The sequence below is a fragment of the Zea mays genome, chromosome 5 (genome assembly GCF_902167145.1).
Source record: "Zea mays cultivar B73 chromosome 5, Zm-B73-REFERENCE-NAM-5.0, whole genome shotgun sequence".
NCBI classification, from domain to species: domain Eukaryota; kingdom Viridiplantae; phylum Streptophyta; class Magnoliopsida; order Poales; family Poaceae; genus Zea; species Zea mays.
Genome location: NC_050100.1, coordinates 135,870,142 through 135,942,230, shown reverse-complemented (window position 1 = coordinate 135,942,230; position 72,089 = coordinate 135,870,142). Strand labels below are relative to the sequence as shown.

General features: G+C 45.8%; 1 protein-coding gene and 1 long non-coding RNA gene across 2 annotated transcripts; both read right to left on the bottom strand.

Annotated features, from left to right (window-relative positions):
- Nucleotides 1-13,146: 13,146 nt before the first annotated feature.
- Nucleotides 13,147-64,178, bottom strand: LOC103628471 (ADP-ribosylation factor GTPase-activating protein AGD3). The gene is made up of 7 exons (XM_008648667.3): nucleotides 64,105-64,178; nucleotides 63,724-64,019; nucleotides 63,204-63,325; nucleotides 62,973-63,114; nucleotides 15,736-15,825; nucleotides 15,612-15,660; nucleotides 13,147-13,370 (listed from the first exon to the last, which is right to left on the bottom strand). Exons 2-7 carry the CDS (start codon nucleotides 63,994-63,996, stop codon nucleotides 13,147-13,149), a joined length of 900 nt encoding a protein of 299 aa, XP_008646889.2. The 5' UTR covers nucleotides 63,997-64,019; nucleotides 64,105-64,178.
- A 48-nt stretch (nucleotides 64,179-64,226) lies between these two features.
- Nucleotides 64,227-64,811, bottom strand: LOC103626915 (uncharacterized). The gene is made up of 3 exons (XR_002262004.2): nucleotides 64,631-64,811; nucleotides 64,417-64,464; nucleotides 64,227-64,323 (listed from the first exon to the last, which is right to left on the bottom strand). It is a non-coding gene; the product is annotated as an uncharacterized lncRNA (long non-coding RNA).
- Between the last annotated feature and the right edge of the window lie 7,278 nt (nucleotides 64,812-72,089).

The window sequence follows — 72,089 nt, the reverse complement described above, 5'->3', positions numbered from 1 at the left end:
TTGCATTTCTGTTTTTCTCAGGGAAGGTTCTCTTGTCAAGGGGGAGTTTTTTCTTTCTACCCCTGTCTATGCTTGATAAGTTCACTTGTCAACAAGGGGGAGAGATTTTGAGATTTCCCGTTTCCTCTATCTAGGGTGAGCATTTTGTCTTTCTGGCTTCCTCTTATTCAAGAGGGCGAGATGTGTTATTTGGAGCTATTGTTAGTTGTGTTGAGCCGTTAGCCTCTTTCTAGAGGATCTAGCTTTGATTTTAGCTTTTGTGCTGATCTTATGCTCTAAATTGGTTTTTTATGCTCTGATAAAGCCTTTTGTGCTCCGATGAGATTTTGGCTTCTGGTTAGTGGTGTTGAACCCTGCTTTTGCCTCTTATTGAGGGCTAGCCTCTTCTTGCTTTGGTCGTGTTGAGCCGTTGGCCATTTCTTTGGGGACCAAATTTTGCTTACTCTAAATGACTTGTCTGGCTTTTATCTGTCATATGGTCATTTGAATGAGTTTTGTCTTCTTCTTTCTCTTTCTGTTTACATATGCTCAAATGGTGGTGTTGACAATGCACTCATCAAGGGGCATATTGCGAACACAAGGTTGACTTGTCCCTTGTGGTTCGGGTTGATGATGAGTGATTGTCAACGGGTAGCACTCTAGGGTAGTCAGTGGACTGAACAGAGTGTGGGATTATGCTTGTGCAACCTTGTCGATCGACTTATGGTGTGCAGGTGTGGAGCATAGGAACGGTGGTAAACGGTTGAGGTGAAGGTCATGAGGGCTCATGCTGATGGACCGGTAGCGGTGAAGGGCGAGTGCTGGGTCTTGACTAACGGATCAGAGCAGCCAGTTGACCAACCGCAGTGGCTGACACCTGGGACACACACTTGCGCGAGGACGTGGTGGAGTGGACCGTGTTGCCGGCGTGGTCGAGGACTGGCAGGACACACATCTGATCGTGGAGGACGCGCACGAGGTGCAGTGCTCACGGCAGGTTTGGTGGTTTGGGCCTCAAAACCTCCCATCGCTATGGATGGCGGGTTTTGCTGAGTTTGGGCCTCAAAACTCGGCGGTGGCGGCACACGACGTGATCGCGGAGGGCGCGTCAAGGCGAAGCAACTCCGTGTGAAGGACGTGGCCGACGTATCAAAAACCTAGGAGTTGGTCCATTTCGCTCCTGGTGGAGTGGATCAGCTCTATGTAAATAGGGGTAGTTTAGGAAGTGAGAACTGAGAATAACCCTCTATAAATAGAGGGGAGGGCTAGTTAGTTCAGCATCTCTTGCCTGCCATTTGTTTTGAGCACTCATTCTAGAGCTACTAGTTTTCTCTCTAGGTAGACATCAGTTGAGCCGAGGGTTCCGCAACGATTTTTTACTCGGTCCAGCCTACATGGCTCTTTAGCTTCAAATCTCAGTTTGTACCCTTGCTGGAATTTCTGAAGTTTTATAGTCTTGGTTTCTCCTTTTCCCCCATCTTGTGTTGTTGGTGAAAAACCTTTGATTCCTTTGAGAGGATTTGGTTTGGGGATTGATTGGTGGTGAGTTTCACTCTTCGGAACACTACATACACCTAGTTGTTGCAGATTTTGGTCGTGATTTGAGAAAAACCCAGTTTGAACCCATTCAAGAAAACCCCAACAAAACCCCAACGTCTGGCTGTATTTTTAAATCTGCGGGTGATTCATAAGTCCGATTGAGCTCAAAATTTTGGGAGATCTTGGAAACGTATTTTCTCAGGTGTGTGTAAAATTTCATCCCAATCGGAGTTCGTTTGATTTAGTTTTGAATTCAAGAACATAATTTTGTACTGCTAAAAACAACACTTGTTGACGATACTGTATTGGACCGTTTTGGACTTTTTGGTGTCCGATTTGCGATCCATTTGTTTTGCTGGTCTCATGTGAGTATTAGGAACATTTTTATATCATGAGATCACTCTGATATGTTCATGGTTTGAGCACTTGCTTCATCTCAATCGAAGTGAAGTGTTCATTTTCAGTGTTTGGAAGCAAAATCCGATTGGCTCCCATTCACCCTCCCTCTGGTCGTCTTACTGGTCCTACACTCTAATTTCACATGAGATTCTAAGGCTTTGCACGCCAAGAAATAGATGAAACAAATGGTACCTTCTGAAGGTTTTGTTTTTAATGGAGAAGCATTATTTGTTTATGGGAGGATATAAAATAAATTAAACAATGGCAATTAAGATAACAGTTGTAATGGTTACAAAAGTCATTTAAAATCCTGAAGTAAGGGAGACAAATTCTACAAGTGTTGCGAGGAAGACAATTATTTATTAATGTATGTTATAAATTAATAAAGAACAAAGAGAAGAGAGATGGCATATATAGACAGAAAGGTAAATTCAATGATGAAGGTAAGGCTTCTGTTACCGATTCTATGACATGTAATTCTTGGTGAGATACTTATTGCTTTTGCTAGATGTGCAAATAGTGGTGATGAATAGATTCTTGATTTTGTTGCTTCATTTCATCTATATATTAATATAGATTGGTTTGTCACCTATGGTTCTCTAAGGTAGAGGTTCTGTTAGATTGGGTGATGACAATCCGTGTGATATTGTTGGAATTTGATATGTTCAAATTAAGATGCATGATGACATTATGGGACTTTTGACTGATGTGAGACATATTTCATACATGAGCAAAAAAAACTTATTTTTGTGAGTACTCTTTATGGTAAATGGTATAAGTATTCTAGTGGAGATGGAGTTTTAAAGGTCTCAAAAGGTTCTAATTCTTACAAAAAAGGTGAATTAAAATTTCCAAATTTGTACCATCTTTGTGGTACTATAATTATGGGTGATGCTAATGTAATCTCTTCATCATATAATTTTGATGCTACTAATTTTTGGCATATACGCCTTGGACATATGAGTGAACAAGCATTGCATGAATTGTGCAAAAGAGGTCCTCTTGATGAACATGCATAGCATCAGAAAGCTAAAGTTTGTGAGCATTGTGTATTTGGAAAACACAAGAGGGTGCCATTTAGTACCTCTACTCATAAAAGTAAAGGTATTCTTAATCATAAACATTCTATTTTATGAGGACCATCTTGCAAGCCTTCTATTGGTGGTTCTCGTTATATGTTTATAATTATTTATGATTTTTGTTGTAGGTATGACCTTATTTCTTGAAAGATAAATCAGAAGCATTTTCAACATTTTTTGAGTGGAAGGTAATGATTAAAAATCAAACTAAAAAGAAGGTCCAAAACCTACGCATTAATAATGGGATGGAATTTTGTTCTAATGAGTTTAAAGCATATTGCAAGTCTCAATGTATTGTTAGGCACTACATTTTTCCTTTAACGCCTCAACATAATGGTTTAGCTGAGCGTTGACACACAACTATCATCTCTAAGGCTCATTACATGTTGTATAATTTTGGTTTGAACATGTGTTTCTAGGCTAAAGTTGCTTCCTGTAACACCCCAGGTGTTACCCAAGGCCCTGGCTCAATACAAGCACTCTTGGCCAATTATCACATGTGTTTAAATAAAGGAGAAAGAACCCCAAAACTTGAGAAACCATGGATTAAGTAAGGAATGTTCATAGCAAAAACAATACCCAAAAGTGTTATGCAATTATCACCTTGAACAAAACAGGTTAAAACCCTAGACCCCCTTGTTGAGCCATTAGCCCCCAAGCACTGGATTAACGGAAAAGATAAGTAAATGAACATTTCATGACTTAAACCCTTAACCAAAGTTTAAGTACATTAACATATCTACAAAATTTAGTAAGGGAAACCTTACAAAAAGATCCCTTAAAGACCTCAAATCAGCCCCAAGTGGAGAACACTAAAGAGTCACTCACATTTTCTCTAAGTCAAAAATGAACCCTAATCTAAAGATCAGAAGTGTTCACCTAATTAATGGCGCCAAAACTACTGGGTCTAAATAACAAAAAGGAGCTAAACTACCTAAGGAACCCACTGGAAAAATTTGAACCCAAGCCAAAACCGTTTGACATGATTTGACATCCCTTTTGTCTCAGGGTGTACAGTGTGACAGCCCTGAATTGGCGTTCGCATATCTTGTGAACTAGAGCATATCTCCCATTGGGACTCACACATAATAGCTAGCCCTAGGTGCCAGGAAGAGATTTGCGCAAGACTCATGGCAAGATTCGCACGTTTGTGATCTCTGCAAACGTTTGAACAAAGGCAGAAACAAATGCCCACGTGTTCGACGCGTTCTGGCGCGCCAGAGCACGCCCCGGTGCTCAACCCCACAGCACCGCGCCGCGCCAGGCCGAACCCGTGCCCACATCCACGCCCGTGCCTATAAAGCCAACCGAGGCTTCGATCGTATGCCCCCGCTCGCTCTCAACCTCGCCGGAGCACAAGTTCACCAGCGATTGCTCCGCGCACGGCGTGCCAGCGGCCACCCGAGAACCGACCACCATAGACCGGCCACCCTAGCCATTCCCCGCCCCGTCCGACCCTCGAGAGAGCCTCTGCGTGCCTCGATGAAGCTCCCGGGGCCAGGAATCGAGCTCTACCTCGCCGGAGACACCGGATCAACGTCGCCGGACTTCACCAGATCGCCGGCGTACATAGACCGAGCTCCACGGTGAGTCTTTCTTCGATTCCTTGCACAGGTAGATCCATTAGCACCCCGTAAAGCTCTCTGTGCCCTTGGATTGAACCCTACCGCCGTGAGCAGGCCGGAGCACACGCCGCCGACGAACCCGCCCGCCTGCGCACATGGACCGACCGATTCCGGCCATCACCATCGACGAGCCGTACCTCGATGTGACCGCAAGGACTTCCCGGAGCTAACCCACCCTTTGTCAGACCTCCCTCGCCGCCGGTAAGCCGCGCCGCCCTATTTACTTCCACGGTTACTGTTTAAAAGGGGAGAGGGACCTCGAGAAGAAAGGAGAAGGCAGGGGGTTTTGAATGGTTAGAGACTCAGATGAATAGTTGCGCAAGGCATAAGTGAAAGAGTTGGTTAAGGAAAAACCCAGGGTCCTCGGTGTAAACTGGCTTTTCAGAAAACCTGTTAAACATCATTCTTTTAAATACAAACAGAGCTTGTAAAATTCATAACTTCAGTTTTATTCAGCCAAATTTGGTCAAACCAATTTTGCTAGGTTTGAAATAATGTGAACTACTTAGGAAAAATACAAAGCACCCTAAGTATTGCAGAAGATTTTAAAGTTTTGAATTAAATAGTAAACTGGCCAAAAGCTAAATAAAAGAGGGAAGAATAGCTACACTACTAGACTAGGGTTAAGAAAAAATCAGAGAGGTACTAAACCACTACCTAGCCTGTTTAAAAATAGTGCACCCCTCAGTGCATCAAATTAAGAAAGGGTTTACCATTTAAACTCATTTTGGCTCAAAGTTAAGGAAAATAGAAAAGGTAGTTTAAAATAAGAATTAGGGGGCAACCACATTTTTGCTAGCTCACCTATTTAGTATAGTTCAATGGAAAATTTTGTTAGACCCTTTGTTAGTACAAAAGAAATGAGATACCTTTTATTTCATGAAAACAATGAAAACTTAGAAAAACCTTAGAAAAATAATCCTGAAGAGAAACCACCCCAAACCCTGGGATAACTAATAATATATTATTATGAATCTAGGAAAAATGTAAGTTCTGTTGTTTGACATTTTTCAAATAACAAGTTAGTTATAAGTGCCTTTTTGGCATTAAACTTTAGAAAATCACAAATAAATATCCAGTAGGCCTTTTTCTGTGATTTTTAACACAAAGACCTATTGTTACGTAGGAATCTTGGCAAAAATAAATGTTGACCCAGAAATCTCACAGAAATTGGAGCTATAGTGTAAAGTGCTCTTTTACCCTTACTTTGGTTAATTTTGTGCAAGGAGCATCTAAATTAAATTCAACCTCAAATTTTTAGAATAACCCACAGAGGTCAATGTTTACCCACTGTAATTTTTATAACATTTTTGGAAGATGTTAACATGCCATGGCAATGTAAAAGCACTCACTAAGAAGCTTAATTGAGAGTAAAATAAGGAATGTGGAAAGAATAGTGGAGTGCAACCTTAAATCTTCCCAGAGCCAAAACCAACCTCTAAAGGATGACTGAAATTTTAAGTTTTATTCATGACCATAAAAATGAATTATAAAACCCTTAAGGAAAACCCAAGGAAACCCTAGAGTACCACTGAATTTAGTACTATTTTGTTATGCATAACCTTTACAAATTGACATATCATTAATATGCATATATCTTGTTCATTGCATTCGATAGACTGTAATCTCGCTGACGGGGAGTACATCCTCGTTGCGGAGCAAGGAGTTGCTCAGGAGGTAGCCCAAGAGCCAGCACCAGAGCCTGCCATCGAGGATCTGCCTACCCCAGCTTTGGAAGGCAAGCCCCTATTTTATGCATAACCTATTCTATATGTCATTTTACTGCACTTAATGTTTGTAGGTTTGTAATGTGCACTTAAGTGTAGGAGTTGTTTGGAAACTTAGTTGCATGAACTCAGGATTTCCTTTTGAGATGGATACTAGTATGCTAGGTCGAGTAGCTGCTTTACTAATTAGGGATCTCGGTAGAAGTCGAGTGATTTTTCTAGCACTCACGCGAGGTCAGGAATTGATTGTATCCATTTTATATTGGAAAGATGATGGTCTGTTGACGACGGTCCATGGGGATGCGTCGTCTTTGAGACGGAAATTGGAATAAGGATTAAGGTGTGGTACCGTGTGTCAAGCGTTTGAACGTACTAAACACATGCCGAGAAATATGGTAAATCATTAAGCCTAGTACCTGAGGCCCGCAGATTGCTCTTCTCATGTGACCTGAGATGTGGTCTCCCATTCCGGTTATGGTGGGTACAAGTGTGGTCACTGCACGACGATAGTCGGGGTTAGTAAGGCATTGTACGCCAAGGCGGTGAGCCCCTTTCTGTTGCCAGGGAATCGATGGGGACGGTTGATGTGTGTGGGGATGGAGTGCCTCGCCACATCGTGTGTTTAGGTTTACCTTGCAAGGTTTAAAAACGCGATTCGAATCGTCTGCTTCTCGCAGCTAATGAGACTGCTTGATCCATGCTGCTACATTGAGTAACAAGTGGAAATGTGTTGACTTGACAAAAGAAGTTGATTGCTAAATGTTTGATACCATGTATGATTAGATAGATATACATTTAGTCTTAAGAGAGTCACACTAAAACTTGAAAAGCTAAAATCTGATTGTAGACTCATCTAGTGCTTTTTGGCAAACCAAACCCCTCAGCCAAACAGCTGCATGTCTAGAGGTAGAGGAGAAGACTCCTCACACCGGGTAAGTCTAGCTGAGTATTAGTATACTCAGCCTTGCTTGTGGCATAATTTTTACAGGTTCTTTGGAGGACATGGTTGCTGGAGTGACTTGGCCGTCCATCTTTCCACCAGGTTGGACCGTCGAGTGGGACCCTACCTCGGCAGAGGAGGAGCATGAGGAGTGATGGGCCAGGCTTCCCCATCCCTCTGTTTATTTACCGTTAGTTATATTTCACTGCATTCTGAACAATGATCACTACTTTTGGATAAACTTCGATGATGTTGTAATAAATTATGTACTCCTTAATGTATGATTTTATGTTTTATTGTATTTGCTCTGTGCCTCACCTTCGAGTGAGTATGTGGTACTTGATCCTGTTAGTGGCCTCGTCGGACTAGATCCGAGGGACTGACATTTTATTCCTATTTAAGTGTGGTCTAGCCTTTAAGGTGGGACTTAGGCACTTAAGTTGGAATAATTCGGGCGGTTCCGCCACACTTCCATTCCTTGATATCTTGTTAATCATTCACCTTTCATTAACCTAACCCAAACTCAGATTGTTGTGCTTAGTATGAATGCAATCTTTAATAAATCTTCTATACTTCCTAATAACCTATCTTTAATGAATCTTCTATGCTTCTCTAATAACCTATATTGATGCTCTATTATCAATTAGTTGATGCATTAGATAATGAAAATGTTGTTGCTCAAGATGCACCTATTGTTATATTTTCTCCAATTGTTAATGGTGCTTTTATTGTTGAGCATTCTTCTTCAGTTGTGCAGCCACCACAATGTTATATTATTGTGGATAGAGCTAGAATATAACCCAAACTGGTTAAAATGTGAATCAAATAATACAATGTTTCATATTCTATGAGCATTATAAAAGAGATTGAAGGTAATTCAGAACCTTCTAATTATTCCAAGTCTATTACTTCTGCTAATTACAACAATTGGATAACCACTATGCAAGATAATCTTTGGTCACTTATAAAGAATGGTATGTGGGATTTAGTAAAACTGTCTAAGGATAAAAAGTCTATCTGTTGTAAATGGATTTTAAAAGAAAGGAAGGCATTTCACCTAGTAAGCCAACAAGGATAAACAAAGGTTGGTTGCTAAAGGTATAACTAGGTTCTAGGTATTGATTTCAATGATATCTTTTCTTCTATTGTTAAGCATAGTTCTAATCGTACTTTGTTTAGTATTGTTGCCATGCATGATTAAGAACTTGAGAGATTATATGCTAAAACTACATATTTATATGAGAAGTTGTAAGAAGACATTTAGATGAACCAACCTAAAGGTTTTGTTATTTCTAGAAAAGGAAACCTTATCCGGAAGTTACAACACTTCATGGTTTGAAGCAATCTCCAAGGCAATGGTGCAAAAGATTTGAGTCTTTTATGCTCTGTCATGGTTTTTAATCGCTCTGCTTATGATAGTGTTTATTCAAAAAATACCTCGTCTATTTATTTGCTTCTTTCTATTGATGATATACTAATTGCTACAAAAGAAAATAAAAATAGCTAAATTGAAGGCACAATTGAGTAAAGAATTTGAGATGAATGACTTTGTTACATTTAAAAAATCTTGGCATTGAAATTGTTAGAGATAGAAAATCCCGCAAGGTATACCTGAGTCAACGAGGTTATATTTAAAAAGTTCTTTGTCATTTTAATATGCATAATGCAAAATCGCTGAGTACTCCATTAGTTGCACATTTTATGCTTAGAGTTAGATGATGCTATTGAGTACATATCTATAGTTTCATATTCCACTATTGTTGGTTCTCTTATGAAAGCCATGGTTTGTTCTCATCTTAATTTATCTCATGCAATGAGTATTGTTAGTAGATTCATGGCTAATCCTGGTAAGGAGCATTGTAGGGTTGTCCAGTGGATTTTTAGAGATATCCGTGAGGTACTCCTAATGTTTATTTGACAATTGAGAAATCTAGAGATGAACTTGTTGGTTACGTTGATTTTGATTATGCTATTGATTTGGATAAGAGGATGTCTCTGATGGGTTATGTTTTCACCATTGGTGGTTGTCTTGTTAGTTGTAAAGAAAGTTTCTAGGCCATTAATGTTTTGTCTACTATACAAGCTGAATGTATGGCTATTTTTGAAGCTTGTAAAGAATCTATTTGGTTGAGAGGTTTATACTTTGAGTATCGTGGGGTTACTTCTTGCATTACTATGCATTGTCATAGCCATAGTGTTATTTGTATGACTAAAGTTCAGATGTTTCATAGATTAATAAAGCACATTGATGTGAGATATCACTTTATTTGAGGTGTCATAACTAAAGGTGATGATAAGGTATGCAAGAGAAGTACTAATGATAATCCTGCTGATATTTTGATAAAAACTTATTTCTAAATCTAAGTTTGAGCTATGCTCAGGCTTAGTTGGTGTTATATTTTAAGTCCTGGTGACTTTTGACAACAACGATTGTTTATTTTCAAAGTGAGTTAATTGATGATACTTCATTTGCTACAAGACAAAATTCATCTAAAGGTGGACTTTGTTAGAATATGATCTAAATTGTAACGTGAGTCCGCCCTAATATATAGATCTTATAGTGAAGTTGTTTCTATATTGAACTAGAGTTGGTCTGCCCTAATATATACATCTTATAAGTCACATGGAAAGAGAGACGACTCATTATATTTACCACGAACTCTCCTTATATAGTGAAGTTTATCGGTAAGTGCCCATGATTTTTCTCCACAAGGGGGTTTTCCATGTAAAATTTGGTGTCTCTTGTTTGATCCGTATTTGCATTATTTGCTAACAATGATTCACATTGGTTTTATCTAAGTTAAATTTATCTAATTCTGACCAATAAAAAAACATGACATGTTTAAATAAATACATTATCAAGACATTCCATTTTGATTATTGAGCATTAACTTGAAATTAAAGTGCATTTTGGACAGGCCCGTATCAAATATTTCTTACAGTGCATACAAACTAGTGGATATACACGTACAATATATTATGGGAGTATTGTTCCTCAAACTTGCATTGTTTAGCATGTACATTATCACATAGTTATTCTTGCATTGCATGCTTTACTATATGACGTGAGGATAACCCAAATCTCCACTCACTCTACTGCATGCTAACTGATGTGTCTGATGCCGTGCCTATTGTTCATAGTGCATATACATGAAGTATTTCTATACTATACTTAAAGCACCAGTTTTAACGGTGGTCACGCGTCATCTTTTTATAAATAACCCTCACAGCTATTTCAAATTAATCTGTTGCACGTCTATAGATGACCAAACGGCGATACGCATGAGTCAGATGCACGCGGGCCACAACTATGGCTCAGGCACGTCATGCCGGCCTGCTGACTGTGTTGGGCTTGCCCGTCAGCCCATTTGATTAAATCAGTGTAAAATGTTAAAAAAATGGTGTAGGAGGTGAGGTTTGAACTGCCCGTCAACCCATTTGATTAAATCAGTGTAAAATGTTAAAAAATGGTGTATGATGTGAGGTTTGAACTTATGCCCTGATAGAAAAAAAGCAGGAGACACTGGGTGAAGCTGTCTAAGCAGTAAACATCATGCTCAGATGTTTTTAATATTAAATATAAATTGTATATATGTTTTTTGTAAAATTAAAAAAAATCGAGTCTGGCTGGAACAGTACTACGGGCCGAGGCTACAACCAAGCACAACACGACGTTCTTGGCTCTTTCAAGCATTATGTCATTTCTGAAACCACATTGGCGTAATGGACTGCATGGTGTTTGAGGTTGATGAATTAGATGGCGCAACAATGATTTGTCACATTAACAGTAAAATGAAAGGTTATTTGTTGGTTTTAAATGTTAGTAATTGCTACGAAGTAGCATAATTTATATGGAGCGCATCCAGTTTTTATCGATGCCTGACTTTAGCAATCACTCTATATTTTGATCTATCTTTTTTATCAGTTTGATTTCATGTGACTTATTTTAGAAACTTGAGCTCACAAACTTTCTCTTATTTGGTCTCTGTATGGTGGAATTATATCATTTTATAATTTATATTCGTCTAGTTAGTCGTTGTTAACTCTCTTCTAATTGCTCACTTCATTGGTCGTGTTGTACCAAGACATATTGTATTGAGTAAACAATAACATAAGTTAGCCAAATTAAAAAAAATATTATACAGAGAGCGGAGACAATCAATAAAAAATATTGAGATCTTTTTGGTGGATACTTTACGTGTGTATTGTTGCAAGCCGTCGCAATACACAGGCAACCGACTAGTCGTTATTTGTGTACCACTCCCATGCATAGAACAAGTTTATGCGCTGGTTATAGTGATTTAGATCTCGAGATCTAGATGCACATTTGAAGAGTCCATCAAACACTCTCTCCGTTCACAAATATCTAATGTTGTTGAGTTTTTTTTTCAAAAACTTTAATCACTCGTCTTATTAAAAAAATGATTTGTTTTATCATTTAAGGTCGTTTGAGACTGACATAAAATTTTACATTTTTAAATAAAATAAGTGATTAGAGTTTTTTTTAAAAGTCAATAACGTTAATGTAACACCACGAGAACGAGTTTAAGAACACTAGGTACCGCAATATTTTAATCTTTGATTGTTATTGGTACCTTCCGGAAAAAGAGGCAGAATGTACTATGTGGGCCAGGGTACCCGACCTACGTATTGACGTATTGTGTAGCTACATATTTGTAGGATGCTACAAATTATGTGGTGCGCGCCTATATAGGAGCTAGCCCATCTCGTATGTGTGTCCATCCCATCGTCGGTAGTTACCTGTCGGCCCGGCGCTAGCTTGTGATGATTAGCCTAATCCTAGCTTGAGACCCTAGTGTATTATGCATATATAATAACGGAAATACTACCACGTCCGCCACATCATGCAATCGTCACACTGAAGTCATCATGCATGGTATATATATGTTGCGAAGAAATTAGCTACACTCGTGAGCGCCGTGCCCCCTTTTTTTTTTTGCTTGTTCAGCTTAATCGTTGTAAGAGATTACTAGTAATATATATAGGGATCAGTGCGCGCTCAATTAGGGCTTGTACAACCATAGAAAAACAGTTGTCTATATGTGTATATACAGACAATATAAATAATAAATCATACAGTAGGTTGCCTATTTATGTCGTATATAACACTTTTAATTCATGTGTGGAACAAGGACTATAGCAGTTATACCGTGGTTGTCTTAATTAGCGTCCACATTAGATTTTTTTATTTAATTGCTGCTTACGTGGCTGCTTAGAGACGATTGTATTTGATGTATGGCGCTGTACGTGGCCTTTTATATCGTTGCGTTGTGGTGCGCAATTTAGTATGTAGCCTCTAGCTCTCGGATCATTACTATCGATGAGCAAAATAAATTAAGCAAGTGAATGAGAAAAGTCTAAAGAAACCCGTTGTTTTAATTTGTAAAATGGGATCCCAGCTGCTAGTTCAGCCAGCCTCTGCACAAACTAGCTAGTAGCTACTGCCGAGTTGATGGAGAGAGAACATGCGATAAGTGCAGGAACAACGATTATTGGTGAGTTGACCAGACGACAAAATCTGCTTGCAGCAAGCAAGGGCCTGGCCGCCTGGGGTATATAGGTGGATCAGACCAACGGACTGTTCGTGCAGATAGCTATGTAGCTCAGGCACCCCTCGTCAAAAGGAGCTGAGCTAGAGAGAGAGAGAGAGGTGGCTGTGGCTGGCCTGTGCGGAAAGGAAACGGCCCTGATCGTCTCTGAGATTGTTCAGAGTTTCCGGGCCGGGCGGCCGGCCGTGTGTGGGCACGAGGGCATCATATGGTATCGATCATGGTGCGCGGCCGGCCGGAAACCGGGAAACGTACGCAAATGATCGTGCGCCGGCCGGTCGATCGGGCCTACCAATCAGCTGCCCTGGACTCGCGGTGATCGATATCTAACAGGCGCGCGTGCGCGCGCCAGTAGCAAGCACCACCACGCTGGCCATCGATCGGCCCGTCGAAGCCCGACGACGATGAGGCGCATATCGATCCGCGCGCGCGCGCAGGCGCTCGTCGACCGTGGTGGCGGCCGGCAGTTCGAAAACCATCCGTCTCACTAGCTCTCGTCTCGTTGTCAGTGCCTGCAGATAGATGGAACGGAACGCCGCATTCGCATGCGCATGCACTGCACATGTGTGTACAGAGAGAGGAGTACTAGCACTACTACTAGGCTCGTTTCCGTTCCTCTAGTTCTCCAGCTTGTTCGCTGCGGCTTGCTGCGGCTGCAATCCGGCTGCGGCTGCGGCTTCTACAGTATTTTTCTCTCTATGGATTGCAGCTGCAGCAATCCAAACAGCTGCAACAGTGTCGACTTGTAGCCAGCCGAACACGCCCTCATCGCAACCACAGCTAGCAGCAGTAGAGAGAGTCGATCTGCAGTCGCGCTCAGCCGCGGTCGATGAGAGTCTTGCTTCAAGCATCGTCATAAAATTAAAAAGGCAGCGTAGGACGGCCGGCCGACAGCGCGTGCCGATGACCATGATGGAATGGAACGCGGCCAAGGAACCAGCGACGACGTCGTGTGACCTGTCCAATCGTACGGAAGTGAGTGGGAGGGGAGACACCGAAAAAAATAAAATGCGTGTATAACCTAAAGAACTTAGAATGGTTTTCTAGATACAAGAGACAGTTAAGCGACCGCATGATACATATGGAGTGCGTCTCATGCAGAGTTGGGTGTTGGATCGGGGGTTTGATTGACGCGTGGGGGGGAGAGATTTGGCCTGGTGTATGGTGGGTAGAGATGGTAATGGATCACGATCCAAATGCTGCTTCACAATTTGTTAGGGGCCTAAATTATTTAGTTCAAAAATAAATATAAATCGAGTTCAATCCTAATCCGATACGATTCTTAAATTTTATAATGTAAAATGTAGAGCCCATTGTCACCCCTAATGGCGGGGAACACACCCAACCACATGTGCCTCGTTATTGTGCGCGAAACAGGGGATGACTGGGACTTCATGTAACTATTGAAAGCCCTAGGCTCCCAATATACCGACCCTAGATAGCATAAAATAGCGTAAATAGTTCACATAAATAGCACACCATAAATTGCAGCTCTGTTTTTTTTTGCACACATAGCGTAAGTAGTTCACAGAAATAGCAAAAATAGTTCATAAAGATACCATAAAAACCCACCTAGCCACTGGACCACGTCCACATGCACAAGTGCATGCATGTAGATTCTAATTTTATGATAGATCCGATAATTATGGCATTTCTTGGGAGTTTTAATTGCATGTCCGCAAATTTTGGATGATATTTTCGTTTCCACTGTATACACGCAAAAATTCGATGGCTCCATAAATATAGGATTGCGCGAACAACCATGCAGCTAAGCTCGTTAGAACCAATTTATGATATATACTGATACTAATTATGCTACACGGTGTAGTTATTATGTAATTCGGCACGCTGCGTAAAAATCTATTTCTTGTTGCATGCGCATAAAGTTAGGATGGTAGGAATGTGCGATGAAAGAAAATCGATTGGCATACATGGAAACAAAAAGTCTAATTTAAATGCATTATTTCCTCCATAGATATAGGATCGCTCCAGCAGTCATGCAGCTAGACTCGTTTAAACCAGTTTATAATATATACTGATACTAATTATGATACACGGTGTAGTTATTTATCAATATGGTACACTGCATAAAAATCCGGCATGAGGTTCACTGGTGGACGCATCTCCATCACTACGGCAGCTACAGTCATTTTCGGCGGCCTCTGGTCGCCGAAAATAGTGCCTATGCCGCCGAAACTAGCTTATTTTCCGTAGCTTTAGGCCTATTTTCGGCGGTCTCTGGCCGCCAGAAAAAATTAGCCGAAAATAACAATTTATTTTTGGTGGCCATGTGTCAGCCGCCGAAAATAGCTCATTTTCGGTGGCCGGCTCACTGGTTGCCGAAAATAAATTGTTATTTTCGGCGGCTGCCACTTGGCCATCGAAATAAAGGCCACCGAAAATATGCCATGATTATTTTCGGTGGCTACAAGTTGGCCACCAAAAATTAACAATTTCAAAGAAAAAAATGAAATAAATGCAAAAAAACAGCAATTTCAGCAACAATATAATCACAATAATATGATAGAAATAGTAATTCTAGAATTACACACATTTAGCACAAAGTATTGCAATTCTTCACAACCACATTGTAGTTCACCAAAATCAAGTTCACAGTTCACAAATGGTTCATAGTTCACCACATCACAGTTCATAAATACGTCACAAAGTCTATTATAACATAAAACAAACTCACAATTTGGCACAATACTCAAACCATCACATATCGGGGTCGTTGGAGTTGTGACCACTACCTCCAGAAGCGAACAACTCATTGACAAAGTCGTGTAACCGGTTTGGATTCTAAAGAAAAAGAAGACATTAATTACGACATTGTTTACATGACCACTATTCAAACAAATTGTTTGTCAAAATAACCTCTCCTGTAGTAGCTCCCTCCACTGCATAAGCTCCTCCTGGTGCTGGTATCACCAGTGGTGGTGTGTTGTAGCACATAACTCCGGATCCCTACAAAATCAAGTTTAGTCAAGATTTGAAAGGTTAATATAAATGACAAGTCTAAACTAAATTGAAGTACCTAAGGTGGAGGTGGCGGAGCATGTAATCCCCACTGAGGCATCGACGACTGAAATTGAGGAAAAACGAATGGTTGCTGTTGTGCCTACTCTTGAAACCAAGACTATTGCAAATACAATATATTAGTTATAGAACAAATATCGACCATGTTGAGAATAAATAAGACACTCACATTCATTGCTTGTTGCGCCTGTGTGTTGTAAGCATCCATGTACTCCGATTGCTGTTGGAGGAATGTCATTTGTTGTTGTCGCAGCTCTTCACGAAACCTTTCTTGTTGCTCCCTCATAGCGTCCTCCATGCTAGAGCACCAACTACGGCTGCTACCGCAACCCTCCTACGACGAAGAGCCACCACGAGACCGCAACTCCGTCGAATCGATTACACCGGTAAACGTAGAATATCTTGAAAAACAAGAAAATTAGCTATCCGGTCATCGTTCCAATATTATTGAAAAAAAAATCAGAAGTTAATACCGTCCATGCGCCTTTCCTCCAATAGAATGCACAAATTCAGCGTCGATGGTAGGCGCTCCTCGCCAATCGTAGTCTTCTCCATACTTCCTAACCATCTTCTGCCTGTAAGTTTCCTGCAATACAATATGAAGGTTCAGCATACATGTAATTTATAGCTATATGGCTAGAAAACATTAATCCTTTTTTTTCTCGAACACGCAGGAGAGCTGCGTATCATTTCATTACAAGAAGGATGATAATTACAATGACCTAAACACCACTCACACAAAACACACACAAACAACACTAGTAATAACCACCTTCTAACCGGGGTTGAACACAAAAGCTAGGTTCGAAAGACGGGTCAAGCCTTTGGCCCCCGCAAAACACCACATATTGAACTCATCACTGGCTGAGGTAAGCAATCCAGCTATAGAAGGGTGAGCACCATTGAAAACACAGTCATTGCGGTGTCTCCAGATAGTCCAAGCCCCAAGGATCACCAAGGAGCTAAGGCCATCTTTGAGGTCCTTAGGAGCAACCTCAGCCGATCTACTCCACCAAGCTTCAAAATTGATATCTTCCATCCCGGGGGAGAGGGCGGACATGCCAACATGTTGGAGAAGAAGATACCAAAATTGCCTCGCGAGGACACAGGAAACAAGCAAGTGATGAATAGACTCTCCTTCCTGGTCACATAAGGGGCAAGAACTAGGATGGGGAAGACCCCTCTTAGCAAGCCGGTCAGCCGTCCAACATTTATTATGTAGGACCAACCAGAGGAAAAACTGACACTTCGGCGGCGCCCAGGTGCTCCACACTCTTTCAAAGCCCACCATGGAGGTAGAACCACAAAACATTATCTCATAAGAAGATTTGGTCGAATAGATACCATTGGAAGAGAACCTCCAATAATGTTTATCTGGAACTCCCGGTTGAAGATCAACGTCAGCCACAACATCTACCAGCAAAATGAAGTCAGCAATGACCTCCCAAGATACCACTCCCCTTAAATCCCCAATCCATGATGAGCTACACAGAGCATCAGCCACTGTCCTTCACTTCACCAGCCTTTTAGGAACCAAACTAAAAACATGAGGGGCCAAGTCTGCAATCCTCTGACCTAGGATCCATCTGTCATGCCAAAAAAGAGTGGACTGCCCATCACCCACTATGGAGGCCATTGCCAAAGAGCACAAGCTATCCAAGAACCGGATTGAATGGAATGGCAAATCAGTCCAAGGTTTGGAAGAATCAGTTTTTTTGGAGCCAAATCCATCTAACACGAAGGGCCCTATTTAAGCATTGAAGATCAGATATACCAAGCCCCCCTAACTCTTTGGGGCGTGTTACCTTGCCTCAGGCCACCATACAATGACCACCATTAGCCTCTTTACGCCCTCGCCACAAGAACCCACGACAGATTTTATCAATTGCTTTAATAGCCCACTTAGGCAAATCCAGAGCCATCATTTGATAAATAACAGTAGCAGTGAGCACAAATTGCACCTGGGTAGCTCTGCCAGCACGGGTCATCAGGTCAGCTTTCCAAGCCGGTAAGAGATCAGCCACCTTGTCAATAAGACGCTGAAGCTGAGCTTTAGATAACTTCTTTAGGGAAAGAGGGAGACCCAAGTATTTAATTGGGAAAGTCTCAAATCTGCAGGGAAGGAGTTGCTGGACCAAATTCAAATTAGCGTACATAGCTCATCGGAGATGTCAACCATACCTATGGGGACGATGATGAGGTCGTAGTCAATCATACTCTCAACGGCCACTTGACTACATAGCTCATCGGAGATTTCATTGTTTTTCGCTCTATGCCCTCTCCTATAAACATCGATTGGGCTCGGGACAACTCCATTTTGAGCCTCCTGCAAATATATGAGTTTAAACCGGTTCCATTTCTGAGTAAAACAGAATACTACATACTCACCATTCGCTTCGCCAACCGAATGTGTCCATCAGCCCCATAGGTATGGTTGACTACGACCTCATCATCGTCCCCATCCTGCTGATGGCGCTGCCTATGTCGATTCCCGTTTGACTTCTCAATCCACCTTGGTGAAGCCCATATCTCACACAAAGCCTTGTAAGCATGCGGCCGATGTTCCATCCATGTAAGAGTTACCTGCATCTAAGCGTTAGCACAAAATTTCATTCACATCTGAATGAGCTACTAAATTAGATTTTTCCCTAAAACCCTTTCTCCAACTTCTCCATCATATTTTTACTTATTTCTTTGGCACAGATCTGCCTATAGAAATAACTTACCTCAGCTATTGCTTGCCACATGGCATCGGGCATGTAACCACGAAACATGACAGGGATAATCCTCTCCATTAATATATGGTAGTCATGGCTCATTAACCCAATTAGTTTTCTCGTTTTCGAATTCACAACTCTTTTCAAGCCCACATCATTACCATTGGGAAATTTAATTTTTTTCATCCATCTCATTACCTCGATCTTGTCTTTAGAGGTAAGACAGAAAAAGGCACGTGGCGGCTTGCCGTTGTCATTGAGCACTTGGGTTGGTCGGTCACAAAGCATTGCTAGATCTCTTCGAGTTTTCAAATTGTCCTTTGTTTTTTCAAAATGCATGTAGGTGTGTATGAGGGCTTCAGTAACAGTACTTTCTTGGTGCATGACATCAATGTTGTTCACAAGAATCAATGACGGCATATAAGGGAGTTCCCACAAACCACATATATGTGTCCAGTTGTGGTCCACTCCAAATCCTTCGTACTTGTCCCCCTTTTCATTTAGGACAAGGTTGTTCAGCTGAGCATATATTTTTGCTGCGTTCAGACGTTTAGGCGGTCCTTTGGTGACCACGATGTTCTTTATAAAGTTTTTCTTATCGCTCCTAAAGGGGTGTTTATGGGAAACCAGCGTCAATGACAATCGAAGTAACTGATCTTTCCACCATGAGCAAGACAAAAGCAATCTGTATCTGAACCGCAATATGGACATGTCAATCTACCATGTGTACTCCAACCAGTAAAAATAGAATATGCCATGAAGTCATGCACCAACCACAAATACGCAACTCGAAGTTTGAATATCTATTTTTTTTAAAAACATTGTATGTTTCAACTCCTTTCCAAAGCTCCTTCAACTCTTCAATCAAGGGTTTTAACATGACATTGAGTTTGTTTCCAGGATAGTCTGGGCTAGGAATGATTAAGCAAAGAAATATAAATTCATATTTCATACAAAGAGAAGGTGGAAGGTTGTATGGAATAACAAAGACAGGCCAACATGAGTATGATGATGCCATTTGACGAAAAGGTGTGAAGCCATCGGTTGCGAGGCCAATTCGAACATTCCTTGGATCAGCTGTGAAGTCTGGATCAAACGTGTCGAGAGCCTTCCAAGCATCCCCATCTGAAGGGTGCACGATTAGCTCATCGTTCTCACGGTCACCTTCTTTATGCTATCGCATGTGCATAGCGGTTTTTTAGATAGAAACAACTGTTTCACTCGAGGAGTTAGTGGCAAGTAACGGAGCTACTTATGTGCAACATCTGTCATCACCTTGTCACCCTCATCATTAACAACTTCCACAAATCTAGATTGTCCACATTTCAGACATTTTCTCTCTCTCGTGTGCTCCTTCATGACAAGCATACAATTATTTTTGCACACATCAATCTTTTCATAATCCATACCGAGACCTTTGGTAATTGTCTTTGAATGGTACATGTCTTTAGGCAATTTATTGGGCTTTGGGAGCACATCTCCTAATAACTTTAAAATCTCATTGCAATAGTTGTTCGAGAAAAAAAATACTTGGACTTAATGGCCATGAGCTGGCTCACAAAAGCGAGTATACTCACGTCTGTGTGTTCATGCAACGGCTCTTCAAAGTCTTTTAGTAGTTTAAAAATCTGGAAACCTCTGGTGTGGCAGGATCCTCGGAGCTTAGGTTTAACTCTAGACATAGCGAATCTAGCATCTCATGCATCGCATCATCGCCAGCCCAATCATTGTTCTCCTCCTCTTCTACATTCGGGTTGGGTACTACCTCACCATGATGTTCCCACACCTCATATCCGGGCATAAATCCAAACTGACAAAGATCTAGGCTAACTCTTTCCTTATTAAGAAATATACTGTTTTTGTGCCACCTACAAGGGCATCTCACAGTGCCGGTTAATGACAAGGAGAGTACGAGGTCCACAAAATCTTTGGTCTTGGCTACCCAATCATCAGAATGACGTTCATTCCTACTCTAGCCATTGTACATCCATGCACGATCTTCAACCATGTCTGAGACTGTTAAACCGAACCATATCGTGAAAACATTACTCAACTTCGTCAAGGGTATCGATCCTACATGTATAGGAAAGATAGGTTCTAAACCCACAGCAAGCTAACAGGACCCAAAAAAATTTTGGTAGCATAACCTCGTTGCCACTAAACAATATATTACTTATATATAAAACAAAGAATGATATACTATAAATCAAATCAAATTAAGTACCACATACCCTAATAATGCAACTATACTACGTACCAATATAATATACTTGTAAAACTAATAATATAATAGTACCACATATTAATATGAAATTAATGCCACAAATAAAAATATGCCCCTAATCCCTAAACCACATATACCACATATTAATGAAATCAAACTAAACAATAATACTAATCACACACACTAATCAAACAAACACAATTACAAATATATACTAATTTTGGCGGCAATTAATTAACGATCACCGAAAATATGGAATAAAATACGAAAAAACCTTTGGATGGGGAAGAGCTCAGCGACGACGGTGGAGTGGTGACAGGAGGAGGACTCGGCCGCGGACGGTCGACGGGAGCCGAGGGTGGCGGCGGACGACGGGGCGAAGCCAGCGAGACATGGCCGCCCGGGGTGGCCCGAGCGAGCGATGGGCGGGTGACGGCAGGCGGCGCGAGCAGGGACGGAGCTGAGTGGGAGAGAAGAGAGAAACAAAGAGAAGAAGGATCACAGTGGCCGTTTTAAACGGTTTATTTTCGGCGGCTAGGGCTTGGCTGCCAAAAATAAGATGTTATTTTCGGTGGCTGTGTCAGCGGCCGCCGGAAACAACCTTATTTTTCGGTGGCTGTGTCAGTGGCCACCGAAAATAATATTATTTTCGGCGACCGGAGCTGGCCGCCGAAAATAACCGAGGCCGCCAAAAATGTTGTACAGTGTTGTCGGCGTTTCGACCCCGGGGGGTCCTTGGACCGACGAGTAAAATTGTCGCTGCGTGTCCCAGCCCAGATGGGTTGGCGCGAGATGGAACACAAGGGGGGAAAAACGTGGCTCGTGTTATCCTGTGCCAGGGGGATGCGCTTGCAGTAGGGGTTACAAGCGTTCGCGAGGGAGAGAGAGAGTGAGCCTGTTCGTCAGCCCGTCCTCCCGCGCGACCCTCTCGCATGAGGGCCCTGGACCTTCCTTTTATAGATGCAAGGAGAGGGTCCAGGTGTACAATGGGGGTGTAGCTATGCGCTAACGTGTCCGGCAGAGAGGTGCCTGAGCCCTGTGTACATGCCAACGTGGTTGTCGGAGAGGTGCTAGAGCCCTGTGTAAGCGGTATCGTGCCGTCGGAGGAGTGCCTGAGTCCTGTAGAAGCACAGCTGTCGGGGCTGCTGGGATGTTGCTGACGTCTCCTTGCTTCCGTAGGGGGCTGAGAACCACCGTCGTCATGGACACACGCGGGGAGCCATCATTACTTGTTACCAGGGCGAGCCTTGATGGGGCGCCGGTCTTGTTCCCCCATAGCCTGAGCTAGCTAGGGGTAGGGTAATGATGTACCCCCCGTAGAGTGGTCGGTCCGAGCCCAAGGTCGGGCGAGGCGGAGACTCCTCCTGAGGCCGAGGCCGGGGTCGGGCGAGGACACGATTCTTCCCGAGGTCGAGGTTGAGGCCGAGCCCTGGGGTCGGGCGAGGCGGAGACCACCTTCCGAGGCCGAGGCGGGGGCCGAGCCCTGGGGTCGGGCGAGGCAGAGACCTCCTCCTGAGGCTGAGGCCCAAGGTCGGGTGAGGCGAGGCTTCCTGTTGCGCCTGAGGCTGGACTTAGCTGTTGTCAGCCTCACCCTGGTGGGTGGCGCAGGAGTCGGAGAGGGGCGAGCGGCGCTGTTTTCCTGTCAGGTCGGTCAGTGGAAGGGCGAAGTGACTTCGGTCACTTCGACCTTGCCGACTGAGGCGTGTGTGTTAGGATAAGGTGTCAGGCGATCCTTGCATTGAATGCGCCTGCGATACGGTCGGTTGGTGAGGCGATTTGGCCAAGGTTGCTTCACAAAGAAGCCTGCCCGAGCTGGGGTTCGGTCAAGACGAGGGTGCGCCCGTTGCTTGAGGAGGCCCTCGGGCGAGGCGTGAATTCGCCTGGGACTACTGTTCCTGCCCGAGGCTGGGCTCGGGCGAGGCGAGATTGCGTCCCTTGAGCAGACGAAGCCTCGACCTGAATTGCGCCCATCAGTCTCTGCAGCTTGCGCTGATGGTGGTTACCAGTCGAGTTTAGGAGTGTTGGGGGTACCCCTAATTATGGTACCCGACAGTAGCCCCCGAGCCTCAAAGGGAGTGTTGGTACTCGCTTGGAGGCTTTGCCGCACTTTTTTGCAAGGGGACCGGCCTTTCTCGGTTACACTTTGTTCCGGTGGGTGCGCGCGAGCGCACCCGCCGGGTGTAGCCCCCGAGGCCTCGGAGGAGTGGTTTGACTCCTCTGAGGTCTTAATGCCTTTCGTGATGCCTTGGCCGGTCTGGTTGTTCCCTTATGCGATCTGATTGTAGCTCGGGTGCATGGTCAGATTCCGAGTCCTCAGGCTGGTTTGTTGACGTTGTCAACGGTTTGGCCGTAGCCGGGTTTGTGAGAGCAGCCCCCGAGCCTCTGCACGGAGCGAGAGGACGATCAAGGACTGTCTCAACTTTTATCATACGCCCCTTCGTCGCCTTTTGGCAAGGAGGAAGGGGGGGGGGGGGGAAGCGCCATGTTGCCCTCGGAGGGCGCCGAACATGGTATCTCCAGTGAGTTGCTAACGGGTGATCCGAGTGGATGCACGTGCCCCGTTCGATAAGGGTCGGCTAGTGGCCTAGAGGCACGCTCCAAAAGTACCTGCAGGTGATTTGGCGGACCCGGTCCCGTTCGATAAGGTCCGAGGGCTCGATGCCTCCCTCTGGTGGGATTCCGTTACAAAATCGCTCCTGCTGGTCTCGGAAATGTCCTAGGGTACCTCGGGAGCGTAGCCCGAGCCTCGGCCATGTAACAGACGTACCCAGAGTCATCCCTCGCTCTGCGTGCTCTGGGGCGACTGTCGAACCCTTCCGAGGGGCCAGCCTTCGAACCCCTGATCAGTAGTGGGCGTGGAGCATGAGTGCTCTAAGGCGGCTGTCGAACCCTTCCGAGGGGCCAGCCTTCGAACCTCTGATCAGTAATGAGCCTGAAGCCCGAGTGCTCTGGGGCGGCTGTCGAACCCTTCCGAGGGGCCAGCCTTCGAACCCCTGATCAGTAGGAGGGCTCGGGGCTCGCTTCCTTCGTGGAGAAGGATCCCTTTCGAAATATCCCCTTTCCCGGTCCCTGTAGCAAGAGATAGAAAGTGGAAGAGGAAAAGGATATGAATTTAAATGGTGTGGCGCACCTTTTTTGACGCGGTCATCATGGCAGAGATGAAACGACACCTGCTTTGCCTGCCAAAGGTGTCGCTTGCCCTGCCGCGGAGTTAATGCGACGGGACGGGTGGTTCGCGAGGCGGCCGTTGCGCGTGCGCGAGTCATTCGAGGAACGGGCGTTTCGCCTTCGAGTTTGAATTTCGCGGTGGGTTCGGGCGAAGTGTTGAACGGATCTCGCCCGGGCCTTTATATACCTGGAAGAGGGGCCGACAGTGGTTCTTTACTCTGCTGCTCGCCTTCTGGTTTGGTTTCTGCAACCTAAGAGAATAGCCAGAGAAAAGAAAACCGCACACCTTGTCCCCTCCGCCTCCACCCCCTTCGTTCGGCGATGGCCGACAGGGTGATTGTCGTTTCGCCGCGCGATCCGTGGCCTCTCTCCACTGTCACGGTGGACGATCTGGAGGCCCTCGTCGCTGATGGTTTGCTTCGTCCCCTCTCCGGCGACCCACAGCCGGAGTGGATGGTCCCTGCTAGCGAGGCCGTCCTGACTCCGCCGCCAGGGTATGTGGTTAGTTTCGTCTCCTTCCACGAGCGAGGGTTCGGAGTGCCAGCGAGCCGCTTCATGCGGGCGCTCCTGCACTACTACGAGGTGGAGCTGCACAACTTCAACCCCAACTCCATTGCACAAGCGGCCATCTTCGCGGCGGTTTGCGAGGGTTTTTTGGGGATTGACCCCCACTGGGATCTGTGGACCCATCTCTTCTCCGCGGAGCTTTTTGCCTTGATGACGGGGGAAAAGAAGGTCCGCATGGCGGTGCGGGCCGGTGGCTGTACCCTCCAGTTGAGGCAGGGGCGCGCGCAGCAGTACATCCCCGCCATCCTTGTGTCTTCGAACAAGGGGTGGTAGCGCCGGTGGTTTTACCTCCGGAACGACGACGGAAGGCTCCCGTCGTTTTCTCAACGAGTGGTGACTGCCGCCGGCAGCAATTGGCGTTGGGGGGCCACACGCGAGAAACAGGAGAAACTCCAGCCCCTTCTAGAGGCCTTGCAGAAGTTACGAGATGGGGGGCTCACCGCCACGGGGGTGGTTGCCGTCATCCATCGCCGGAGGGTGCTTCCCTTGGCAGAGCGGCGGTTGCCGCTTTCGGAGATGATGCTGGGGGTTGACTTGGAGGGTTCGTGGATGTCCTCGGCCTCCCTTTCTGCCGACGACCTCCGCAGGCGGGTAGCAGGCACGGTAGGGAGGCTGGATGTCAGCGCCCTTACCCAGCCCGTGATGCGTCCCGAGCGTGGGTACGTGTCTCTGGTGAGTGTCCGCTCCTTCTACTATCTTGTGCTGGGTTGCCTTTGATTCTTACCGTCGGGATTTCCGTTCGTCTCCAGGAGTTGGGGTTTTACAAGCCCTCCCTGCCACCGGTCCCGGAGAACGCGGTGGACCGAGCCGCGCGGAGGGTCGCCGCGGAGAAGAAGGAGAGGAAGGGCGCGGAAAAGGCCCGGGCTCGTGAGTGGATGCGGGCTCGGGACGCCGTCGGAGGCAGGAGAGGGACGGGCTCCCGAGGGAGCCGTCACCGGAGACGCCTGACGACGACGATGATGACGAGGACGACGACATGGTGGCCCGCCTTGGCCTCAGCCCGGATCTGAGGCTGGGCCAGGGGTTGTCGAGCCAGCCTCCAAGTGGGCTGACGTCGTCGGTATCTGGGGCTGGGACATCAAGGTCCCGGTCCGAGGAGCGGGGACAGGCCGAGGGGGTACTTGACCCCTTGGCCGAGGTAGTTGAGGTGACTCCGGGGAGTCAGGCCGATCCGCCTGTCCCCCAAGAGCAGTCGCCCGTGCTGGCTGTACAGGAGGTTGATCCTCGGGCCGTCGTGACGGCGCCTGGGCAGGCCGTCCCTTCGGTGCCCCGGGCGCCCGAGGCGGGAACAGCGCCGAAGCCGGCAGCGGGGCAAACCTCGGCAGCGCCTGCGGGGACCGAGGCCCGAGGGGCCTCCCCGCAGGCACGATTGGCCTTGGTTTGGAGCGGGTAAGTATCTGAGGATACCTCTGTTTTGGCTCTTTCTCCGTGTGTCCTGATCCTGCTTTATCTCTCCCTTTCAGCAAACGGAGGCAAGGTTCGACCGGTCTGGCTCCCCGGAAGGCCCTTAAGACGATGCCGGCCTCTGCAGCCAGTGCCGCAGCGCGCAACGCTGGTTGGCTGGCCTCCGCACAAGACGCCCTCGAGCGGGGGGGGGGGGGGGGGAGTCGGCACGAGTTGCCTTGGGGCAAGCCTCTCAGGCTGACCCCTCCATCGGGGCGGCCATCGTGTCGGGGGAGGCTGCTGGCGTGGCTGCGGCTCCGAGCCCACCTGACGTGTTGGCGGCGCCGGCACCAGCTCCTGCCGAGGCTGTTGCTGTTTTGCCCGTGGAGCCACCCGTCGCCGCTGATGCTGGGACGGCTGAGGTGCCGCTGCTCGAGGTCGTCTCCGACCTTCCCAGTCTCGGCCATAAGGAGAGGGCGGCCGCTGTTGCCGAGGTCGGTGATCGGAAGCCCGCCTCCTTAGCCGAGGGGAAGCCCAGTACGTCGTCAGCGATGGTACCCGATGCGTCGACTGCAGGGGGTCCCGATGCCTTGGAGGAGGGGCGCGCAGAACCTTGGCCCGTCTTGGGGAGCAGCGACATTATCCCCACGCGGCGCAACCCCAATGAGTGGTGTGGGTAGGCGCTCCGGTTCTGGACCCGCGGCGTCTCGAAACCCCTCTTCGTCCTTGACGACGAGAGGGAGGAGCAGTTTCGGGACGAGCTCCGTGAGTATGCCGAGGCGGCGATGGGGTCGCTTCGGTCGACCATGGAGATCCTTTCCAGGGACGTTCCTAGGGTCCTCCAGGTAAGGATTTTAGGCATACCTTTCGTGTGACTTAGGGCATTCTTTGTAACACCCTGCTTCCCTTCCTCAGGAACTAACGAATGTGAGCACCGCCAAGTCGCTGTTCATCCGCCGTGAGACCGACGTCTGGGGTTCGCTGCGGTTCCTGAGGACCACGCTTGCCGAGGCTAATGAACGCCTCGCCCAACGGAGCGCCGAGGTGGCAGACCTTCGGCTGCTCTGTGATGAGCTAGAGGTCGAGGCAGCGGCGGTGCAGGCAGAGGCGGCGTCGGCACGGACGGAGGCGCAACAGCGGCAGTTGGAGCTTGGCCAGGTCACTGGCGAGCGGGACCAATCTCGGAGCCAGGCTGCCGAGGCTGTGGGCCGGGCTGAGGCCCTTAGGGGTCAGCTAGCCGAGGTGTCTGCTCGGGCCGGAACCCTTGCGGAGGACCTGGCCGTGGCCGCCGGGTCTGCTCAGTCCGCCCAAGCCGCAGCCTCGGAGCAGTGTGCCTGAGCTGAAGGTATGTTTCGGCCGCTTTGTGACTTTGATTCAGCTTCATTCTTCAACTCGTGTCTGAAGAATTCTGTTTGGCTGTCTGCAGAGTTTGAGACAGCTCTCAACGAGTCCGTCAAGGCACTTGCCCAGGCGGCTGAGCAGAAGGAGGCCGACTGCGTGGCCATGTCCGAAGCTATCTCGGCCTTCTGCCAGGTCTTTGGCCTCGATGATGTCCCCTCGGGTAGCTCCCCCCTGAGTCGCCTGCGGGCCTTGGGCGGCCATGTGCGCAGCAGACTCCGCGAGGCGCTGCATCACGGCGTTAGGCGGGCCTTCGCCATGCTCGCTTCCCACTACGACGTGGATCTGGAACGGGTCAGCGAGGGGTACTGTCTACCCGACGAAGACGAGGCTGCCTTAGCCGAGGTTCAGAGGCTTGATGCGGCCGTCGCGGGCCTAAGCGCGGCGCTGGTGTCCTCCTTCGAGGTGGAGATCCTTCCACCCGCGTCGCCGTCCGGGGCCGGGCCAGATCTCGCCGACGGTGCCGCTCCTCCCCTGGGCGATGCCTGATTCTACTGGAGCAGTCTGTTTGGAGCATGCATGTGTCTTTCGCGGCCGCCGAGGCCTAAACACTTTGTTGTCGTGTTATAAAGCTGTGTTTCTTTTCCTCTTGTTTCGAGTATCCGAACTTGTTCGTCAGTAGCAGAATCGCTTATCCGAGTAAGAGTTACTTTTTAAGGAAGGTGACGAGTGAGGTATCCGTATCACGGAGGCGTAGGAGTCTCTCGGCTCGGTCGGCCTTGCCTCTTACGTGCGCTCTTACTCATTTTGCAGGATTCTGATATTGATATAGTCGGAAAGCACGAAAGTCGTTTTGGTAGAAAACTTTTTCGAGGAAAATTTTGACGCAGAGGGGGTTCCCCCCTTCTAGCCCCCAAGGGAGGGTTGGGCTTTGCCGAGGCAAGGCTGACCCTTCCTTGACGGTTAGACTTTATTTGTGTATGTATAGAAAACGAGGTATATGAACGACTTGAAAACATCTTAAGGGTAAAAGCGACGTAGCTGTCGGATGTTCCAAGCGTTGCCGTAGACCTCGCCTTGATCGTTGGCCAGCTTGTATGTCCCGGGCTTCAAAATCTTGGCGATGATGAACGGCCCTTCCCAGGGAGGAGTAAGCTTGTGGCGCCCTCGGGCGTCCTGCCGTAACCGAAGTACCAAGTCTCCCACCTGGAAGTCTCGGGGCCGAACCCCTCGGGCGTGGTAGCATCGCAAAGACTACTGATATCGCGCCGAGTGTAGTAAGGCCATGTCTCGAGCCTCTTCCAGCTGGTCCAGTGAGTCTTCTCGGCTGGTCTGGTTGCTTTGGTCGTCGTACACCCTTGTCCTCGGGGAACCGTATTCTAAGTTTGTGGGCAAGATAGCCTCGGCCCCATAAACTAGAAAGAACGGCGAGAAACCCGTGGCTCGGCTTGGCGTCGTCCTCAGACTCCAGACCACCGAGGGTAGTTCCTTCATCCATCGCTTGCCGAACTTGTTGAGGTCGTTGTAGATCCTCGGTTTAAGTCCCTGCAGAAGCATACCGTTGGCACGCTCCACCTGCCCATTCGTCATGGGGTGAGCCACGACGACCCAGTCCACACGGATGTGGTGGTCCTCGCAGAAGTCCAGGAACTTCTTTCCAGTGAACTGGGTGCCATTGTCGGTGATGATGGAGTTCGGGACCCCAAAGCTGTAACACCCCTGGTGTTACTATAACTAAAACTTGAGCATGGCATCATAAGCATTGGCATTGCATATGTTTGACACACCTAGAGTGCATTCACTAGGCAAAAATTTCAAACAAGTTGTATTGTTTTAATGTTTTGCAAATAGGACCCTGGATAGGAAGCTTTACCCTAAATAGGGATTAAAGGGGTAAAACTTAACCCAAATTGAGAAAACCTAAATACTTTAGGGAAATAGTTATAAAATATCCCTAAAAACAAAGTTGAATCACCTTTATACCCCTAAGATACCAGAAACCCTAATTGGAACCCTGGAAAACCCTAAAACCAAACCCTAGGGGCTTATGTGCAAAATTAGTCCACTTTTGGGCTAAAGTGCAAAAACCAAGCTAAATAAGTATTTTAAGTCATTTGGTTCACAAATATGTGGACTTGAAAGCCAAACCCTAAGTTTTGGACTCATTTGCAAAAAGGACCCCAATTTTGATTCCTATGCTAAGTCTGAAATCAGGGTTATAGACCCAACTTTGGGGCTGTGTAGCTTTCAAAAGAGTGAGAATTCATATTAGGTCACCACATCAAAATTGTAGCCCAATTATAGGAGAACAACTTTGCTTCAGAGTGTAAGCACAGTTGTTAAGAAAATATTGGAGATAATCAGGTCTGAAGTTAAGCTGTCAGGCTGATTCAGTCTAAAAATTCAGATGTTTAGTGTAACAGAGCCATCTTTGGGTTTGAATTAAACCCTGATCCAGTGCTCAAATGGGTTCAAGTCCTATAGCTGAATTATTGTCGGTTTATAGCTCTACAACTTTGTTACAGACGGTTGGTTTAGTCACTACACAAAAATTGGAGAAAATCGACCCTAAATATGGGCTGTCAGGTGCTCTGATGGGAGCTCACGATGGTACAGTGCCCAACGGATCAGATCGGACGCAGCAAAAGAATCCCGCCGTCGATCACTCCTCCGCCGCGATTCGTGTCGCCGGCGTCGTGATTCCCGCTCGGGGTAAGTCGATAACTTCGCGGCGTCAAAAGATCATCGTCACCGTTGAGCTGGAAGCCACCCCGATCGGCCAGGGTACCCCTCCCCTTTGCTCACCGCCGTAGATAAAGCCGCTCGCCGCCGTCGTGCCATCTCTGTGCCCGCCGCGTGTCCGAGCCTTTCCACGGCACCACCGTAATTCCCTACTGCCGTCCCATCATCGCCGATGAGCCCGCCACGGCTAGGAACACGTATTCACCGCGCCAGACTTCTTCCTCATCTCCGGCCGCCAGCACGGCTCGGTCGAATTGATCGCCACCGCCCCCGGAGTCTATAAATTGAGCCTCCCTTCAGCTTCGCCATGTATCCCAGCAGCTACCGCACCCACCTACATCCCAAATCCCCCTCTGGCGAGCGCTAATTTCGGATTTCCCCCAAGTTCGCTCAAGAACACCGTAACAGCCGCCTCTCCGTGGCCAGCGCTCCTCAGGTTAGAACATACCCAATCGCTTAGTGTTCTAGCCCCTGTTAAGTCCCTTATTGCTCGTGAATCTGTCCAATTGCGCTAAACCACCTTCGGTAGCCATGAACGCGAGCGAATGTCCTCGCGGCTCACGGTTGCCGTGGGCAGAGAACTGTAGGACAGTAATCTTGAAATTAATTTGGGGAAAACACTGGATAGGACTTGAATTCGGTTTCAACCGAAGTAGGGCATCAATCCTTAGGTAAATCAGCCGGTGCAAGTACTCGCCGGAGCGTCCCTGCGCCCACCGCCGTCGTGGACCTCTCCCTGTGAAGACTTAGAAATTGGAGGATTCTTCTGCAAAGTGTCAGTGACTATGTTAAATAGTGGAAGGACCTATCCCCAGTTAGTAAAAACACCGAGGTCTTTTCCGCAAGATCACCAGCGCGGGCGCGCGCAGGTGCTTTCTTCCTCTGAGCTGGGCTACTGGGCTGAAAGCAGCCCAGTACTATTCATAAGTTTTTCTTTTTCTTTTTACTCCAGAGCCAAAATAATTTTAGAAAGTGGTAGAAAAATGATAAAATTGTGAAACCAATTTTCCTAGGCTCCTTATTTACCCTAGAATTTAATAAAAATAGTTTTGTGATTTTTAGTGGAAATAAGAAATTTTAGGGCATTTAAAGTAGTTAAAAATATTGGTTATGGATTTTTAGAAAATAATTGGAAAGTCCAAAAATGCCCAAACTTTTTGTGGGAGCTTAAAACAATATTTAGAAGCCTTGGGTAGGGTATGAGATGATTTGGACCATGTTTGATAACTAGAACCCAAAACACCCCCCCTGCCCTATGAACTCCTTTACCGACTCCGGAAACCCTAAGTTCTCGGAGTTCCGTGAAGGAAAGTTGTATTCAAGACATAGATAATAAGTTTATATTATCTTTGCATCCTCATGAGCATCCCATGGCATCCATTCTTATACATATGTATGGTTATGATTAGAACGTGAAGAAGAAATCGAAATAAGTATCAAAATATGATTTACAAAAATGCATAGCCTTGCTTAGATCTTGTGGATAGAGGTTGTCCTTAGTCTAACCCGGGAAAGGATGACTTCTACCTGCAAGAATATTTTCATTTGGAGCAATAGTGGGATCTTACTGCAAAGTTCCCTGTGATGCTCTTTCATCCTAAGGAACAGAAACAATCCTAAGGATGGAAATATTTAAATTGAGACTTGGGTTAGGAACAGGTGATGTTCTACCCAGGTTGGTTAAGGATTAATGCGTATGTAGGTGTGCTGACCGAGGACCCTTTAACTGGTCACATGCCTCGTCATGGGTAAGCCTTGCCTCGGGCAGACTAAGGCCAGAATAAGATAACACGAAATGGGCGTGGCCGTACCTTCGCGGTTATGAAGACTTGGTCACTTCCCTGCAACCTAAAGTCAGGATGTGAACACTATGGATAAAAATGATGTTGTATTGATGAGATGTTGAAATTAGACTAGATGCAAATAGAGTCTATTAATACTTAATATGGCATTAAAAGATTGAAAGTAAGGACTCACTTTAGTAAGCTACTTCTGCAAAAATATAAGTTGATTTTTGCTAAAGCCTCTCCTTGACTCCTATTTATCCAGCATACCCTTGAGAGTCTTTTCCTTAGTCGGGTAAGACTTGCTGAGTAATTCCATACTCAGGGTTTATCCCTTTGTTGTTTTTAGGTGAGGAAGCAACAAATTTTTGTTGCTTTTGCTCCAAGGTGGTATCAAATGAAGAAAAACAAGACTGAAGTGCGGGAGGACTTGGTCCTCCACATAGGATCTTTTGCTTAAAACTTATCGGGAGGAGTTTGTGCCTCCCTTGGTTTGTATAATATTACTACTCTGCACTCGCTGTTAGTTCTGGTCTGTAATAAAATAACTTAAGCTTGTTTTTAAAATAAATGTAATTTATGTAATCGCTTCCGCATTTCTTTATCTCCGATGTTCTGTAATGTCTGCAAGACGGGTGAGTCGTTCCTGGTAAGGTAAGGAAAGATACCGAACTTGTCAAGTGACTTAGGAACATCTACAGGGTGTCTGATGTCTGTTGGACAAGGACAACTGTAGGTGGGCCTAATTACTTGGGAGGTTCCGTAACAGCTGGTATCGGAGCGTAGCCCTTCTTTGCAGATATTATGAGGCATCTTCAAAAGGATTTGCAAAAGACTTACCTAAAAACTCTTTTCTCTTCTTACCTAAGTATTCTGAAGAGTCTATCTTAAAGACCAGATAGGAAGAGTGCAATGTATAGAAGGTTGAATCGACTAAGGTTGATTCTGTACTTACACATGCATCATGCTAAGAATCATACTAATAACATTTTCCCCCTTAGAAAGATGCCGCCACGCACAAGGCTAACGACACGCAAGTCAACGGGACCAATTGGAGTACCCCAGCATCAACTGGCCCCTCGACATGAAAGCAGCAGCAGTGGAAGTAATGACCCCATAGGAGATCTTGAAGCCCGAGTGAGTCGACTTCAAGCAGCGCTGCAACACAGGACCGATGCTTGGGTCGCCGACGGAGATAGAATCAATGAACTAAGAAGGGACATCCGTCAACTGCAGGATCAGCTTGCTGATCAGGACTTAGCACTTGACTGGGCCGTACAGTCTTGTTTGCTGGCATGTGCTAAGGAAGCAAGGGCTCAGGCCCAAATTAAAGAACTTAGCTCAACTGTCGACAACCTGCAGGTCTACTGCAATACGTTGCATGAGGAAGTCCATGTACTATACTCACAATTACACCCTAGTGTGCCTGCACACCCTGCTGAGGCGGGAGCCGGACCATCTCACGTTGCGGGACGCGCGCTGGGTGGGGAGTTAGACCTTTTTGAGCCCCCTCCTTCCTTGAGGTTGGTTGACGTCTGGACTCCCACACCTGACGATGAGGCCGCCAAGAGTAATGGGAAGCAGGACTAATGGTGTAATAGAAGTAGAGTAGTGTATTGTAGGTTGTACTATTGTATAATAGGTTGAACTTTTGTATAATGGGTAATGTATCTTGTTATGTAATATCGAGTCTGTATCATTACTTTTTATAGTAATGTAAAATGGAAGGTTTCTCTGGCATATTATGTTTACTTCAAATGTTATTTGCCACAGATGCCGACCAGGACTCGAGGACAGGACGCAGCCGGAACTTCTGGGGGAAGGGACGTTACCCCAAACCCACCTCCGGTTCCTCCCACATTAGCCGAGGCGATTACCGCCTTGGTGAATGCCACCGCAGACAATACCCGCTTCCTTAGGGAAATGGCGGGTCAGCAGCAATTCCAGCAGCAGGCAGGAAGGGGTTATCAGCAAGGCCCCCGTGAAACCACCTATCTGGACTTCTCTGAAACCCGTCCACCCCTATTCGTCAAGGCAGAGGACCCATTGGAAGCCGATGAGTGGATACGGGTTATTGAACAAAAGTTTGGTCTTCTCCGTTGTTCAGAGACGCAGAAGCCGTTATTCGCAGCACAACAACTACGTGGTCCTGCCAGTACTTGGTGGGGAAATTTTGTGGCTATTCAACCTGTCAACCATCAAGTCACCTGGGAAGAGTTTAAAGCAGCCTTCCGTGAGCACTACATACCCGAAGGAGTGCTGCATATGAAACAAGAAGAATTCATGAAGTTAAAACAAGGGGGAGATACCGTCAATCAGTATCTCAACAAGTTTAATCACCTGTCGCAGTATGCCATCGACCAGGTGAATACTGATTTAAAGAAAAAGAACTGCTTCATGAGAGGACTAAATGATCGGCTACAGAGGAAAATGGCTGGTTGTATTGACTTAACGTATGGAAAGGCTGTCAGCACAGCCTTATCTGTTGAAGCAAAATACGCAAGTTCTGGGAAGAACAAGGGATTCGGTGGTGAGAGGCCTAATCAGGGCCAGGCGAAGAGGCAATGGTTTGTGATCCGACCTTCAAGCCAAAATCACACTTTTTCTCGTCCACCCTCATTCCCTTTCAAACAGCCAATCATTATTCGCCCCAACAATACCCCCACTACCCCAAATCAGCCGGGTGCCCCAGGCACTCGATTCCCTGCCTTGCCTAGTTCTTCAACTGGGTGTTTTAATTGCGGCAAGTCGGGACGACATTTCATCAAAGACTGCCCATATCCTAAGCAAAATCAATCAAATGCTCCGCAAGGATCTGGGAGATCAGCTCAGCCCAAAGGAAATACTGTGGGGAAAAATACAAAGAAGACGGGGCGTGTATATTACACCCAAGTGGCCACTACACCGGAAGGAGAGCCGGTGATGATGGGTACGTTTCCCGTGGCCAGTCACCCTGCAATTATTCTTTTTGATTCTGGTGCTTCACATACATTCATTAGCAAGAAATTTGTGGAGCAACATCATATTGCATGCCATGAATCAAAAGAGGGATTTAAAATTCATTCACCTGGGGGACACATTTTTACTAGAGAAGTGGCCTATGAAGTGCCAGTAACAATGGCCGGACGGAACTTTCCTGCTAACATGATTGTTCTGAAAGGCCAGGATATAGATGTAATTTTGGGTATGAATTGGTTAACCCAACACAAGGCAATTCTCAACACTGAACTCAGAACCGTCAGGTTGAGCTATAATCAAGAAGAGATTCTTTTGTCTCTCTCCGTAACCAATCCAACCAAAGCTTCTGGTAGAGTATATGAAGCCATTGTACCGGAGATCAAGAACATTCCGGTAGTATGTGAGTTTCCAGATGTATTTCCGGAAGATTTGCCTGGACTGCCCCCTAAAAGAGATGTAGAATTTGTAATTGAGTTAAAGCCCGGTACGGCTCCCATCTCCCGAAGATCGTACCGTATGCCCCCTAATGAGTTGGCGGAATTGAAGATTCAATTACAAGATCTACTGAATAAGGGATTCATCCGGCCAAGCTCGTCTCCCTGGGGTTGTCCCGCCATTTTTGTTAAGAAGAAGGATCAAACCTTGCGAATGTGCGTGGATTATCGACCCCTGAATGAGGTCACCATCAAGAATAAATACCCTCTTCCAAGGATCGACATCTTATTTGATCAACTGACTGGGGCGAGGGTATTTTCCAAAATTGATCTCAGGTTGGGCTATCATCAAATCCGTATTCGGCCCGAGGATATACCGAAGACCGCGTTTACTACGCGGTACGGATTGTTTGAATATCTGGTAATGTCTTTCGGTCTCACAAATGCTCCTGCCCACTTCACCTATTTGATGAACTCGGTGTTCATGCCCGAGTTGGACAAGTTCGTGGTGGTTTTCATCGACGATATCTTGATATATTCTAAAAATGAAGAGGACCATGCTCAGCATCTACGGATTGTATTGACGCGCCTGAGGGAACATCAGCTATATGCCAAGTTCAGCAAGTGCGCGTTTTGGCTGGAAGAAATTCAATTTTTGGGGCACGTGTTATCAGCTAAAGGGATTGCGGTAGATCCTAGCAAGGTCAAAGATATTCTGGAGTGGAAACCCCCAACCACTGTTCACCAAGTCCAGAGTTTTCTTGGACTAGCTAGATATTATCGCAGATTCATACCAGATTTTTCTAAGCTTGTGAAGCTAATCACAAGTTTATTGAAAAATGACATTAAGTTCAATTGGTCTTCTAAGTGTAATGAAGCCTTTAAGCAATTGAAGACATTATTAACCACTGCTCCGGTATTGGCTCAACCGGACATCACTAAGCCTTTTGATGTATATTGTGATGCATCTGGCAGTGGGCTCGGCTGTGTACTGATGCAAGAGGGCCGAGTAATTGCGTATGCTTCAAGGCAGTTGCGCCGACATGAGGAGCATTACCCAACTCATGATCTGGAGCTAGCTGCTGTGGTTCATGCCCTGAAGATTTGGCGTCACTATCTGCTGGGAAATATCTGTCACATATATACAGATCATAAAAGTTTGAAGTACATCTTCACCCAGTCAGAATTAAATATGAGGCAAAGACAATGGCTTGAGCTTATTAAAGACTATGAACTGGAGATCCATTATCACCCCGGCAAAGCCAATGTGGTGGCAGATGCACTGAGCCGTAAGACTTCCTGCCACTGTCTTATGGTGAAGACCTCTGACAACACTTTGTGTCAAGAAATGGAAAAGCTAAACCTGGGGATAATCCAACAAGGGACTCTAAATCAGCTAAAGCTTGAGTCAATCATTTTGCAAAGGATAATTGATGCTCAAAAAGATAATCTGGGTATGAAGCACATACAGGAGAAGATAAGAGCTGGAGTAGCCAAATGTTTCAAGGAAGACGATCAAGGTGTGATATGGTTTAAAAACCGCATAGTAGTGCCAAAGAACGAAGAACTCCGCCAGCAAATTCTTGATGAAGCACATCTTAGTCGTTATTCTATTCATCCTGGAAGCACTAAGATGTACCAAGATTTAAAGCAACATTACTGGTGGACAAAGATGAAGATCGAAATTGCACGCTATGTGGCTAAGTGTGACACTTGCAGACGTGTCAAGGCCATACACATGAAAACTGCTGGTCCATTACAATCTTTGCCAATCCCAACATGGAAATGGGAAGACATAAGTATGGACTTTATTGTGGGACTGCCCAGGACGGCCAAAGGGTATGATTCTATTTGGGTTATCGTTGATCGACTCACAAAGATTGCCCACTTCTTACCCGTCAGGGCCAAATATACAGTAGCCACTTATGCAGCATTATATATCGGCCGTATTCTCAGTTTGCATGGTATTCCAAAAACTATAGTGTCGGATCGTGGACCTCAGTTCGTATCCAAGTTTTGGGAAGAACTTCATAAATCCTTGGGTACCAAATTGCTCCACAGTTCGGCCTATCATCCCCAAACCAGTGGACAGACTGAGAGAGTTAATCAGATACTCGAGGATATGCTGAGGGCATGTGTTCTGGACTTCTCGCAGAAATGGGATGAATGTTTGCCCTTAGCGGAGTTTTCATACAATAACAGTTATCAAGAAAGTATTAAGATGGCACCTTTTGAAGCTTTATATGGGCGGCGGTGTCGAACTCCGCTAAATTGGTCTGAACCTGGAGAAAGGTACTTCTTTAGGCCTGATATGGTGAAAGAGGTCGAAGAAAAGGTTCAGAAAATTATTCATAATATGAAGAAAGCTCAGACTCGACAAAAGAATTATGCAGACCGACGACGACAACCCTTATGCTTTCTGGTAGGCGATTATGTCTACTTGAAAGTTTCACCAATGAAGGGTGTATCGCGTTTCGGGGTTAAAGGGAAGCTTGCACCCAGGTACATTGGTCCATTCCTGGTGATTGAGCAATGTGGACCAGTGGCGTACCGACTTCAACTACCCGAAACATTGTCTGCTGTGCATAATGTGTTCCACGTGTCACAATTGAAGAAGTGTCTTCGAGTTCCCGATCGAACCATTGAAGTAACAGATGTTGTCCCTGAACCAGACTTGACATACTCTGAGCACCCTATTCGAGTCTTGGATCAAAAGGACAGGGTTACCCGGAGAAAAACTCTCAAGTTTTATAAGATACAGTGGAACCAGCATTCTGAAGATGAAGCTACTTGGGAAACTCAAGACTTCTTGAATAAGAATTTCCCAGGTTTTCTAGCCTCATGTAATATGTAAAGTGTATATTGTTATTGCAATAAAGGAATGAACCCCCACACCACCCCTGCCTTGTACCAGAAATAAGGAAATGAAAGTATTCCGCGTTTCCTTTTCCATTACTTACCCTAGGACTTTTAATCTCGGGACGAGATTCTTTTATGGGGGGAAGGATGTAACACCCCTGGTGTTACTATAACTAAAACTTGAGCATGGCATCATAAGCATTGGCATTGCATATGTTTGACACACCTAGAGTGCATTCACTAGGCAAAAATTTCAAACAAGTTGTATTGTTTTAATGTTTTGCAAATAGGACCCTAGATAGGAAGCTTTACCCTAAATAGGGATTAAAGGGGTAAAACTTAACCCAAATTGAGAAAACCTAAATACTTTAGGGAAATAGTTATAAAATATCCCTAAAAACAAAGTTGAATCACCTTTATACCCCTAAGATACCAGAAACCCTAATTGGAACCCTCAAAAACCCTAAAACCAAACCCTAGGGGCTTATGTGCAAAATTAGTCCACTTTTGGGCTAAAGTGCAAAAACCAAGCTAAATAAGTATTTTAAGTCATTTGGTTCACAAATATGTGGACTTGAAAGCCAAACCCTAAGTTTTGGACTCATTTGCAAAAAGGACCCCAATTTTGATTCCTATGCTAAGTCTGAAATCAGGGTTATAGACCCAACTTTGGGGCTGTGTAGCTTTCAAAAGAGTGAGAATTCATATTAGGTCACCACATCAAAATTGTAGCCCAATTATAGGAGAACAACTTTGCTTGATAGTGTAAGCACAATTGTTAAGAAAATATTGGAGATAATCAGGTCTGAAGTTAAGCTGTCAGGCTGATTCAGTCTAAAAATTCAGATGTTTAGTGTAACAGAGCCATCTTTGGGTTTGAATTAAACCCTGATCCAGTGCTCAAATGGGTTCAAGTCCTATAGCTGAATTATTGTCGGTTTATAGCTCTACAACTTTGTTACAGACGGTTGGTTTAGTCACTACACAAAAATTGGAGAAAATCGACCCTAAATATGGGCTGTCAGGTGCTCTGATGGGAGCTCACGATGGTACAGTGCCCAACGGATCAGATCGGACGCAGCAAAAGAATCCCGCTGTCGATCACTCCTCCGCTGCGATTCGCGTCGCCGGCGTCGTGATTCCCGCTCGGGGTAAGTCGATAACTGATAGTCGCCTAGAGGGGGGGTGAATAGGGCGAAACTGAAATTTACAAATATAAACACAACTACAAGCCGGGTTAGCGTTAGAAATATAAACGAGTCCGCGAGAGAGGGCGCAAAACAAATCGTAAGCAAATGAAGAGTGTGACACACGGATTTGTTTTACCGAGGTTTGGTTCTCGCAAACCTACTCCCCGTTGAGGAGGCCACAAAGGCCGGGTCTCTTTCAACCCTTCCCTCTCTCAAACGGTCCCTCAGACCGAGTGAGCTTCTCTTCTCAAATCAAAGCCGGGAACAAAACTTCCCCGCAAGGGCCACCACACAATTGGTGCCTCTTGCCTTGATTACAATGGAGTTTTGATCACAAGAACAAGTGAGAAAGAAAAGAAGCAATCCAAGCGCAAGAGCTCAAAAGGACACGACAAATCTCTCTCGCTAATCACTAAAGCCTTGTGTGGAATTTGGAGAGGATTTGATCTCTTTGGTGTGTCTAGAATTGAATGCCTAGCTCTTGTAAGTGGTTGAGAAGTGGAAAACTTGGATGCCATGAATGTGGGGGTGGTTGGGGTATTTATAGCCCCAACCACCAAACTTGACCGTTGGTGGAGGCTGTCTGTTCGATGGCGCACCGGACAGTCCGGTGCACACCGGACATGTCCGGTGCCCCAGCCACGTCACCAATGCCGTTGGATTCTGACCGTTGGAGCTTCTGACTTCTGGGCCCGCCTGGATGTCCGGTGCACACCGGACATGTCCTGTTCATTGTCCGGTGCGCCAGTATGGGCGCGTCTGACTTCTGCGTGCGCAGAGCGCGCATTTAATGCGTCGCAGGTAGCCGTTGGCGCCGACTAGCCGTTGCTCTGCTGGTTCACCGGACAGTCCGGTGCACATCGGACATGTCCGGTGAATTATAGCGGAGCAGCTGCCGTGCGTTCCCGAGGCTGGCGAGTTCCGGAGGCCGCGCTTCCTTGGAGCACCGGACACAGTCCGGTGAATTATAGCGCGCCGGCCTGCGAAATTCCCGAAGGTGGCGAGTTCAAGTTGGAGTCCTCTGGTCCACCGGACACTGTCCGGTGCCCCCAGACCAGAGGTGCCTTCGGTTGCCTCTTTGCTCCTTTGTTGAATCCAAAACTTGATCTTTTTATTGGCTGAGTGTGAACCTTTTACACCTGTATAATCTATACACTTGAGCAAACTAGTTAGTCCAATTATTTGTGTTGGGCAATTCAACCACCAAAATTAATTAGGGGCTAGGTGTAAGCCTAATTCCCTTTCAATCTCCCCCTTTTTGGTGATTGATGCCAACACAAACCAAAGCAAAAAAAATAGAAGTGCATAATTGAACTAGTTTGCATAATGTAAGTGCAAAGGTTGCTTGGAATTGAGCCAATATAAATACTTACAAGATATGCATGGATCGTTTCTTTCTTATTTAACATTTTGGACCACGCTTGCACCACATGTTTTGTTTTTGCAAACTCTTTTGTAAATCCTTTTCAAAGTTCTTTTGCAAATAGTCAAAGGCAAATGGATAAGATTTTGAGAAGCATTTTCAAGATTTGAAATTTTCTCCCCCTGTTTCAAATGCTTTTCCTTTGACTAAACAAAACTCCCCCTAAATGAGATCCTCCTCTTAGTGTTCAAGAGGGTTTTGATATATCATTTTTGAAATACTACTTTCTCCCCCTTTTGAACACAATAGGATACCAATTGATAATATTCTTGGAAACACGAAGTTTTTGAAATTGGTGGTGGTGCGGTCCTTTTGCTTTTGGGCTCTTACTTTCTCCCCCTTTGGCATGAATCGCCAAAAACGGAATCATTAGAGCCCTCGAAATGCTTTCTTCCCCTTTGGTCATAAATAAAAGAGTTAAGATTGTACCAAAGGCGAAGTCCTTTTGCTTGGTGCTCATGCTTTCTCCCCCAAGCATGGAGAGTGACTTGGAGTGACGGCGAAGGATGAGTTACGGAGTGGAAGCCTTTGTCTCCGCCGAAGACTCCAATTCCCTTTCAATACACCTATGACTTGGTTTGAAATCGACTTGAGAACACATTAGTCATAGCATATGAAAGAGATATGATCAAAGGTATGTAAAATGAGCTATGTGTGCAAGTTAACAAAAGAAGTTCCTAGAATCAAGAATATTTAGCTCATGCCTAAGTTTGTTAAAAGATTGTTCATCAAGTGGCTTGGTAAAGATATCGGCTAATTGATCTTTAGTGTTAATATATGAAATCTCGATATCTCCCTTTTGTTGGTGATCCCTTAAAAAGTGATATCGAATGGCTATGTGTTTAGTGCGGCTATGCTCGACGGGATTATCCGCCATCTTGATTGCACTCTCATTATCACATAGCAAAGGGACTTTGGTTAATTTGTAACCGTAGTCCCGCAGGGTTTGCCTCATCCAAAGTAATTGCGCGCAACAATGGCCTGCGGCAATGTACTCGACTTCGGCGGTGGAAAGAGCGACTGAATTTTGCTTCTTTGAGCCCCAAGACACCAAGGATCTTCCCAAGAACTGGCAAGTCCCCGATGTGCTCTTCCTATTGATTTTACACCCCGCCCAATCGGCATCCGAATAACCAATCAAATCAAATGTGGATCCCCTAGGGTACCAAAGCCCAAACTTAGGAGTGTAAGCCAAATATCTCAAGATTCGTTTTACGGCCGTAAGGTGAGCTTCCTTAGGGTCGGCTTGGAATCTTGCACACATGCATACGGAAAGCATAATGTCCGGTCGAGATGCACATAAATATAGCAAAGAACCTATCATCGACCGGTATACCTTTTGATCCACGGACTTACCTCCCGTGTCGAGGTCGAGATGCCCATTGGTTCCCATGGGTGTCTTGATGGGCTTGGCATCCTTCATCCCAAACTTGTTTAGAATGTCTTGAGTGTACTTCGTTTGGCTAATGAAGGTGCCCTCTTGGAGTTGCTTCACTTGAAATCCTAAGAAATACTTCAACTCCCCCATCATAGACATCTCGAATTTCTGTGTCATGATCCTACTAAACTCTTCACAAGTAGATTCGTTAGTAGACCCAAATATAATATCATCAACATAAATTTGGCATACAAACAAATCATTCTCAAGTGTTTTAGTAAAGAGCGTAGGATCGGCCTTTCCGACTTTGAAACCATTAGCAATAAGGAAATCTCTAAGGCATTCATACCATGCTCTTGGGGCTTGCTTGAGCCCATAAAGCGTCTTAGAGAGCTTATAGACATGGTTAGGGTACTCACTGTCTTCAAAGCCGGGAGGTTGCTCAACATAGACCTCTTCCTTGATCGGTCCATTGAGGAAGGCACTTTTCACGTCCATTTGATAAAGCTTAAAGCCATGGTAAGTAGCATAGGCTAATAAAATTCGAATTGACTCAAGCCTAGCTACGGGTGCATAGGTTTCACCGAAATCCAAACCTTCGACTTGGGAGTATCCTTTCGCCACAAGTCGAGCCTTGTTCCTTGTCACCACACCATGCTCATCTTGCTTGCTGCGGAAGACCCATTTGGTTCCTACAACATTTTGGTTAGGACGTGGGACTAAATGCCATACCTCATTCCTAGTGAAGTTGTTGAGCTCCTCTTGCATTGCCACCACCCAATCCGAATCTTGGAGTGCTTCCTCTACCCTGTGAGGCTCAATAGAGGAAACAAAAGAGTAATGCTCACAAAAATGTGCAACACGAGATCTAGTAGTTACCCCCTTATGAATGTCGCCGAGGATGGTGTCGACAGGGTGATCTCGTTGAATTGCTTGGTGGACTCTTGGGTGTGGCGGCCTTTGCTCTTCATCCTCCTTGTCTTGATTATTTGCATCTCCCCCTTGATCTATGTCGTCATCTTGAGGTGACTCATTTGATTGATCTTCTTCTTCATCAACTTGAGCCTCTTCCTCATTTTGAGTTGGTGGAGATGCTTGCGTGGAGGAGGATGGTTGATCTTGTGCATTTGGAGGCTCTTCGGATTCCTTAGGACACACGTCCCCAATGGACATGTTCCTTAGCGCGATGCACGGAGCCTCTTCAATACCTATTTCATCAAGATCAACTTGCTCTACTTGAGAGCCGTTAGTCTCATCAAACACAACGTCACAAGAAACTTCAACTTGTCCAGTGGACTTGTTAAAGACTCTATATGCCTTTGTGTTTGAATCATACCCTAGTAAAAAGCCTTCTACAGTCTTAGGAGCAAATTTAGATTTTCAACCTCTCTTAACAAGAATAAAGCATTTGCTACCAAAGACTCTAAAATATGAAATGTTGGGCTTTTTACCGGTTAGGAGTTCATACGGTGTCTTCTTGAGGATTCGATGAAGATATAACCGGTTGATGGCGTAGCAAGCGGTGTTGACCGCCTCGGCCCAGAACTGATCCGAAGTCTTGTACTCATCAAGCATGGTCCTTGCCATGTCCAATAGAGTTCGATTCTTCCTCTCCACTACACCATTTTGTTGTGGCGTGTAGGGAGAAGAGAACTCATGCTTGATGCCCTCCTCCTCAAGGAAGCCTTCGATTTGAGAGTTCTTGAACTCCGTCCCGTTATCGCTTCTAATTTTCTTGATCCTTAAGCCGAACTCGTTTTGAGCTCGTCTTAAGAATCCCTTTAAGGTATCTTGGGTTTGAGATTTTTCCTGCAAAAAGAACACCCAAGTGAAGCGAGAGTAATCATCCACTATTACAAGACAATACTTACTCCCGCCGATGCTTATGTAAGCAATCGGGCCGAATAGATCCATGTGGAGTAGCTCAAGCGGCCTGTCGGTCGTCATGATGTTCTTGTGTGGATGATGGGCTCCAACTTGCTTTCCTGCCTGGCATGCGCTACAAATCCTGTCTTTCTCAAAATGAACATTGGTTAGTCCTAAAATGTGCTCTCCCTTTAGAAGCTTATGAAGATTCTTCATCCCAACATGGGCTAGTCGGCGGTGCCAGAGCCAACCCATGTTAGTCTTAGCAATTAAGCACGTGTCGAGTTCAGCTCTATCGCAATCTACTAAGTATAGCTGACCCTCTAACACACCCTTAAATGCTATTGAATCATCACTTCTTCTAAAGACAGTGACACCTATATCAGTGAAAAGACAGTTGTAACCCATTTTGCATAATTGAGATACAGAAAGCAAATTGTAATCTAAAGAGTCTATAAGAAAAACATTGGAAATAGAATGGTCAGGGGATATAGCAATTTTACCCAATCCTTTGACCAAACCTTGATTTCCATCCCCGAATGTGATAGCTCGTTGGGGATCTTGGTTTTTCTCATAGGAGGAGAACATTTTCTTCTCCCCTGTCATGTGGTTTGTGCACCCGCTGTCGATGATCCAACTTGAGCCCCCAGATGCATAAACCTACAAAACAAGTTTAGTTCTTGACTTTAGGTACCCAAATGGTTTTGGGTCCTTTGGCATTAGACACAAGAACTTTGGGTACCCAAACACAAGTCTTTGATCCCTTGTGCTTGCCCCCAACATATTTGGCAACTACTTTGCCGGATTTGTTAGTCAACACATAAGATGCATCAAAAGTTTTGAATGAAATGTCATGATCATTTGATGCATTAGGAATTTTCTTCTTAGGCAACTTAGCACGGGTTGGTTGCCTAGAGCTAGATGTCTCACTCTTATAGATAAAAGCATGGTTAGAGCCAGAGTGAGACTTCCTAGAATGAATTTTCCTAATCTTGCTCTCGGGATAATCGGCAGGGTACAAAATGTAACCCTCGTTATCCTGAGGCATGGGAGCCTTGCCCTTTACAAAATTTGACAATCTTTTAGGAGGGGCATTAAGTTTGACATTGTCTCCCCTTTGGAAGCCAATGCCATCTTTGATGCCAGGGCGTCTCCCATTATAGAGCATACTTCTAGCAAATTTAAACTTTTCATTTTCTAAGTTATGCTCGGCAATTTTTGCATCTAATATTGCTATATGATCATTTTGTTGTTTAATCAAAGTCATGTGATCATGAATAGCATTAATATCAACATCTCTACATCTAGTACAAATGGATACATGCTCAACAATAGATGTAGAGGGTTTGCAAGATTTTAATTCAACAACCTTAGCATGTAACATATCATTCTTAGTTCTAAGGTCGGAAATTGTAGCATTGCAAACCTCAAAATCTTTAGCCTTAGCAAGCAATTTTTCATTTTCATTTCTAAGGCTAGCAAGAGTAATGTTTAATTCCTCAATCCTAGCAAGCAAATCATCATTAACATCTTTAGGATTGGAAGTTGAAACATTACAAACATGAGAATCAACCTTAGCTAACAAATTAGCATTTTCATTTCTAAGGTTGTCTATTGTCTCATGGCAAGTGCTTAGCTCACTAGATAGTTTTTCACATTTCTCAATTTCTAGAGCATAAGCATTTTTAACCTTAACATGCTTTTTATTTTCCTTGATTAGGAAGTCCTCTTGGGTGTCCAAGAGATCATCCTTTTCATGGATGGCACTAATCAATTCATTAAGTTTTTCTTTTTGTTGCATGTTGAGGTTGGCAAAAAGAGTGCGCAAATTATCTTCCTCATCACTAGCATTTTCATCACTAGAGGATTCATATTTAGTGGAGGATTTAGATTTAACCTTCTTCTTTTTGCCGTCCTTTGCCATGAGGCACTTGTGGCTGACGTTGGGGAAGAGAAGCCCTTTGGTGACGGCGATGTTGGTGGTGTCCTCGTCGGAGGAGGAGTCGGTGGAGCTCTCGTCGGAGTCCCACTCGCGGCACACGTGGGCATCGCCGCCCCTCTTCTTGTGGTACCTCTTCTTTTCTTTCCTCTTTCCCTTCTTGTCGTTATCCCTGTCACTGTCACTTGATAATGGACATTTAGCGATAAAGTGACCGGGCTTACCACACTTGTAGCAAACCTTCTTGGAACGGGATTTGTAATCCTTCCCCTTCCGTTGCTTGAGGATTTGGCGAAAGCTTTTGATGATTAAAGCCATCTCCTCATTGTCGAGCTTGGAGGCGTCAATTGGTTGTCTACTCGGTGTAGACTCCTCCTTCTTCTCCTCCGTTGCCTTAAATGCCACCGGTTGTGCTTCGGACGTGGAGGGTTCATCAAGCTCGTTGATCTTCTTGGAGCCCTTGATCATACATTCAAAGCTCACAAAATTCCCGATAACTTTCTCGGGGGTCATTTGAGTATATCTAGGATTACCACGAATTAATTGAACTTGAGTGGGGTTAAGGAAAATGAGTGATCTAAGAATAACCTTAACCACTTCGTGGTCATCCCACTTCTTGCTCCCGAGGTTGCGCACTTGGTTCACCAAGGTTTTGAGCCGGTTATACATATCTTGTGGCTCCTCCCCTTGGCGAAGACGGAAGCGACTGAGCTCCCCCTCGATCGTCTCCCGCTTGGTAATTTTGGTGAGTTCATCACCCTCGTGCGCGGTCTTGAGTAAGTCCCAAATCTCCTTTGCATTCTTCAACCCTTGCACTTTGTTGTATTCCTCCTTGCTTAGAGAGGCAAGGAGTATGGTTGTAGCTTGAGAGTTGAAGTGCTCGATTTGGGCCACTTCGTCCTCATCATAGTCTTCATCCCCTACGGACGGTACCTGTGCACCAAACTCAACAACATCCCATATGCTTTTGTGGAGTGAGGTTAGATGAAATCGCATTAAATCACTCCACCTAGCGTAATCTTCACCATCAAAAGTTGGTGGTTTGCCTAATGGGACGGAAAGTAAAGGTGTATGCTTAGAAATGCGAGGGTAGCGTAGAGGGGTCTTACTATACTTCTTGCGCTCTTGGCGCTTAGAAGTGACGGAAGCCGCGTCGGAGCCGGAGGTGGATGGCGATGAAGAGTCGGTCTCGTAGTAGACCACTTTCCTCATCCTCTTTTTCTTGTCCCCACTCCGACGCGTCTTGTGAGAAGAGGATTTCTCCTTCTTCTCCTTGTGGTGTGAAGAAGACCTCTTCTCCTTCCCTTTGGAGGAGTTCTTCTTCTCCTTTCTCTTGGTGCGGGACTCTTCCGATGAAGTGCTCCTGTGGCTTGTAGTGGGCTTTTCACCGGTCTCCATCTCCTTCTTGGCGTGATCTCCCGACATCACTTCGAGCGGTTAGGCTCTAATGAAGTACCGGGCTCTGATACCAATTGATAGTCGCCTAGAGGTGGGGGGTGAATAGGGCGAAACTGAAATTTACAAATATAAACACAACTACAAGCCGGGTTAGCGTTAGAAATATAAACGAGTCCGCGAGAGAGGGCGCAAAACAAATCGTAAGCAAATGAAGAGTGTGACACACGGATTTGTTTTACCGAGGTTCGGTTCTCACAAACCTACTCCCCGTTGAGGAGGCCACAAAGGCCGGGTCTCTTTCAACCCTTCCCTCTCTCAAACGGTCCCTCAGACCGAGGGAGCTTCTCTTCTCAAATCAAAGCCGGGAACAAAACTTCCCCGCAAGGGCCACCACACAATTGGTGCCTCTTGCCTTGATTACAATGGAGTTTTGATCACAAGAACAAGTGAGAAAGAAAAGAAGCAATCCAAGCGCAAGAGCTCAAAAGAACACGACAAATCTCTCTCGCTAATCACTAAAGCCTTGTGTGGAATTTGGAGAGGATTTGATCTCTTTGGTGTGTCTAGAATTGAATGCCTAGCTCTTGTAAGTGGTTGAGAAGTGGAAAACTTGGATGCCATGAATGTGGGGGTGGTTGGGGTATTTATAGCCCCAACCACCAAACTTGACCGTTGGTGGAGGCTGTCTGTTCGATGGCGCACCGGACAGTCCGGTGCACACCGGACATGTCCGGTGCCCCAGCCACGTCACCAATGCCGTTGGATTCTGACCGTTGGAGCTTCTGACTTCTGGGCCCTCCTGGATGTCCGGTGCACACCAGACATGTCCTGTTCATTGTCCGGTGCGCCAGTATGGGCGCGCCTGACTTCTGCGCGCGCAGAGCGCGCATTTAATGCATCGCAGGTAGCCGTTGGCGCCGACTAGCCATTGCTCTGCTGGTTCACCGGACAGTCCGGTGCACACCGGACATGTCCGGTGAATTATAGCGGAGCAGCTGCCGTGCGTTCCCGAGGCTGGCGAGTTCCGGAGGCCGCGCTTCCTTGGAGCACCGGACACTGTCCGGTGTACACTGGACAGTCCAGTGAATTATAGCGCGCCGGCCTGCGAAATTCCCGAAGGTGGGGAGTTCAAGTTGGAGTCCTCTGGTCCACCGGACACTGTCCGGTGGTGCACCGGACACTGTCCGGTGTACACCGGACAGTCCGGTGCCCCCGGACCAGAGGTGCCTTCGGTTGCCTCTTTGCTCCTTTGTTGAATCCAAAACTTGATCTTTTTATTGGCTGAGTGTGAACCTTTTACACCTGTATAATCTATACACTTGAGCAAACTAGTTAGTCCAATTATTTGTGTTGGGCAATTCAACCGCCAAAATTAATTAGGGACTAGGTGTAAGCCTAATTCCCTTTCAATAACTTCGCGGCGTCAAAAGATCGTCGTCACCGTTGAGCTGGAAGCCACCCCGATCGGCCACGGTACCCCTCCCCTTTGCTCACCGCCGTAGGTAAAGCCGCTCGCCGCCGTCGTGCCATCTCTGTGCCCGCCGCGTGTCCGAGCCTTTCCACGGCACCGCCGTAATTCCCTACTGCCGTCCCATCATCGCCGATGAGCCCGCCACGGCTAGGAACACGTATTCACCGCGCCAGACTTCTTCCTCATCTCCGGCCGCCAGCACGGCTCGGTCGAATTGATCGCCACCGCCCCCGGAGTCTATAAATTGAGCCTCCCTTCAGCTTCGCCATGTATCCCAGCAGCTACCGCACCCACCTACATCCCAAATCCCCTCTGGCGAGCGCTAATTTCGGATTTCCCCCAAGTTCGCTCAAGAACACCGTAACAGCCGCCTCTCCGTGGCCAGCGCTCCTCAGGTTAGAACATACCCAATCGCTTAGTGTTCTAGCCTCTGTTAAGTCCCTTATTGCTCGTGAATCTGTCCAATTGCGCTAAACCACCTTGGGTAGCCATGAACGCGAGCGAATGTCCTCGCGGCTCACGGTTGCCGTGGGCAGAGAACTGTAGGACAGTAATCTTGAAATTAATTTGGGGAAAACACTGGATAGGACTTGAATTCGGTTTCAACCGAAGTAGGGCATCAATCCTTAGGTAAATCAGCCGGTGCAAGTACTCGCCGGAGCGTCCCTGCGCCCACCGCCGTCGTGGACCTCTCCCTGTGAAGACTTAGAAATTGGAGGATTCTTCTGCAAAGTGTCAGTGACTATGTTAAATAGTGGAAGGACCTATCCCCAGTTAGTAAAAACACCGAGGTCTTTTCCGCAAGATCACCAGCGCGGGCGCGCGCAGGCGCTTTCTTCCTCTGAGCTGGGCTACTGGGCTGAAAGCAGCCCAGTACTATTCATAAGTTTTTCTTTTTCTTTTTACTCCAGAGCCAAAATAATTTTAGAAAGTGGTAGAAAAATGATAAAATTGTAAAACCAATTTTCCTAGGCTCCTTATTTACCCTAGAATTTAATAAAAATAGTTTTGTGATTTTTAGTGGAAATAAGAAATTTTAGGGCATTTAAAGTAGTTAAAAATATTGGTTATGGATTTTTAGAAAATAATTGGAAAGTCCAAAAATGCCCAAACTTTTTGTGGGAACTTAAAACAATATTTAGAAGCCTTGGGTAGGGTATGAGATGATTTGGACCATGTTTGATAACTAGAACCCAAAACACCCCCCTGCCCTATGAACTCCTTTACCGACTCCGAAAACCCTAAGTTCTCGGAGTTCCGTGAAGGAAAGTTGTATTCAAGACATAGATAATAAGTTTATATTATCTTTGCATCCTCATGAGCATCCCATGGCATCCATTCTTATACATATGTATGGTTATGATTAGAACGTGAAGAAGAAATCGAAGTAACTGAAGAGAAGACACCACCACCTTCGGAATCTCAGGCCGGAAATTGTTTCTACTTTGATATTTGCGGATCCGAGCCTGACTCACCTACTAACGAAGGCAAGCCCCGGTGCATGCAACCCCTTTCCTTGTGTTTTTAAATACTTTTCGCACACTTTAAGTCTAGTGAAATGTGCATTAGGTTCATAGGAGTTGCTTGGAACCCTTTGATGCATTGCTTTCCTTGATATCCATACCTTTATAGATACTTCTGTGAAGTATCAAAATATAATTTACAAAAATGCTTAGCCTTGCTTAGATCTTGTGGATAGAGGTTGTCCTTAGTCTAACCCGGGAAAGGATGGCTTCTACCTGCAAGAATATTTTCATTTGGAGCAATAGTGGGATCTTACTGCAAAGTTCCCTGTGATGCTCTTTCATCCTAAGGAACAGAAACAATCCTAAGGATGGAAATATTTAAATTGAGACTTGGGTTAGGAACAGGTGATGTTCTACCCAGGTTGGTTAAGGATTAATGCGTATGTAGGCGTGCTGACCGAGGACCCTTTAACTGGTCACATGCCTCGTCATGGGTAAGCCTTGCCTCGGGCAGACTAAGGCCAGAATAAGATAACACGAAATGGGCGTGGAGCGGTGGCGAGAGTAGCGTGTACCCTCCGTGGCAAGAGGCTGGACGGTGGTGTATCTGTGCTCTCGGTTTGCGTGAACCTGATCTGGTCTTAAGAACCCCGGTGGCGGGTTGACATATGCAAGGGTTAAGTGCTACATATGTCGTGTGATTGGAGATCCTCAGCTGAGTATAATCGATTCGGATCGCCGTACCTTTGCGGTTATGAAGACTTGGTCACTTCCCTGCAACCTAAAGTCAGGATGTGAACACTATGGATAAAAATGATGTTGTATTGATGAGATGTTGAAATTAGACTAGATGCAAATAGAGTCTATTAATACTTAATATGGCATTAAAAGATTGAAAGTAAGGACTCACTTTAGTAAGCTACTTCTGCAAAAATATAAGTTGATTTTTGCTAAAGCCTCTCCTTGACTCCTATTTATCCAGCATACCCTTGAGAGTCTTTTCCTTAGTCGGGTAAGACTTGCTGAGTAATTCCATACTCAGGGTTTATCCCTTTGTTGTTTTTAGGTGAGGAAGCGACAAATTTTTGTTGCTTTTGCTCCAAGGTGGTATCAAATGAAGAAAAACAAGACTGAAGTGCGGGAGGACTTGGTCCTCCACATAGGATCTTTTGCTTAAAACTTATCGGGAGGAGTTTGTGCCTCCCTTGGTTTGTATAATATTACTACTCTGCACTCGCTGTTAGTTCTGGTCTGTAATAAAATAACTTAAGCTTGTTTTTAAAATAAATGTAATTTATGTAATCGCTTCCACATTTCTTTATCTCTGATGTTCTGTAATGTCTGCAAGATGGGTGAATCGTTCCTGGTAAGGTAAGGAAAGATACCGAACTTGTCAAGTGACTTAGGAACATCTACAGGGTGTCTGATGTCTGTTGGACAAGGACAACTGTAGGTGGGCCTAATTACTTGGGAGGTTCCGTCACAAAAGCGATGGATGATGTTGGTGAAGAATGCCACCGCCTCCTCGGACCTGATGCTGGTTAGGGGTCGGACCTCGACCCACTTGGAGAATTTATCGATGGCAACTAGCAGGTGCAAGAAGCCCCCGGGTGCCTTTTGCAAGGGACCGACAAGGTCCAGACCCCACACAGCAAACGGCCAAGTGATGGGTATTGTCTGCAGGGCCTGAGCGGGCAGGTGCGTCTGTCTCGTGTAGAATTGACACCCTTGGCAGGAGCGTACAATCCTAGTGACGTCGGCCACCGCGGTCAGCCAGTAGAAGCCTTGTCGGAAAGCGTTCCCAATGAGGGCTCGAGGTGCTGTGTGGTGACCACAAGCCCCCGAGTGTATCTCTTGCAATAGCTCCTGTCCTTCGGCGATGGATATGCATCGTTGGAGAATGCCTGAGGGGCTGCGGTGGTAGAGCTCCTTTTCATCACCCAGTAAGACGAACGACTTGGCGCGCCGCGCCAGTCACCAAGCTTTGGCCTTGTCGAGGGGTAGCTCTCCTCGGTGGAGATATTGCAGGTACAGGGTCTGCCAGTTTCGATTAGGCGTGACCCCATTCCGCTCTCCCTCGACGCGCAGTGCCTCACCCTCGGCGGCCGAGGATACCTCGGGCTGGGTCGAGGCCTCCTCGGGCTCGGGCGTGTCGTCGGTCTTGACGGAGGGTTGATGTATGTCTCTGGAGAAGACGTCCAGGGGATCCGTTGTCCGCCCCGAGGCTATCTTAGCCAGCTCATCCGCAGTCTCGTTGTACCGTCGAGCGATGTGGTTGAGCTCGAGCCCGTAGAACTTGTCTTCCAGGCGTCGAACTTCATCGCAGTAGGCCTCCATCTTCCGGTCGCGGCAGTGGGAGTTCTTCATGACTTGGTCAATGACAAGATGCGAGTCGCCACGAGCGTCGAGGCGGCGAACCCCTAGCTCGATGGCGATGCGCAACCCGTTAACCAGAGCCTTGTACTTGGTCACGTTGTTTGACGCTGGGAAATGGAGGCGCAACACGTAGCGGAGGTGCTTCCCGAGGGGTGAGATGAAGAGCAGGCCCGCGCCGGCCCCTGTTTTCATCAGCGACCCATCGAAGTACATGGTCCAGAGTTCCGGTTGGATCGGAGCTGTTGGTAGCTGGGTGTCGACCCATTCAGCCACGAAGTCCGCCAAGACTTGGGACTTGATGGCCTTCCGAGGAGCGAACGAGATTGTCTCGCCCATGATCTCCACCGCCCACTTTGCTATCCTACTCGAGGCCTCTCGGCACTGGATGATCTCCCCCAGGGGGAAGGATGACACCACAGTCACCGGATGAGACTCGAAGTAGTGTCGCAACTTTCGCCACGTCAGGATTACTGCGTATAGCAGCTTCTGAATTTGCGGGTAGCGGATCTTGGTCTCGGATAGTACTTCACTGATGAAGTAGACCGGCCTCTGGACGAGCAGTACATGCCCTTCCTCTCGTCTCTCGATTACGATCGCGGCGCTGACCACCTGAGTAGTTGCGGCTACGTAGATCAAGAGGGCTTCTCCCGCGGCGGGGGGCACCAAGATGGGCGCGTTTGTAAGGAGTGCCTTTAAGTTTCCGAGGGCTTCCTCGGCCTTGGGGGTCCAAGTGAAGCGCTCGGTCTTCCTTAAGAGGCGGTACAAGGGTAAGCCTTTTTCGCCGAGGCGCGAGATGAAGCGGCTCAGAGCTGCAAGGCATACCATGACCCTTTGTACTCCTTTCAAGTCTATGATAGGCCCCATGTTGGTGATGGCCGTGATTTTCTCTGGGTTGGCCTCGATGCCCCGCTCGGAGACGATGAACCCCAGGAGCATGCCTCGGGGGACTCCGAAGACACACTTCTCGGGATTGAGTTTCACGCCCTTCGCTCTCAGACACTTGAATGTCGTTTCAAGGTCAGAGAGGAGGTCGGAGGCTTTCCTCGTCTTGACTATGATGTCATCGACGTAAGCCTCGATCGTTCGGACGATGTGCTCTCCGAACACGTGGTTCATGCACCTTTGGTATGTTGCACCTGCATTCCTCAAGCCAAATGGCATAGTAGTATAGCAGTACATGCCAAAAGGTGTGATGAAAGAAGTCGTGAGCTGGTCGGACTCTTTCATCTTGATTTGGTGATACCCTGAGTAGGCGTCGAGCAATGACAGGGTTTCGCACCCAGCAGTGGAGTCCACAATTTGATCGATGCGAGGCAGAGGGTAGGGAACCTTCAGACATGCTTTGTTTAGACTAGTGTAGTCTACACACATCCTCCATTTCCCACCTTTCTTTTTCACAAGCACAGGGTTGGCTAACCATTTAGGATGGAATACCTCTTTGATGAACCCTGCAGCCATCTGCTTTTGGATCTCCTCGCCTATGGCTCTGCGCTTTTCTTCGTCGAAACGGCGCAGAGGCTGCTTCACGGGTCGGGCATCGGCTCGGATATCCAGTGAGTGCTCGGCGATGTCCCTTGGTATGCCAGGCATGTCCGAGGGACTCCACGCAAACACTTCGGCGTTCGCACAGAGAAAGTCGACGAGCACTGTTTCCTATTTGAGGTTGAGCTCAGAGCCGATCCGGACTTGCAGGCGTCATTGCTAGGGTCGAGAGGGACGGACTTAACCGCCTCTGCTGGCTCGAAGTTGTCGGCATGGCGTTTTGCATAGGCACCTCCTTGGAGAGGCACTCCAGGTCGGCGATGAGGGCCTCGGATTCGGCGAGGGCCTCAGCGTACTCCACGCACTCCACGTCGCATTTGTACGCGTGTCGGTACGTGGATCCGATGGTGATGACCCCGTTGGGGCCCAGCATCTTGAGCTTGAGGAAGGTGTAGTTGGGGACGGCCATGAACTTGGCATAGCACGGTCTCCCCAGCACCGCGTGGTAGGTTCCTCGGAACCCGACCACCTCGAATGTGAGGGTTTCCCTGCGGAAGTTGGAGGGAGTTCCGAAGCAGATAGGCAGATCGAGCCATCCAAGGGGCTGGACGCGCTTCCCGGGGATGATCCCGTGAAAAGGCACCGCACCGGCCCAGATCGTGGACAAATCGATTTCTAAGAGCCCGAGGGTCTCGCCGTAGATGATGTTGAGGCTGCTGCCTCCGTCCATGAGGACCTTGGTGAGCCTGGTGTTGCCGATGACGGGGTCGACAACGAGCGGGGTACTTTCCTGGGCTCGGCACGCAGTCGGGGTGGTCGCCTTGGTCGAAGGTGATGGGCTTGTCGGACCAGTCTAGGTAGACTAGTGCCGCCACCTTCACCAAGCAGACCTCCCGGCGCTCCTGCTTGCGGTGCCGAGCCGAGGCGTTCGCCACTTGCCCACCGTAGATCATGAAACAGCCGTGGACCTCGGGGAACCCCTCCGCCTTGTTGCCCTCCTTCTTGTCGTTGTCTTGGCCTTTGCCACCTTCTGCCGGGGGCCCGGTCTTATGGAAGTCGCACCGAAGCATGACACATTCCTCAAGGGTGTGCTTGAAAGGGGCCCTGGTGATAGGGGCACGACTCCTTGAGCATCTTGTCGAACAGGTTGGCCCCTCCGGGAGGCTTCCGAAGGTTCCTGTGCTCGGCGGCAGCGACAAGATCGGCATCGACGGCATCGCGCTTTGCTTGCGACTTCTTCTTGCCTTTCTTCTTCGTCCGCGCTGGGCGGACGCCTCGGGGACGTCTTCCTGCTGGCGTCCCTAAGGCTGCTTGTCCTTCTAGAAGATGGCCTCGACCGCCTCCTGACCAGAGGCGAACTTGGTGGCGATGTCCATCAACTCGCTCGCCTTGGTGGGAGTCTTGCGACCCAGTTTGCTCACCAGGTCGCGACAAGTGGTGCCAGCGAGGAATGCCCTGATGACATCCGAGTCGGTGATGTTGGGCAGCTCGGTGCGCTACTTCAAAAATCGCCGGATGTACTCCCGCAGGGATTCCCCTGGCTGCTGGCGGCAGCTTCGAAGATCCCAAGAGTTCCCAGGGCGCACGTATGTGCCTTGGAAATTTCCGGCGAAGGCTTTGACCAGGTCGTCCCAGTTGGAGATCTGCACGGGAGGCAGATGCTCCAGCCAGGTTCGGGCGGCATCGGAGAGGAACAGGGGGAGGTTGCGGATGATGAGGTTGTCATCGTCTGTTCCACCTAGCTAGTAGGCCAGCCGGTAGTCCGCAAGCCACAGTTCCGGCCTTGTTTCCTCCGAGTACTTGGTGATGGTAGTCGGGGCTCGGAACCGGGTCAGGAACGGCGCCCGTCGTATGGCCCGGCTGAAGGCTTGCAGACTAGGTGGTTCGGGCGAGGGGCTCCGATCCTCCTCGCTGTCGTAGCGTCCCCCACGCCTGGGGTGGTAGCCTCGGCGCACCTTCTCGTCGAGGCGGGTTCGACGGTCGCGGCGGTGGTGCTCGTTGCCGAGGCGACCCGGGGGCTGCAGGCGTCGCGTCCCGCGTGCGCCCGGTGTGGACCGAGGCTTCCCGCATGAATCGGGAAGTTGCTGCGCGATGCTCCGGGGGGCACCCTTGCCTTCGGGAGGCAGAGCTCTCGGCCCGTTGGACCGCGGCATCCTCCATGAGATTCTTGAGTTCTCCCTGGATACGCCGCCCCTCGGTGGTGGATGGCTCCAGCATCGCTCGGAGTAGTATTGCCGCTGCAGCCAGATTCTGGCCGACCCCGCTGGAGGCCGGGGGCAGCCCTGCCCCTGTCATCGTCAGCGATACGGTGCTAGATGTCCTTGGCCTGATGACGTGCTTCTCCGGCCAGTGCTCGGCCTGCCCACTCCTGCTTGATGTTTTGCCGGAGCTGCACAAGTTGTCCTGCTTCCTCGTCGAGCTTGGCCTGCATCTCGCGGATTTGCTCAAGCTGTGTGTCCTGACCCCCCGCAGGGACTGGGACCATAGCTAGCTCCCGCAGGATGTAAACGTGAGGCGCAGGCCTAGGGGGATCGTCATCCTCCGGCATACCAAGGTGGTTGCCTTCGTCGTGACCCCCTAGATCGACGTGAAAGCATTCGCGACTTGGGCCACAACCCTCATTGTCAAGGCTATGGCCATCATCAGAGCAATCAGAGAGGCAGGAGTCATGTGCGGTCATGAAGTCTCGCATGGCACTAGGATTATCGAGCCCGGAGAAATCCCAACCAGAGTCGGGCTCGTCTTCTTCCTCGGAACCCGGGGGCCCGTAGGTCGAGACGGCCGTCAGTCGATCCCATGTTGACCACATATGGTACCCCGAAAGGTTAGGATATGCCTTTATGAAAGCGCTCACCGAAGCGGGGTCGCTTGGTGGATCAAAGCTGAATCTAAAAGGCACTGGGTGGAAAACGGACGGTACCTCTCGATCGATGGATGGTGACGAAGTCACGTCAGGGACGGACTGCACCGTTATCTCAGGTACGAGGCTAACGCCCAGCAAGCCCTCCGTGAGTGTGCTGGCGTCATCTGTTCTGCTTGGGGTTGGCATGTTGCGGGGAAACAACGCTCGTCGTCGTCTCAGACGCGAGGGCAACACCCAACATGTCCCCGGCTGGGGTGCCAGCGTCGTCGACTCGCTCGACAACCAACGAGATGTCGCCTCCTGCCTGGCCACGGTTGCCCCGCCTCCTCCTCCTGCGGCGAGGAAGGCGGCGGGACAAACCCGGATGCTGCTCTTCCACCACGGGGGGAAGACGTCGTCGAGTTCACCGATGCCTGGAGAGCTGACGGCCGCCGTTTTCGCTATCGCGCTGCGAGGGAAGGAGTACCATGTCGTAGCTGCCCTCGAGGGACATGAACTCGAGACTCCCGAAATGGAGCAGCGTCCCAGGCTGAAGAGGTTGCTGGAGACTACCCATCTGGAGCTCAACGGGAAGTTGTTCGTCAACACGTAGCAGGCCCCTACCTGGCGTGCCAACTGTCGGCGTTTCGACCCCGGGGGGTCCCTAGACCGACGAGTAAAATTGTCGTTGCGTGTCCCAGCCCAGATGGATTGGCGCGAGATGGAACACAAGGGGGGAAAATGTGGCTCGTGTTATCCTGCGCCAGGGGGATGCGCTTGCAGTAGGGGTTACAAGCGTTCACGAGGGAGAGAGAGAGAGCGAGACTGTTCGTCAGCCCGTCCTCCCACACGACCCTCTCGCATGAGGGCCCTGGACCTTCCTTTTATAGATGCAAGGAGAGGGTCCAGGTGTACAATGGGGGTGTAGCTATGCGCTAACGTGTCCGGCAGAGAGGTGCCTGAGCCCTGTGTACATGCCAACGTGGCTGTCGGAGAGGTGCTAGAGCCCTGTGTAAGCGGTATCGTGGCCGTCGGAGGAGCGCCTGAGTCCTGTAGAAGCACAGCTGTCGGTGCTGCTGGGATGTTGTTGACGTCTCCTTGCTTTCGTAGGGGGCTGAGAACCACCGTCGTCATGGACGCACGTGGGGAGCCATCATTACTTGTTACCGGGGCGAGCCTTGATGGGACGCCGGTCTTGTTCCCCCATAGCCTGAGCTAGCTAGGGGTAGGGTAATGATGTACCCCCAGTAGCATGGTCGGTCCGAGCCCAAGGTCGGGCGAGGCGGAGACTCCTCCTGAGGGCGAGGCCGGGGTCGGGCGAGGACGCGATTCTTCCCGAGGTCGAGGTTGAGGCGGAGCCCTGGGGTCGGGCGAGGCGGAGACCACCTTCCGAGGCTGAGGCGGGGGCCGAGCCCTGGGGTCGGGCGAGGCGGAGACCTCCTCCTGAGGCTGAGGCCCAAGGTCGGGCAAGGCGGAGCTTCCTGTTGCGCCTGAGGCTGGACTTAGCTGTTGTCAGCCTCACCCTGGCGGGTGGCGCAGCAGTCGGAGAGGGGCGAGCGACGCTGTTTTCCTGTCAGGTCGGTCAGTGGAAGGGTGAAGTGACTGCGGTCACTTCGACCTTGCCGACTGATGCGTGTGTGTCAGGATAAGGTGTCAGGCGATCCTTGCATTGAATGCGCCTGCGATACGGTTGGTTGGTGAGGTGATTTGGCCAAGGTTGCTTCACAATGAAGCCTGCCCGAGCTGGGGTTCGGTCGAGACAAGGGTGCGCCCGTTGCTTGAGGAGGCCCTCGGGAGAGGCGTGAATTCGCCTGGGACTACTGTTCCCGCTCGAGGCTGGGCTCGGGCGAGGCGAGATCGCGTCCCTTGAGTAGACGAAGCCTTGACCTGAAATGCGCCCATCAGTCTCTGCAGCTTGCGCTGATGGTGGTTACCAGCCGAGTTTAGGAGTGTTGGGGGTACCCCTAATTATGGTACCCGACAAGTGCTGTTGTGCATATTCGAGCGTAAAAATCTTCAGTTTTGAGCGTAAAATTCCGCAGTTATGAGCGTAATCACTGATCCAACATGAAAGCTGTTTAAAACCTCTTGATGTTGGCATTGATATGTATACAAAGTGATATGGGATTGCATATGATCCCTCCCCCAGGAACTTGCATCCAGGCGCGTCCCCCACCAGACGCATGCATTCAGTCATATTTTTATGGCAATCTAAAAAATATGGCAACCACTAGGCACATGCATGTAGTTCCTATTTTCATATAGATCCAAAAATTATGAAAGGTCGTGTGAGTTTCTATTGCATGCACACAAATTTTGAATGACATTTTCATTCCCACGGCATACACACAAAAATGGATGGCAGATATCGCACAAAGCATAAACCATTATAGAAAGTTGCATAAATAACTACATCGTACATCATAATTAATAAAAAATCCTAGTATAGGCTCAACCAACAGCTGTATGCTTAAACAAAGGATTGGAAGAGGTCGTCACCGTAGGATGCCACCGAGGCCACCGGATCAGAGGAGTTGGTCACCGAAGGACACTCGAAGCGTCGTGCAGACTGCCGACACTCGTAGCCCACGACTCACGCGACCGTTGTCGTCATCAGAGCCACCCGTGCCTAGCCCTCGGGGTCGTCGCTGCTTGCCCGCCTCAAGGCCCACCGTTGCTCGCCCTCGGGGTCGCCGTCGCATGCCCTCCTTAGAGATCCAGCGTCGCTCGCCCACCCGCCTCGGTAGTGCCGTTGTCGCTCACCAGCCTCCGGGTCCCCCACTATCGCCCGCACGCTTCCGCAAAACCACCAATGTTGCTAAAAACCTAATCCTTGGTAGCCTGGGGTGCTTTTATAGACGTTTATACTTAGCGCGACTAAACTAGATGACATCGTTGGGCCAGAGCTTCCTCTAGTTATTGGAAGCCTAGGGCTTTACATACATACATACATACATACATACATACATACATACATACATACATACATACATACATACATACATACATACATACATACATACATACATACATACATACATACATACATACATACATACATACATACATACATACATACATACATACATACATACATACATACATACATACATACATACATACATACATACATACATACATACATACATACATACATACATACATACATACATACATACATACATACATACATACATACATACATACATACATACATACATACATACATACATACATACATACATACATACATACATACATACATACATACATACATACATACATACATACATACATACATACATACATACATACATACATACATACATACATACATACATACATACATACATACATACATACATACATACATACATACATACATACATACATACATACATACATACATACATACATACATACATACATACATACATACATACATACATACATACATACATACATACATACATACATACATACATACATACATACATACATACATACATACATACATACATACATACATACATACATACATACATACATACATACATACATACATACATACATACATACATACATACATACATACATACATACATACATACATACATACATACATACATACATACATACATACATACATACATACATACATACATACATACATACATACATACATACATACATACATACATACATACATACATACATACATACATACATACATACATACATACATACATACATACATACATACATACATACATACATACATACATACATACATACATACATACATACATACATACATACATACATACATACATACATACATACATACATACATACATACATACATACATACATACATACATACATACATACATACATACATACATACATACATACATACATACATACATACATACATACATACATACATACATACATACATACATACATACATACATACATACATACATACATACATACATACATACATACATACATACATACATACATACATACATACATACATACATACATACATACATACATACATACATACATACATACATACATACATACATACATACATACATACATACATACATACATACATACATACATACATACATACATACATACATACATACATACATACATACATACATACATACATACATACATACATACATACATACATACATACATACATACATACATACATACATACATACATACATACATACATACATACATACATACATACATACATACATACATACATACATACATACATACATACATACATACATACATACATACATACATACATACATACATACATACATACATACATACATACATACATACATACATACATACATACATACATACATACATACATACATACATACATACATACATACATACATACATACATACATACATACATACATACATACATACATACATACATACATACATACATACATACATACATACATACATACATACATACATACATACATACATACATACATACATACATACATACATACATACATACATACATACATACATACATACATACATACATACATACATACATACATACATACATACATACATACATACATACATACATACATACATACATACATACATACATACATACATACATACATACATACATACATACATACATACATACATACATACATACATACATACATACATACATACATACATACATACATACATACATACATACATACATACATACATACATACATACATACATACATACATACATACATACATACATACATACATACATACATACATACATACATACATACATACATACATACATACATACATACATACATACATACATACATACATACATACATACATACATACATACCACTACAGGAAACTGGTTAAAGAACGTGGGTGAAAAACCGCCGAACTTAATGTAATAAGTCGTCGAACTTACCATAAGAACGTGGGTTTACCGACGAATATAGCCGACATCGATTTTTGGACGAACTTAGAGAAGTAAGTTCGACGGCCCCGTCGAACTTAACATCAAGAACGTGGGTACCCACGTTCTTAACCTTAAAAACGTGGGTACCGTCGAACTTAACATTAAGAACGTGCGTTTTTAAGTTCGACGGGGGCCATCGAATTTAGAGAAGTAAGTTCGACGGTACCCACGTTCTTACTGTAAGTTCGACGGGGACGCGTGGCCGTCGAACTTATGTGGCCTGCGTGGGTCTGCATGGGCTGCACATTAAGTTCGACGGTACCCACGTTCTTAACATTAAGAACGTGGGTACCCACGTTCTTATCCCTTTTCCAGAAAAAAATAAAAATTACAGAAATGAAAAATTAGACAAACATAAAATCACATGCAACACAAAATATCACATACAATACATATTTCAAACACATGGATATATGTTCATATCACAAATTCACACAGGTCCAAATACATAAGTTCACAAATTCACATAAGTCCAAATACATAAGTTCACATCCATAGTTCACATTTTTAGTTCACAAGTTCAAACATTAGCTCCATCGCTCTCGATCAGAACATCGGATTGTTGTTCGTAGCTCCACCACTAGAATTGAGACATATGTCCGCAAAGTCAGCGTGAGGGGGAGGAGTCACTTGATGAGAGCCGGAATCCTACAAAATAAACCAAAATTCTCATAAATATACAACTGGCATTAAATCACATGTACACAAAGATATAGGAAAGCATGATAAACACAAAATGTGGCTTCCAAGAAGATCACAAAATGCTGGCATTAATTCACATGTACACGAAGATATAGGAAAGCATGATAAACACAAACTGTGGCTTCCAAGAAGATCACAAAATGACATGTACACCAAGATATTGGAAAGCATGATAAACATCTGTCCTAGCCTAAAGTGCTGGCATCACAAGAAACAAGCAGCAGTGGAGTAGCCTAAAGTGTTAAGGAGTCATATTTGTGCAATCATCCTTCGCGTGGAGATAATTTGGTTTTTAACACCCCATACATTGCTAAAGAACAAAGGAATATAAGCAGTTGTGAATGTAGTGAATACCTTGGCATGAATAAACTTCTCCTTGGCAGAGAATACATCTTTGTGTTTAGGCTTGCTAACAGAGAGGTACTGTGATGTGTCTGATCCATCAGCACTGCAAAAGAAACAATGTTGAGAGTTTGTTACCTGGAGAGCAATAGACATGGAATTACTTCATAAAGAGATTCAAAACAATAATATTACCTTGAATTATCATCTGGCAGCATCTCTTCCCAAATACTGTTGACAAACATGTTGCCTAATGACTGAAAGAGATTGATTACAGATGGCTCCCAAACTCTAACATCAAGTGTCAGAGATCTAACCTGAAATAAGATGCATGTGTTTAGGCTACTATTCTATCAAAATAAGTATATAATTATCCTAAATTAGCAATAGAAAAATGATACTAAGCTATAAAAACGATCATATTCACTTCCTTAATATAATGATGCGAGTTCTGTGTGTTCGAGAAAAAACTGTTTCATTTCCTTTATGCAAAACATGTGTTGTAGCTTTAGGTGTAGCTGTCAGTGTGATAGCACCACTGCAACAAAGCCCAAGTCTATTTGATATCATGCACACACTGAAACAACTTCTAGACTTTAGAGTTTCAACCTCTAGACTTCAAAGAATAAATGAATGCAGAAATAAATATTGCATGACCATCAAGGGAAACAAGAGTCTATTTAAAAGAATTAACAGTTAAAGGTTTTGTAGATACCTTTGATATATGCACTCCAAGATTTCTGTGCACCCCAGAACACTCTATGCATAGAAGTGCGCCAAGGTTTAATGATGCCCAATCAGGTTCTGAAGCACCACAGTCAGCACACATATTATTACCATCAACTTTCCTAAGCAAGTCAATTGGTTTTTCAGGTTTCATGCTGGTTCTGTGATGATGTGTGCCTCTGACATCATGCTGCCCATTTCCAGATTTCTTCTCCAGTACTAAATCTTCACTTACAGAAGGTTGAAATTCTACTGGACTCATGCAAAGATCACCTCTCCCAACTACTAGATTAAAAACAGAAATAAGATATGTAACTACTAGAGCAAAACATTAACACCATAATACAAAGAGAAATAGTTTAAGAGTTACCTGATTAATATATGGTTCCATTTGATGCAATAGTTCATATCCCTGACAAATAGAAATTGATAGGATTAATCACATTCATGCATAACATAGCTACACCACAAGGCAAAATATGCAAGGAAGTACTTGTTTAAAATATCAAAGATGTGAGTCCATCATCGCACTAACAGCCTCCAAAAATTCATATCTCTTCTTTGCCTCGACATGGGAAAGTGAAGTGACCTGAGAAATTAACATGGACATGGCAAACAATGGCATGGTAAGCATATAAGCTCAGAAACTAAGGAGCAAAGTAATGGACAATGCAAATCATACCAGGTTGAAACGGGCTTGCTCAAATGAAGATCGAGCACTGTGAAGCTCCTGGTTATTACCAAATGCTATTTAGTTCAGGGGGGAGTTAGAGAAGCCTTTATTTGTGTGAACACTGTAAAATGTTGAATAAGAAATGCTATTTAGTTCAGGGGGGAGTTAGAGAAGCCTTTATTTGTGTGAACACTATAAAATGTTGAATAAGAATGGTTTTTACATCTTCAATTGTCGTTGTTATGTCTGGTCGGGTACCTTTCTTCAATGATAGGTACTTCTCACAAATCTATAACCAAACCAACAAGTCCACGAGTTAACAGCACACTCTGTCTTAGGAATTCAGCAAGCAATAATATTACAGTTTTATGCAGCAAAGCAAGTATGGCAGAAAAATATGAAAGAACAACAAATTGGCAGAAAAAATATGAAAGAACAAAAAATTGGCAGAAAAAATAGAAACATAGTGAAACATTGAGAGTACTTATAGAGTGCCTGTGCAGCAGTCATTCTTTTTCTGTAATCCTTGTTAAGAAGTCTTTTGACAAAATCTTTAGCTTCAGGTGATACTGATTGCCATGGTGAGTCGTCAAAATTAGGGTCAGCTCCCAGCACTGAGCGAAAAATACCTGATTTAGTTCGTGCCCAGAATGGCCTGCTACCACACAGCAATATATAAGTGATAACACCAATGCTCCACATGTCTGCTTATGTGCTATATGACCTATGCAAGACTTCTGGAGCAACATAGTATGCACTTCCAACAATGTCATTAAGCCTTTCATCTGTAAAGGGGGAAAAAGCAACAGGAGCATCAGGCGTTAGAACATTTTTTGGAGGAAGGTCATATCAAGTTTCATTTTATGGCAATGGACTTCTAACATATTTGTAAAGCAGAACTTTACAATTGGATGGCCCTTGTGTGGAGGTATGTAATACCTGGTCTTATAAAATCTGAGAGACCAAAATCAATTATCTTCATAGGAGAATGCTCTTCCCTAGTGCTGAATAGGAATTTCTGTTAAAAACACCAAGGGTGGATTTATCAGAAGGAATATACTACAGTTTTTTCGCCACGACAAATCATATTTAAAAGGACATGGAATCCTTACTTTTCACTTGCCAGACCTCAAAACTACATGGGACAAAAGAGAGTTGCCATTGAACAAATACACAACCAATACACCGACTAAAGTGCTGCAAATAGGCCTTTTGTCTCGCAATTTATACCACAACACAACATGCCAATATTAATTAGCTACTGAGTTCACTGTTGGAATAAATTGTCTATTTAGCTCCGGGTTATTCTAACCATTTCTATTTAAGTTTAATTTCAAATACCTGCAAAGGAAAGTTTAATTCCAATTCTCAATTACTATAGAACCACAAATTGTACGCTATATTTTGTGGTTCGACGGTAATTGAAATTAAACTTTCTTTTGCAGCACATAATAACAAAAGGAAAAGAAACATAGGATTAATCCCTTATGATACTACTCCCTCTGTTCACAAAAGTATGCAATTCTAGACTTGAAACTTTGTCCAAGAAAGAATGCAACTATAGGGGTCCAGGCTAGCACAGAGGTGTACTCAGGTTTCTGTAGGACATGAGCATGGAGAGAATGAGAGACTCGGGGTTGGTGATGTAAGGGGTCCATGCGTCTTTTACCTATATGTCTAATTCATCCTTGGAATCTGAGGGTTGCTAAAAAAATGGACTGAGAGTATATGCAAATAGATTTAATGGTGTTACTTTTATTTACAAAGTTATCTAATGGTATTATGTGCAACCAAAACCATAAATATTTTGGATCAGTTGCTGATAAAGTTTACCAAAATAAGACTTCTAAATATGTGGAGGCCAGTAGTAGTTTATAACAAATATATCTGCCTCTTTAGGATAGTAACGCTAGTATAACAAAATAAATGGGAAACACAATTCAAGGATGTGTATAATATTACTATTTGCTGTTACCACAAAAAAAGTATTAACGTTCCAAAGAGAACTATTAAATTTGCTAAGAAACCAAAGGTGGAGAAATAAACACGATTAACAGCTATTTTACCTTCACTTTTTCTCTCTTAACAATCCTCTCACAAAGGAAACGTAATAGTTCAAGTTCAACCTGCCAAGAATGAGAAAAACAGAAACGTATAAATATAATCCAAGAGTTTCTTCACCATCTTCAAGCTATAGCCTATAGGGCACTGATCAGCAGCAAGAAATACTACAGCATCAAGCCATTTTTAGCAAACATTATCGAAGTCCAAATCAGAGAAACTTAAGCTCTGTGTTTCTTACTACTTGTCAGGTGTGAGCATAAATGTTTTAGAATGCTCCTGATGCTTCTCTGCAAATCTATTGATGTCTACATACAAATATATTCAACTGAAAATTTTACAGGTTACACAACAGTAGAAGCACAAATATGAAAGATTTGAAGTTTTGTGTTTACATGTGAAATTGTGATGCCTGCCATTTATTAGGACTAGAACAGTCATATATTCAACAAATACAACCTGATGGACACTGCTTTTAATACCCATGGCTGATGCTCCACCCGCTAATCATGATACTGATACTTAAATCTAACGAACCAAATGGACTGGAGAGCTGTTTTGACACAATGCACGTGAATCACAAACATAACTTGTGTGGAGGTATGTAATACCTGGTCTTATAAAATCTGAGAGACCAAAATCAATTATCTTCATAGGAGAATGCTCTTCCCTAGTGCTGAATAGGAAATTCTGTTAATTGAATTTGTGAAAAAAAATTGAAGGTACTGCATTGATATCATCACATACCAGAAAACAATACCTATAAGCCATGTAGAGGAAACATAACAAGAAGACATAAGACTTGAAGGGCTCTTCCCACCCAGCCAAAGCGAGCAACCTTTTGTCTATTTCAATCAGAGGAAATAGTAGTTCCTGGAAAGAGTTAACCAGTATTATTACACTAGTAATCCTTAAACAGGCTCGGATTATGAGCTACCTGGATGACACATGCTGAAAATATGCACTACTATTTGGTACAGTAATTCAATGGGAAGTTTACATTCTGCCATGTGCCACAGTTTTAGTTTCAGATTCACCTGAACTATTAAATCCTATGCAAGATAATAATGTACTATTTTCAAGAAAGAAAAAAAAACAATACCTTTAGGAAAACTACATCAGTGTCTATGTCTTCCACTCTGACCTGATCAAGCGTAGCCCTTGCCGCTTCCACTCTACCCGAATACCCAACCGAACGCTCTAGAGCCATCTGAACTGAGCTAGTCCCTCCAATCTGCACGTCACACACAGCGAAATCCCTCTCCTCGGCGTTGTCCTCCTCTTTCAGCTTCATCAAACCCATCGTCGCCATGGTATACGCAGAGAGCGGGAAGGGGTCAGCAAGCATCAGTTCCTCGGAACTGCTCTAGCCAAGATCCTGGCCTCCTCTGAACCTCGGGCAGTGTAGCTTGAGCTGGCCATACAGTGCCTCCAGAATCTTGTCCCCCTTGGGCAGTTTATCCGCCAGGTTGAAGGCGAGGATGGTCTTGAAATGCGTCGGCGTTATGTGGAACCCCTCTTTCACGGTGCGGTACCGCAGAATCCGGCCGCGGGGTGGCGAGGGCGGGCCACGCTGGGTGGCGGCGTGCTGGGCGGTGCGCAAGCCGGCGTGTGGTGGGGCGGCGGGGCGTGCGCGGCGGGGCGCTGGCGGCGGCGGCAGCAGGTAGCGGCGGGCGCGCGTCTGGCAGCTAGCTGCGGCGCGCGCGGTAGACAGAGGGAAAGAAGAGAGACACGCGGGGTTAGAGATTTAGGTTTTTGAGTTAAGTTCGACGGTGTCCATGTGGCCCACGAATTTAATTTAAGAACGTGGGTACCCACGTTCCTAATTCGATAAATTCGACGGTTTTACCACGGGCGCACGAATTTAATTTAAGAACGCGGGTACCCACGTTCTTAACATAACCCACGAATGTAACTCAATTAAGAACGTGGGTGCCCACGTTCTTAAATTAACCCACGAACATTTATTAGTTTCTTGTATTGTACATACATACATACATACATACATACATACATACATACATACATACATACATACATACATACATACATACATACATACATACATACATACATACATACATACATACATATGTACATACGTACGTACATACACTTTACTTATATACAGACATACATACGTACATACGTACGTACATACATACATACATACGTACATACGTATACATACATACATACATACATACATACATACATACATACATACATACATACATACATACACATGCATGCATGCATGCATACATACATACATACATACATACATACATACATACATACATACATACATACATACATACATACATACATACATACATACATACATACATACATACATACGTATGTACGTACGTACGTACATATGCTTTACCTACATACAGACATACATACGTACGTACATACGTACGTACGTACGTATACATACATACATACATACATACATACATACATACATACATACATACATACATACATACATACATACATACATACATACATACATACATACATACATACATACATACATACATAATCAGAGAGCAAAAGCCAAATCTTTGGGCTATGGGGACCATTTTGGGAGCAACTCAAGAAGTGGACATGAAGACTACTATATAAAATGGATTTAGTATGATTCAAATTGTTGTTCTCAATCCAAAATTGATTCCCAAAGTCCTCAGTGTGGTTATTAGAAATTGATGGTTTGATGTTAACATAGTGGTAAAGGATGAGGTGGATGGGAAAGGTGCCTTTGATGATGTTATTTTAAGCTTAATTGTCCTTCTTGCTTATTTTGGTGCTCAAGTTGTAGAATGTCATCCCCAGACCTCACAAGTCCTTGTGAAAATAATGCATATGTTTAGGGGGAAGATATGCTACAATTTGACCCTTTGAGACTAATATGTTTGCTTAAGTGATTTTGGTGTAGTCTCAAAGGTAGATTGAAAGGGAAATGGTGGACTGAGACAGGAAAATGCTTCCACTGCATAACGGTATCAATGTACCTTTGTCAAGTTGCCCTTGGTGTTCATTGTCTTCTTGTTCTCAAATTCATAATTTTTGGTGAGGCAATGAGGTTTTAGGCCACTAGATTCTCCATTTTGGTGCTTAATGCCAAAGGGGAGAAATTAAGGCCAAAGCAACTAGATCAACCGCCACTTGTGAATTTCAAAAAGTATTATGTTTTGAACTTGTCTTTTTGATCAAAGGCCTCTTAACTGCAAGAGGAGCCCTCTTATTGCAAAACTACTCTCTTATGGGGGAGAAATCTTTATGGGAAAAGGAGGAGCTTTTGGCTTCTTGATCAAAACTGTCTTGAAAAATGGTTTAATTTGTAGAACTAAACTGTTTTGACTTAGAAGTGAGAAAATGAATTTGGTTTGCGAAAATAAACCAGGTGGTAGCAAAATGATCCAAATATGCCAAATCCTATAGTTATTCTATCGGTGCTTGACTTGACTTCAATTTGCAAAAGTTGGCTCATATTTGGTTATGTTAGTACTTTTAAGTTGCTTTTGGTGTGTTGGCATGAATCACCAAAAAGGGGAGATTTAAAGGGAAATGTGTCCTTTGCTATTTCCAGTTGTTTTGGTGATTAAATGCTCAACACATTACTAAGAACTAACACTCCTCTTTATGAGCATGAGCACAAGTGTTTAGAAAGCAAATTGAAGCAATCAAGTCCAAAAGATTAAGGAAAATAAGAAAAGCACTTTTGGGCTTGAAATTGGGCATATTGCAAACCTCTATGAATCAAAAAGATAAAGGTATGTTTCTAGCACTTAGTCATTTGTTTTAGGTGCTAACAATGTTCATCTAAGTGCTAGGGAACTTCTCAAGTCAAGCCAGAATGTAGTGAAGAAGTTTGGCTAAGTATGGTCGAACTTGGGCCAGTCTCGGCCTCACCGGACAGTCACCCGAGACATGCTCGGGCGAGTCGGAACTACGCTCGAGCGAATCAATGATGCGCTCGGGCGAGTTGGTGATGAGCACGAGCGAATCGGGACTACGCTCGGGCGAATTGGCACTGCATTTGGGCGAATCATGACTGCGCTCGGGCGAGTCGGAGGTGCAGTCATGCGAATCGAAACTGCATCTTCTACCGAGGTTGGCCTCGGGCAAATCGAAACTACGTCTCCCTCTGAGGTTGGCTTCGGGCGAATCGAAATTGTGGCTCCTATCCAAAGTTGGCCTCGAGCGTGTCTATGACTGCCTCGACGTGTCAGTAATGTCTCGGGCGAGTCATGACTACCTCGGGTGAGTCGTCACTGCCTCAGGCAGGTCATGACTACCTCGAGCGAGATAGGACTGCCTCGGGCAAGTCATGACAGCCTCGGGCTGGTCGTGACTACCTCAGGCGGGTCGTGACTGTCTTAAGCGAGTTATGGCCTCGGGCGAGCTTAGATCATTTGTGCTTTGCCCGATGTGCGAGGCGACCGAAGGCGCACAACGGTCGGCTCGGCCGTTGAAGGAAATAGGTCGCTGATTGTTCAATCCGTTGCATGCAAACATGGAAGGTTGATTGCTTCCCTAATGAAGAACCAACGGCTCCAAGGCTCCTTGGGGCTATAAAAGGAGCCCCTAGGCGCCATGGAGCGGTACCCATGCAACACACCGAAACAATCACAAGAGCATACAACAAACTCCGAGACTTCGATCACGCTTTTGTTCATTAGAGAGAGTTTTGAGCGCGTTTTGAGTTGAGCCTCTGTCAGTTTTCATTTGTGCGCTCTTCTCTTCAATTATGTGCATGGTCTTGCTGCATTTGTCTCTTATGTGTGTTGCTACTTGTGGCTGAACCGCCCGAATTATTCCAGCTTAAGTGCCCAAGTCACGCCTTAGAGGCCACAACACACTTAAATCGGAATAATCCGTCAGTCCCTCAGATCTAGTATAATAAAGCCACTTATCCAGGATCAAATACCACTAACTCACTCGATGGTGAGTCACAGAGAAAATACAATAAAACAGGAAACCTCAAATTAAAGTACTGGAGTTATTACATAAATCGGAGTTTTTCAAGTAACTGAAATAAGTTCATAATTTTAATTGCAGCGGATAATTGATAACGTCGAAAGATAAGGAATAGGGCAAGGCCTAGCCCACTACTCCTGCTCCTCTCCTGCTGGAGCAGCATCCAACTCGACCGTCCAACCCAGAGGCAGGGGGTAGGCCAAGTCACACCATCAACCATATCCAGAAGCGTATCTGCAAACGTTATGCCACAAGCAAGGCTGACTATACTAATACTCAGCTAGTCTTACCCGGTGTGAGGAATCTACTCCTCTACCTCTAGACCATGCAGCTGTTTGGCTGAGGGCTTTGGTTTGCCAAAAGCACTGGCTGAGTCTAAAATCAATTTTAGCTTTTCCAATTCTAGTGTCATTAATTTTAGCTAAGTTTGCTCCTTCTTAGCATACATGGTAGCAATCATTTAGTACAATCAACATGTTGTCTCAAGTAAACCTCATTTCACTTCTTACTCAATGCAGTACAAGGGGTCAAGCAGTCTCATTAGCTGCGAGATGCAGACGATTCCAATCGAGTTTTTAAACCTTGCAAGGTAAACCTAAACACACGACATGTAGGGGCACTCCGTCCTC

Excerpts from the sequence above, each read along its gene's own strand:
- LOC103628471 (XM_008648667.3), bottom strand. The coding sequence starts at position 63,996 with ATGAGTCCAGTAGAATTTCAACCTTCTGTAAGTGAAGATTTAGTACTG. Across the intron at positions 15,826-62,972 it reads TTCCTTTGTTCTTTAGCAAT|GGATCCGGAGTTATGTGCTA; the intron begins GTATGGGGTGTT and ends TTGATTTTGTAG. Across the intron at positions 15,661-15,735 it reads AGGGAGCTACTACAGGAGAG|AATCCAAACCGGTTACACGA; the intron begins GTTATTTTGACA and ends CTTTTTCTTTAG.